The 60,948-nt window shown below is 42.2% G+C and overlaps 2 protein-coding genes across 2 annotated transcripts; one reads left to right on the forward strand and one right to left on the reverse strand.

The window, feature by feature from the left end:
* Window positions 1-15,668: 15,668 nt before the first annotated feature.
* Window positions 15,669-18,455, forward strand: LOC141749344 (histone-lysine N-methyltransferase SETMAR). Its single transcript, XM_074602716.1, has 2 exons — window positions 15,669-15,767; window positions 17,583-18,455. Exons 1-2 carry the CDS (start codon window positions 15,690-15,692, stop codon window positions 18,393-18,395), a joined length of 891 nt encoding a protein of 296 aa, XP_074458817.1. The 5' UTR covers window positions 15,669-15,689; the 3' UTR covers window positions 18,396-18,455.
* Window positions 18,456-21,353: 2,898 nt separating this feature from the next.
* SUMF1 (sulfatase modifying factor 1) lies at window positions 21,354-60,608 on the reverse strand. The gene is made up of 9 exons (XM_074602715.1): window positions 60,394-60,608; window positions 55,649-55,822; window positions 53,309-53,383; window positions 40,459-40,541; window positions 38,260-38,382; window positions 37,431-37,545; window positions 36,369-36,482; window positions 25,619-25,678; window positions 21,354-22,833 (listed from the first exon to the last, which is right to left on the reverse strand). Exons 1-9 carry the CDS (start codon window positions 60,586-60,588, stop codon window positions 22,702-22,704), a joined length of 1,071 nt encoding a protein of 356 aa, XP_074458816.1. The 5' UTR covers window positions 60,589-60,608; the 3' UTR covers window positions 21,354-22,701.
* Window positions 60,609-60,948: the final 340 nt, after the last annotated feature.

Genomic DNA, 60,948 nt, shown 5'->3' on the forward strand with positions numbered 1-60,948 from the left:
CTTCAACTGAAGGATGTCTTTAGAATGACTAGAGTATTTATTAAAGCTTTTGGACCACTGAAATTCAAGAGTAAATGAAAAATAGCCAAGATCTGCACTAGGCAAGAAACTACATGCACTCAGAAGTACAAATTATAAAAAGCTATGAAATTGGAATAAGTGCATAAAATATTTACTATAGTAAGGGAGGCATTAGCTAGCAGTATTGGATTGTATTGAGAAAGAGAAAATTTGGACTGAATATTAGAAAACTGTCCTGACAAAGTGGTATTGATTAGAAAAGTAACATCCTCTGTGAATGGAGGGAACCTCTTCAACTGACAATGAAAACAATTTTGGACTGAAAAAAAAGCCCAGTAAATGTACAAGGGGGAATAATTCAATAAGAACCCGGTTGCTTCTGCCCACAGAAAGCAGCAGCACCTATCTCAAATGGTACTTGGGTCCTCTTCCCCTCCCTTGCAAAAACTATATATTTTGAAAACATTAGAAACTGCGTATTTTGGAAACACCAGAAAGTTAATCTGAGGTAGAACCCTAGCTGTAGAAGTGGGCTGATGAAACCAGGAACATGACATTTAACATCTTCTCCCACAAGCAGCCAAACACGGCAAATTCTCCATATAAACCTAGTCCAAACACAGTCTTTATCCAAGTTCACATGGAATGAAACCAGTCTGACACCTCATCATGTTTTATTAATGTACTTTTACCGCCTTGGGTTTGTTATCGCTAGCTTGGAAAAGAGCCACTGCATTGCAAATAAAAGGACCAAGTGGGTCAAGTGAAGACCAGCTTCTCACACAAGGTGAGCCAGTGTCACAGGTCCAGATACACTGATATCTGGAGAGGAAAGAAATTAAGCTCATTACCAGATTTTTCTGCCCTGTGCCCATTACTGGTGACTTTCAGGTCATTCATGTGGAACACTGAAAGCTCTTGAGAAAGACTTCAAAACCTGCATTCTGTCTCGGGTTATTGAACTCCATCGCTCTCCTGACCCCACTGCGTGCTGGAGCACCTGGAGACCGCTCTGCTTTACATCAGCGCCATCTGCACCCTTGAGGACTATGAGCCTTCAGACAAGTAAATCAACAGAGCTGCACCGTCACACCTTCATCCCCTCGGTCTCTCCTGTGTCACCTCTGCCAAGGTGGGATCACTGCGACATGTGCAGCAGCAGCAGCCTCCAGCAACTACTCCGCATTTTCACTGGCACGTAGCTGGGACATGGGAACAGAGGTAGCCCTGAAAGCTAACGGCCAGATGCAGGCCTTCTACTTCACACAGAAAGCATGGAGGAGCTGGCCAAAGTTATTTGTGAATAAAGGGGGGCTTTGATGGGGTTTTTTGTTTGTTTTTGAAGCTTTGTCTGCTCAACATACCTGTGGAAACTGAAGCTCGCCAACTCCTGCATCAAGCAGGTCCTGGGCACAGACTGCTTTTTTTTTTTTTTTTTTTTTTTTACAATTTTTGTGTTGTGTTTTTTTAATATGTTAATTTTGTAATTTGCTTTTTGTACCTCTTGCCAGTCACTACACATCCCTTGTTACTCAAAAGCAGCTAGTCAGGCACAAGCTACATCCAACGTAGTTGTTACTAAGATTAGCTGGGAAGGAATGAGCAGAATTCAAGGGTAAGCACTTAACAGAGACACACACAGGTGCCTGGGTGCATCCTGGTGGATGAGAGGTTCCTGTTGCTGCTGGCATCCCCCAACACAAGGAAGAGGGTTACTTATATGCTTAAACTATTACAGACACATTGGCAAGGTAGCAAAACGCATGAGAATGCTCGGGGATAGAATAGTATCCTTAAGCAAAAAAAAGCTAAGGAATGCTGCGGCCAACTGGAGTGTTAATAAAGTAAGGGTTTGTTTTTTTTTTTAAATAAAGCTATTACTGTAGCTTTCTTCAGAGGTACCCAAATATATTTTTACAGGGATAAGAAGAAACACAGTGCTTAGTTATGGCTACTTCACAGTCTAGTACTTGTATCATGGACATAGGCTCAGATTTTAGCAATGAACAGTACCAATTGAAGTGCTTTCTGTACAAATATTTCTTTTAAAGGGGACATTCTCAAAGGACAGACTTCCAGCTTGAATTTAAGCCTTTCACATGCAGCGGCAACAGAGCATGCAACAGGATTACAGTGCAGCAGAAACACCAGTCTCCAGTGTCATTGGTACCGAACACAATGCACAACTAGAAAATGTGAAACCTGCAGTACAATGTTTGATGGAGGGTTAGCTCTGGTTAGGCGATGGTGTGTATTCTGAAGATGAGCACCAAGGCTTCCCTTGCTCCTCGTGGGCTTCTCTTCTAAAACACAACTCTATCAATACCAGCATCTCCAGACTGCCTCTGACTGACATCAGGAACTAAATTACACTTAGAGGTGTAGGAAGGTACAAGCACTGACAAACTGTTACAGCCTGCACATGCATCTGTCAAATGCAGGCACAACCCACCAAAACAGAACAGAGAAGCCTCTTTCAGACATCCTCTCAAGTCCATTTAACATTAACAGTGAAATGGAGCACTCTACAGCTATACCTCTGATCTCCTACCCACCCTTTCCAAGAAACGCTTTGGTATTTGGAGACAAAAAAAGAAGTTTTTCAGTATTAACAGCTCTGTGTTCTAGTCTGCCTAGAATGTCTGAATGTGCAAGGGAGATGTGAAGAAGAGCTTTCATACCAGTAAGCTCATCTGTTCTTGTAACTCTGACAAATAAGAGAGATTACCTCTTTTTACAAGCCTTGCCTCACTTGAATACATACAGCATCTACTAGAAATACAAGGTGATTCGTATTTGGGGGGTTAGGGTTTGGTTGGTTGGTTTGTTTTTTTTAATACTCCACAGATAACAGAAATCAGTGCTGCATCACAACTGTCAGTGGATCTACATCAGCTGTACACAAGCTGGAAAGGATGCTGGCCTTAAGAGTTGCCTTTGGATTTCTCTTGCAGAGAGACTGAGAAGCCAAGGCGCAGTTTAGAAATCTACTCTGCGTGCAGGATGGAACTGTAACACTTTCCAGGGATGAACAGAGTACTGCAAAGCAGGAAATTATTTTTAAGTTATAATATAGCATATAGGAAGTACGCTGATAAATATGTTGTTCTGTGCTAGGAGATGTCCCCAAAAACCTCAGGGAAGAAGGCTCTGTATTGTCATAGCTACTAGATTTTCCTATAATCTCATCCAGCATATTGAACAGCATTGCACTGCCATCTCTTGGCAGATATTTAGATAACAATCTAAATTCTATACAAGTACAGGAATAAATTGACATTAAAAAGACATTAAAAGATAAATATATAGAGATATGTTTCTCTTACTAGTCAAATAAAAACAAATTGAAGCCACAGATGAAGAGTCTAGTCTATATCCAGTCTATTTCCCTGACTCACAAGACGTGTATTTTATGTCAGACACATACCTGTCAAGAGTTTAAATATGGTCTAAAAGTCTTTTTAATATTTTTCCACAAAAGAGATCAGCTGATTTTTATGGTCATGTTATACTGAAGTAGTACAGTCCTGAACTCAAGATTTTATCCATTTGATTAAAACAGTACCAAAATGCTAGCAGAGTTGTGGGCAAAAACATGCCTTTTCAAGTACATAAAATCATAAATAACATAATTTAAAATATACAGCAAAGACAGAGACAGAAGTACAGCCTAATGCCACCCGCATATATTGGAAATGCAGAGGCAGGAGAAAGTAGTTACTAACAGATTCTGATGTACAATGTTTACACTCCCTGCAATATGAGCTCTAAGAGGTCACCAGAATATTGCAAGTAACAGCTCCAGAAAACATCATCAGGATTTAAATTTTGACAGCTACCAGCTAAAGAAACAATTCTGTAAGAAGACACATCACCACCCACTGGCGGAAACACTGTCCATACTAATATCCACATGTTCCTAACTCTAGTTTCCACATCCATGGTAGCCTAGTCTGGTACTCAAGATCTCTCACCCTCTGCTGCAGATCCCTTCCTCCTCTACATGTACACGCTTCATAACTTTCCAGTGGCTGAAATTTTTTGGCATGCACAAAACAAGAAGTGAAATGCAAGTCTCTCTCAACATCAGTAAGTGTTTTAACAGAGATATCACAGAGGGAGAACGTGCACACACAGCCACCTGCTTAAGTTGTGAAGAGTGACTTCTGCTCTGGTTTTGCAAGAAAGAGCTCCTTCCCAAAGACAATGATGCCCTTGTAGAAGGGGAACCTTCTGTGTAGCACTGCATTGGGTTTCTAAATACCTTTATCAAGCCTTGGGAAAAGAAATTCTTTATGTATCTAACTCAGAGCTGTAAAATCTAGTCTAAGAGCAGGTCCCTAAACAATTTGATAATTTGGTCATACTGAAATCTAGTGGCACTTAGGGGACTCTTCCTATAACTACGCATAAGTCATCAACTACAAAGTACAATGCAGACTTAAATTACCCTGCAGCGTATGACATAGAAAGTCTTGGTAGGCCTAATAGCAAAAGCACAGTAACACCCATAAAACACAGTCTTCAAGCATTGCTTTCTAGGGAGACAGTGGAAAGACCAGTTGAGTAACAACTCACAAAGCATCAAACTTTGCACCAGTGTAATTTACCATTATTTCATTTGAGTGAACAGAAACAATTTGCAGCAGTTGAAAGTCCAGCCCAAATGTGTCTATTTGCAACATGTTATAAAAGAATGACAACAGCATGATCTTTAAAAAAAAAAAACAAAACACAGAACTATGAAGTTGCCAACACTGTGCCAAGATGAACAAGGTCACTATCTACTTACTCGAGATGCCGTTATACGAATTTGACCTTTCTGTAATAAGTGGTAATTTCAGTAAAAACAACCTTTCAGTTCAGAAGGAAAGGGAAGTAAGTCATGTATCCTCCAGTTGCAGTTTATGATGAGACTCCCAGCCCTAATTTAAAGGTCACCAACAATCCTTTGGAAGCAAGATTGCTTTTCACTTTTTTCACATTTCATAGAACGCTATCAGGGCTGACTAGTCCACAACAGCAATACTACACAGTCACCTGGCCAAGAAAGAAGTTCAGCCTTCCCTTTATTATAAAATTAGATTATATACCACTTTATTAGGCATGCCAAATTATCAGCACGAATTTAAAAATAATCAGTAAGGATGTTGGTACAAACAACTAATTTTCTAATCTTTGTTAAAATATTTATATTATTTGCACTCTGGCAACAAGCAGAGGAACTGAAAACCTTACTATGCTCAGTGGTCTACATAAAGGTTGGGACACGACAGTCAGTCTTCGCTCCCCCTTCCCCTAAAGAGAGTCATAAAATACGATACAGATGGAAGTTTCTCTGGGTTGTTTTTTTTTTGTTGGGTTGTTGGTTTGGGTTTTTTTAAACCACTCCTAAATTGATTCTAGAAACATCCTGATCTCTATCAAAATTGCTTATTCTTAGTGGCCACGTCACCAGGAATACTAGCTGCAGACAATTAATTTTCTTCATTTTTAAGATTAAAAAATATGTGGACATGAAAACTAATTACCGCTTTTAAATCCACTATGTTCAAATTAGTTCATGGTTTGTTCTGTGAGAAGACATGCAGCTTACTTGCAGCTTTCAGAAGTACAGGTCTTCTACCTCTTCCTTATTATTTGACCTCGGTTTTGAACAAATGTAATGCGTTCTCAGCCACATGATAAGGGAGAAATAACCATAAATCAAGAAGCACTTAGAGAAGTTGGGAGGAAAGGTGAAAAAACAAGCCATAGCTGAAAACATGATGTCATATTTGGGAAATACTCTTGCTAAATGCAATCCCCCAAGCACACCTGTCAGCTACTAGCTTTTAGATGTTGCCAGTTAAATAATGCTTCTGAGGAAGATGCTAACTCCTGTGTGATTCATGCTATATCTTAACTATGTAACTGTCTTTATGCTTCTCCAAACTCTTTAAAACAATAAAAACAAATGACATCAAACCCAATTAAAGCTAACCTAAAATCAGAGCAGACTATTTCCACAGCAGTTCAACTGCTTTTCAAACAGGAGCAGCGTTCACTCCCTCACCTTTGCCTATGCAGCAGTTTGTGATGTGGGCTGCATGCAAAGGATATGCATCATGGAGGTCAGCACCAAAGACAAGATTAATGATGTTCAGTGATAAATTCCTAAAATGTTAACTTTCTACATGGAGACTTCCCAGCGTAACACTGGGATCTTCACATTTGTAGTTTTAGATTTGATTTGTATGTCTGGAAATACCTGCTGTGAGATCCTTAACAGAGCTGGAGAACACCCATGGGGAACTCTTAATCCATGGGATGCCAGAGCCTGGACGCATGCAAAGAGTTGTTGTGCTTTTAGCCTAACTTGAAGAACTTCTTCAAACACTTACTTACCCCAGTAAAGCTCTCTCCGGGGAAGAGGTTCAAGCTGCTACTGAAGACTCTATGACCACACAGCACAGCTAAGCTCAGGACTTTCTTGGCACAAGAAGGCTGGCTACTTTTTCCTCATCACTGAGCTTCTTGAGTTAATTAACGGAGAAAGCTCCATCACATCCCTGAGGAAGCAGCCACTGGCACAGAAGAGGCCACGGGTGGTCTGGTGCAAGGGAAGGAAAGGTCTACCACTGTCAATGCAGTGGTGAACCAGTTCATCTAGCTGTTCGACTCCTGAGGGCTATTTCCTTCTTCAAAGGAGACACAAAATAAGATCTGCTGGTTGCTACCTGAAGCAGATAACCACATTTTTTTACCCCCCATACTGACTGTTAGATTATGCAAACTGCTGCCCTCTGCCGAAAACAAACCCCACAGAATGGAAGGGCTGCATGGGCCTCCTTCAAGACCCTGAGCTGCCTTACGCTGCGATGTGGTAGCAAAGCCTAGGGATCTTGCTTTTGACACCTTTATGCACACCTTCACTGACAACAGTGCTGTTGGTACACATGTAGCTGACTTGTACAGCACACAACCCCATTGTAGTCTGCTCATTTTATACGGAGGAGCACTTCAAAGTAGTCAGTGTTACAACAAATAAGGATGACAGCTGGCTGGAGATGACTTACAAACATATTCAAAACATGTCCTTTTCACAGAGCACTGCAGATGGTTAAGACCAACATTGCTGACCTTATCAAACATTCCCTGCTCTTCCCTCCTACAATGATAGCTGCTGTTCCTACTCCCCAGAAGTAGGAAAGGGCAAGTAACTTGCCACAGAGCAGAGACTAACTAATGATGTTCAAAAATTTGGTGATGACTTCAGCTTCTTACCAGAAAAACAGCAATTAATTTGTCTCTTTATATCCCAAAAATTTACATGGAAAATCGTTTCTCTAGCTAGACCCTCACTAGGCAAATAATTTCTGATACCCCTATCAATCCAGAATTACCTGCTTCAGAAAGGATTGCTACGGAGAAAGCAGTGTTACAAATGTAGCTACCAAAAGCAAGATGGCATCTAGACAGATTCTTCATATTTTTAAAGTCGTGTACAGAAATAGATTTTTTACTTGCTCAGGTAGAACTCAGTTCCAACTCTTTCTTTTTTATTCCCTTTTTTCCCTGCTTTAGAGCCTGCAGGCATCATTCGAGAGCAGCACTCCACAGTGCACATGCACGGACCCAGCTCTGAAGAGCTCGCAGAGAGAAGCTACAAGGGCTTCTGAGGAGAAATTAGTGGCCAAGCTATGAACAGAAATCACATTTGCTGATTCACTCCCTGGGCATCCAGGCCATGCCTCCTGCTACCTGGATTTTGCACGCACAGTGCTGTCACTTACACGATACTTGCCCGTGCTTAAGGGTACAGCATTAGACCATTTCTCATGGCTCCCAGTTACTTGGATTGCACTTGACTGTAAAGCATTCAGAAAGACTGAGGGGTACTCGAAAATGTTCATTTCATAAAGTAAGCAGAAATAGCATTGCAGAGAATATTATGATAAAAATTGAGAGATTACATCAAAATTAATAGCTTTGAAAGGTAATTAAATTCTAAGCAATGGAACGCTACAAAAACTAACTTTTTTATTAAGGTGTTATTTTCCTTTTTTATTCCTGAATTGTCTTCTGAAAGAAACATTAAGTTTTAAGCATTACGCCTTTGAGATAAATTGTATTTAAAGGTTACAGTGCAAAACTAGGTATCTCAGTCCTACACAAGATGGCCTATTAATTGCTCCAGATACGCACATACTCATAAATTTGTTCATATAATTTGACGAGGGGAATTGATTTACTGTCACATTGAAATACTATATTAAACACACATAATTCTTTCTTTATACGGTTCCTCCCCTCTTAAAAGCATTCTGTTTGACTGCATGCCATACTGAATTATTATTCTATAATCACCAAATGATTTATTTACCTGCTACAGCACATACAGTTAACATTCACCTATATTCTTATTCTAATTTCACCTTTATGTTTTCTGTTGTCATACCAACAAGGAAAAATCATTAATTTCATTTAAACCAAAGTACAGTTATGGAGCAGATAGATTAGGGACTCTTTTATTCTCTTGCAACACATCTTTCTCAACAATGCAAATACAAAAAATGCAAAAATATAAGCTTTTTGAAAGCATAAATAGTACAGGATCATCAGGTTGAAAATTTTGTAATATATTAAGCAAATATTGCTTAGGGACAATAAAAAAAAACCACAAAAAAACCCAACCAAACATAAAACTCCAAAGCCATTTTTATTACTGTCAACTCATTCAGTAAAGGGCAGGCTACAGACCAAGATGCTATGTGTGACAAGAACTGGAAGGAGTTGTTCCACAGTCCATCATGCCTGACCCAACATTCGCTGAAGATACAAATGGTTATGCCTAACTCAACCTCCTATTTTATTCACAGAGCAGTACAGTTTTCCATCAGCCTTAGCTTATGTGTGGTTTTACATGACTTGCACTCCAACATTAACCAGCAAGACGAAACGTGATTAACACTACAGTCTCAGAGTGCACAGAGTTCATTTCACATTCAGTGCCACAGCCTTCGCCTACTTGTCTTTTACAGCTTGGAAGATCACCCCAGTTTCCCAAGACGAAACTGTACATTTCCCTCTACAGGTACATTGATTTTGGGCTCACGCTGACCGGAAATATGGCTGATGTACAGCATGTGTGCCTGAAGACAGCTTGAATCAGTACAACACACAACAGAATTGACAGTAAGCCACTGAAAATACCCTTAATAGTAGGGGAATACATCTTCATGAAACAAAAGAAACCTGAAGATCCCGGCATTGTGAACCTTTCCTGACAGGGCGCAGTATGAACCTCTGCAGTGACCGGCCACGCCTCAGAGCACAAAAGGTTAGAACTGCTTCCTATATATATAAAACATGCAATGTAAAGGCTAAGAAAACATGTATCCCTGAAATAAACTTTAGATACCCTGCAAAACCCAGCTATGCAAAGCTACCAGTAATTTTCTGAGCAGCCACAAGCCCTGCCCTGGCACCAGACACACATCTCTATGAGGACATCGTTCACCAACACCATGGTGACTGCTCTATGCACGCCAAACCAGTGAGCCTCCGACACGCTGCAGCCCATAGTGACAAGATGCTGTTGTCACTGTCAGCTGTAACAGAAAACTGAAGCTTTACCTTAGTCTGGCTTCAGCTGTATATTTCACAATACGCGTGGTCCCAAACATACAGGACAGACCTACCTGAACGGCCAGGAAAGCACTTGCAGTGTGAAAACAGTTACTCAGACTACTGCAGTCAAGAATATCTGGTGCTGAAGACACTAGAAGCACAGCCTAATAAAAACACAAAAGCTACCATGCCACGCTAGCCATAAACTAAACCACCCTGTAGAGGCAATGGTCAAAGGAACTGCACAACCACCATTTTGGTGAAAGGCAGCCCAGTAAATCTACATGGCACTCTCTCAGCTTCGTTTACTCATTTCCTGCAAGTGCTAGAACATGCAATTCTGTCTCTGGCAAACTGCTGAAAAGAAGCAGCACGTTAAGTGAAGCTACACACCAAATTTTGCAGCAGAAGTTTGCTAAGCACACTGTAGTACTAATACATCAATTTGAAACACCGGCTTTGTCCCTTGAAATTGTCCATTACATACGTAGTCCATCGAAGACCTGAATGGTGTATACATCTTCCTTATCTACAGAGGGCTTGCCAGAGGTCACTGATGTCAAAGGAAGGTTTTTCACACAAGGCAGATGGGGAGCACAGAAGAAATTTGACGTGCACTTCATAGGGAAGAAACTCCTTCAGTCTGCAAGGCAGTTCTATGCCTCACTTAGTAATGAGGTTTTTTTTGAAGAAATATCGTTACACAGAAATCTATTTAATCGGAATGCTGTTATATAGCATTCTCTATTAACAAAAGCATAAAAATACACTCAGGACAGATTCCCTGCAAAAATATTATTATAATTTTACTGAGTAGATGGGTGGTCCATCTAGTCTTTGCAAGTGGCTCACCTACCGCTGTCAGGCCAAAATACTTTATAGATGCAAGTTTATTTAAGTGAAATATATCCTGAGACTAATTTTCACTGAAATACATTGCTATTAATCAGGAAGCAATTTGCATGGCAAGATCTGAATTGTTCCCATTGTTCTAGACTCTTTTTTTTTTTTTTTTTTTTTTTTACAACTGAGGATGTGACAAAATGTTAAGTTATATAACTTTCTTACTCATATGAAAGTCAAGACTTTGCGTTTGTGTATTGGCAATGAGATTTATGGTTCATATCACCTAATCGATGCGGCAAGAGCAGCATATGGTGACAGATGAAATGTGATAACCAAGAACAATAGCTCAACCACTGGATAACTCATTTCATGTGTTTCTGCATCAGTTTTCTTATCTGTACAAGAAAGGAAACAAAGTCCATCTATCTCTGCAAAGCACTTGGAGATACTTTGATAAACTATGTTATTCAAACACAGCATTTTCCAAGGTCAGTCTTCTCTGCACAGCTATGGCATACTTAAACTGATCTTCAACTTCTCCTTTTTTGGATTTATAAACATGATTACCAGATATTTCACTCCAGCATCCATTTACTCATGGAAGATTTAGAAGCTCATTAGCACACAGCAGGAGACAGTTTCACCAGGCAGGAGCCCCAAGCTGAGGACTGACCCTCAGAAATCCTGCTTCCAAACTTAGCGAGGGCCAGGTGTGACTCGCAGATAATGAGCTGGGCCTTGCAGAGAGCAGGCTGCATGCCAGCCACGCATCACTGCACAGCGCCACAGCACACTCGCTGCAGAGACTGCAGCCTCTCACCATTTCAAATCCTCAGCCCATAAAGTACTTTAATGTATTTTATAAGCTATAAAGCATAAATGAATTGAACCATAAACAGACAAAAATCTAGTTTCCTAGCTAAGCTAATAGTTCAGAGTATTAACATATTTGCTATTTTTAAAAAGACAGTAACAGCAATCCAGTGCATGAAGGGGAATCATACCTGTGGTCAGTCAGATGTTCACAAATAATACTGAAGTACAAGTAACATGTCTTAAAATAACTGCAGACTGGTCTGAGAATGGTTCAAAAGTAGGAAGTAGAAAAATATGTATGTTTTCATTCACCATCTTCAGATGGCAGACTACTGTGCAGAGAGCAAGGGGCAGGCAGGGGAGCTGCATTCATCATGTGTATGTAGTAGGTATCTCATACTGACAATAAAAAAAAGAAAAAAAGAAAATCTTTACACCTGGTCTTTCCACAATTCCCTCAGCACTTAAGAGCAGACACTAGTATGCCATATCAGATGATTGCTCATGTCTATATACCCTGCCTAAATACCCTGGAGAAAATATATATTCTACTGTTTCACTACTAAAAACCAATAAACTGCAAGTGTCATAATACATCAAAGTACCTTTTTGCCAACAGTTCTCAAAATGTGGTTGTTTGTAATGAGTCTTCCAGCCACAAACACATGTAAACAAAACCCTAACAAGATGCATATGTTTTATCTTACCTGCCTAGCCAAGACCACATTGGGGAAAAAAACACCACCTAAGCGTCTAGACACTAGTCTTTGAACTTGACTAGCCTTAGAACATTGTCACTGTACTCCACTTAATGGGATATTGATTTTTTTATAGTTCACTCTCTGTAAATCAATATTCTAATAGATGCACAATAGACTGGCAGAAGGATAGAGTACATGCCCACTAACCTGATGGAGATGATTATCCAAAAATGAAGGTCAAATCAAAGGAAAATCCACACTTGGCATGAGAAGAAAAGCAGCAGAAAGAGTCGAGTCTGTAAGCAAGGGAATTTAAAAAACAAAAAAAAAGTATCTAAGATTAACTAGAGAAGGAAGAAGACACAATCTAAAGAGAGCATGGATAAGGCAGCTAAGAAACACTCAACCTGGGAACGACAGATGTCAGGAGACTAAGCACATGACCAACAAGAAAAGTTTGAGGGACATATGCTTGTTTATTCCAGCAAGGAGGACACTATGAGCTCATCTAAAGGAACACTGTGAAGAGTAATTATGAAGATAACAGAGTCACACTCCTCTCACTAGTGATAAATAAGGCACAAAAGCAAAACAATGGGAAGTTCAGGTTTGACATTTTGAAAAAACTCTCACTGTGAGGCTGGCACAGTCCTGAAACCTGGATCCGAGAGGCTGTGAAATCTCAGGCCTTGAGAGTTTTCCAGAAGTCACCTCCAGAAAGCCACAGCTGACCTGATCAAGTATTGGCAACACTCCCAGCTGAAGAAAGGGTTGCATCAGATCACCAGAGTTCCCTTCCAATCAATAGTACTGATGATGACACTATGAATACACAAAATCACTGAGATTTCTTAGCTTTCAGCACACTGACATTAGAAAGAAATCTCTTAGAAAAAGCTTCTTTTGACTCCAGGGCCTTCTGCCTACCAGAAAAGACAAGAACCTTTATATCTAATTTCTTCTAGACTAGGATTACGCATAGCTTCCTGAGCACAGCTCCCTTAACTTGCAGCCTGGTGAGTCTGGTTCACACACACCCCTGAGCTCCACCACCTTATTACAATACACAGTATCAGCCACAAAAATTCAGTGATGATGTCAGATGAAGACAGCTCTCAAATGAACTCACTGTTCCAGGCACAGTTAACATTCCAAACTCCAAATATGAGATGGATATTAAGAAATGTGACAAACTGCAGAAAACAGTCATAAAAATGACTAATGAGCAGAAAGCATTATTTGTTCAGGGAGAAAAAACAACATCTAAATGCACGCAACATATCAAAGAAAAATGATTCATATAGTCTCATCCTAGATACAGCATACTGCGTTGCAAAAGAAATTCACAGCTGCACCAGGTGCCTTAGTTCAGCATAACAAAGTTCACACACAGTTCACTCTTTCATCTCAATTTTAAGCTTTGTTTCAACAACAATTTTACATCAAAAATTAAAATGAGCTTTCATCAATCTTTCACCCAACCTGGACATCTCAACAGTTCAACCCATTTGTAGTTCAATACAATAGAAGCCCTGGAGAGGAGGAGAAGGAGGAAAACACTAGATTTTCCATGACCTTTTGCTGATTTCCAAAACCCCATCTCCTGTACATATAAGCAATCTGTTTCTTTTACTACAGAGTAATGACTTATTACTTCTGTCATTTAAAAATGGAAAAGAATTCCATCTGGCACTAAGGATTAGCAGCCAAATTATGTGTGTCTTGAGATAAAGGTCAATTTGGTAATAACAGAAAGCCCTGAACTACAAAACCAAAGCCTATTTTAATTTCTGCAGTCACTCAACATTTCATCATCTGTCTCACAAAAATGGATCTACCACCATCCCCACAATGGTAAGTCCTCACAGGAGGAAGGCATCAGCCCCAAGAAGGCAGGGCTCAGAGCGATCCACAGGAAGGAGCTGTACAGCCGCTTGGGTGGACAAACTGCAAGTGACAGGCTATGTGTATTTAAAGCCTTCCACCGTTTTCATTCCATTCAGTTATGAAGTGCCGATGCTACATTTCCTTTACATTCACAGCAGCATACACTGATCCAAGGCTTAAACTGATCAAACTCTTCCCCAAAATTATACTGGCCAGATACTGGGAGGCAGACTTCTAGAAACTCCTCTTCCATACCTTCCCTTCTCTTACAGGCTGAGTGCAATCCTAAACAACCCCGTTCATTATCTTCCTAACAATTCTGCTACCCCATTAACCGTCCAACCCACAGACACGGACTTCACTGTCCGGTCTCACCTGTACCTCTCCTGGTGTTGCTCAGCTCCTCTTCACAGGCAGACAGAAGGTGACACAATACGTGAAGACTCCTTTCATTTCCTGGATGGTGCAGAAAAGAGGGATCAGAAAAATCACATCAATAATCACCACAGTGAAAGACACACACAACAATAACACCTTCTTGGAGGGGCACAGAGCATGCTCCAGGCATTTCTGCCTCCTAAGTCTGAAGAGATCATTTCCGGATGTGGTAATTGATTTCAAAAGGAAAACACATGCTTCACACAAAGGGAAAAAGGAGGTGAAGAGCCAGTAAGAGCTTCCTCAACCTTAGGCCCCAAAACTGACCCAAGGGGCAAATACAAAAGCTAATGGAACCATCAGCATCCAAAGAACACAAGTCTGACTCCTTTTGCCTAGCCACAGCTCAGTTTGCTGTTCACAGAGAAAAGGGGAGGTGAGACCCATTGTGACTGCTCTACTCTTATCACACAGCACAGAAGCAATTTTGTCATGATTGCTCTAGAAGAACATCATATATAGGACTGGAAAAGCCTTCCAGATCAATCCAGAGCTTGATTCCATGGGCCCATATCTCCCTTCAGCCAGAAGGCCAATTGAATGAATTATGTCCTGACATAGTAGCCAAGGGGAAGATTATGGCCTCGCTCTACATTGCTGTAGGTACAAAACCTGCCAAAGCTTTTTCCATCCCCAGACAGGAGGTGGCCAGTCCCCACTGCCCAGCCACAGCTGACAGAACTTCTAGGCCTTGTAAGATATGAATACAAGACTTCCCACCCACATTACAAAATGCATTAACTTACTTTAAAAAAAAAAGTTATATATAAAAGGTTAACTGAAAGTGTAAACCAGCCAGGAAGAATTAAAACAGACAAACAAAAAAAGCAACAAAAAACCCCCACAAAACACCAAAAAAACCTGCCAAAGCCCCAAACTCCAATACCTTCAAAATAAGCAAGGATTTACAGTCACATGAAAAATTAAAATAACTCAGTAGCTCCTAATTAACATTTTAAATTACTCGGGTTTGAGTACTTTCACACGTATCACGCAAAGCCGCACCCGTTTCCAGAGGGGCAGCCCCACCGCGGGAAGTGACCCAGGACGGCAACCGCACCGCCTTCCCTCAGCCCTCGGCCGAGGGCAGTCTCATCCCACGGGCGCAGGGCAGCGTGGAGCCGCCCCGGCCGCCCAGCCCCTCCGCAACGAGCGACCCGGCACCGCGCCGGCCTCGCTGAAGATCCTCGCCACAAGATGGCGGCGCTCAGCCCGCGCCAGGCAAGCGCCCACTCCCGCGCCACCGCAGCACCTACGCACCCGCACGCCGCGCGTCACTCCTTCTGCCCAATCAAAGAGAAGCTTCGGGGCGGAGAGCCAATCCCCGCGGGGCCGGGGGGCGGGGTCCGGGCGGTGGTGGCCGGGGCCATGGCGGACCTGAGCGGCGGGCAGGAGCCGGTGGCTGTCGGGCTGTGGCCGCACGGGGAGGCCCCGCCGGCCTTTCAGGTACGGGTGGGGGCCGCGGTCGCCCCGAGAACCAGACTGCGGTGGGGGGAAGGGGGACCTGAGAGAGGAGAAGAAGGGGACAAGAGGCCAGCGCGGCCCGTGGCGCCTCAGGGAGCCCGCCTGCCGGTGCGTCCCCTCGCCAGCCCGTCCCGGACACCCCCGAGGCGGGGACGCCAGAGAGGGTTGTGGGGCTCCTTACACCTCCACGACCGGCCCCTCGGTACAAGCCTCATTATACGCTCTTTCTTGGCCGTGCGCTTCGGTTACATACATATGCGATTATTTTTTTTCCTCAATACGTGGCATTTTGTAGATTTTTAATCGCGTAGTTAACATGTCACCTTTCAGGAGGAATAAACTTCTTGTGCTACAGGGCATTAGCGTCGACTGTAGGCTGAAACTAGACTGAGAGTAAAAATCTGACAGGCTTGGCAGACACTTCTCGTTGTGCAACTGTCTGAAGCGGTTTACAAGAACAGGTGTAATCTGGAAATACAGGACCATACTTTAAACTCTTAACTAGTTTCATACTTTCTCAGGCATAGCCCAGTCTCTGCTGTCTTCTGCATTACTTGTTAAGTTCCAAACACATTTCCTGGAAGTACACCTTACTGCTCAGGAGCTCGCTTCAGTGGTGTTAGAGAGTCTTCACAAACCAGAATGAAGTCGCTTCTAATACACCTGGGGGGAAAAAGAAAGACTTAATCCAAACAGACCCTAATCTTCCTAAATTGCATGGTGTGCTCTTAATTATCAAAAATGGGAAAGCTTGTAGTCACTGAATGGGAGAAGATGGGAACAGGTAAGGGACTATTAAACTTGGTTCCAAGTAAAGCCAAATGACTGAGAAAGCTGATGTTTATGAAAAAAAGAACCTCCTGAATGAACTGGATGTTTGCCAACACCCAGAAGCTACCAGACATAAGCTACTATGAAATGTAATGTTTAGTAATAGCACATACTCCAGGTTTCTAAATAAAGCTTTGCAAGATGAATGCTGAGAAGAAAGTAAAAATATCATGTAGCTGTCTTTATATTTTGATTCTCACATTCAGCAAAGTTTCTGTCAGCTTTTATTTTGCAACAGCCCCGTTGTTCTATAATCATTCACCTGCTGGGGGCATTAGTGTAATTTTGAGAACCTGATTTTCAGCTTGGGTTGCTTGAATTGAAGCACATTATTCCCGCAGACAGAATTTAGGGTGAAGCAAATACCATCCTGTGTTCTTTTCTGACAATAGAGTAGTTAGCTCAGCATTTTTTAAATATGTAGAGGTGTGCCAGTGCAATACCATCATCACTTTCTCACACAATTAGCAGGAGCAATTTTGAATGCAACATTTTGAAGAGATAAATTGAAAGTATCTTCATTTTTAACAAAAATGGACATTTGAAATTCTGTGACTTAAAATAGTTATAGACTAACTGTATAAGTAGCTTATTGAGCATTTTGAAGGGGGAAATTACTTTAAAGATAGTTTGCTATTTCTATAAATAAAAATAGTATCTATTTAGTAAACTAGCTGACATGTTTTTCTGCTAAGAATTTTTTTTTTCTGGCTAGTAGACTATTTTGAGAAATTCAGTTACTAACAAACTATCAATTCTTTTTTGGTCTATATGGAATATCTGATTTGTATTCTTTAAAATATTTTAGAAATGTTAGACTTGTGGTTAGAAAATTACAGGGAAATGATGTGTTCAGTTCAGTTTAGAGATCAGTCATTGCCAGACATGAATTTCTTAAAAATTCGATAGCCTCTGTGGAAAGAAGCATTGAACATGACAAGGATTTGACTCTTGTTCTCTTCGCAGTATAGCCCAGACAACGTGGCTGGAGCAGACGGAGACATCGACCCCACTGAAATCACCTTTCCAGGATGTTCTTGTCTTACCAGCTCCTGTGTGGTTCGCACATGCTCCTGTCTTTGCCGTGGTGAAAATTATAACAGTTTGTGCCTCCAGCCCACAGAGAAAGAGGAGGAATATGCCAGGCCTGTTTTTGAATGCAATTCCATGTGCCAGTGTGGTGAATCCTGTCAAAACAGGGTTGTTCAGAGGGGTTTGCAATTCAGACTTGAGGTATTCAAGACTGAGAAGAAAGGGTGGGGTGTTCGCACTCTGGAATTCATAGCTAAAGGAAGATTTGTTTGTGAATACGCTGGTGAAGTTTTAGGCTTTAATGAGGCACGTAGAAGAATTCAGGCCCAGACATCAAAGGCTTCGAACTACATTATAGCGGTGAGGGAGCACCTCCATAGTGGTCAGATAATGGAGACTTTTGTTGACCCTACGTACATCGGTAACGTAGGCAGATTCCTGAATCATTCTTGTGAACCGAATTTATTTATGGTGCCAGTTCGAGTTGACTCAATGGTGCCTAAACTGGCACTTTTTGCAGCCACTGATATTTCTGCTGGAGAGGAACTTTCATATGATTATTCTGGAAGATTCCATAATTTACCAATAAGTAATAGAGAACAAAAATCTTTAGAGGAAGATAACAGATTGAGAAAACCTTGCTACTGTGGTTCCCGCACATGTGCTTCCTTCTTACCTTGGGACAGCTCCCTCTTTTCCACACCAGACGCTTGTTCGGGGAGCTCTCCACTGCTTTTCAGTTCCTAAGAATACCTTAAAAATGTCATTTTCCCTAGTAGTTAAATAAAATTCTGATTGTGTATTCCACCAAGGAAGCACGTGTGGTTTTCAGTAACAGCTAGAAGACAAGTTTTGAGAATAATTTCATGCAACATCCTAGAGACCATTTTCAAAGTGGATGGTGTGATACGAGGGAGCACCAGAGCTTCAAGATGTTCCAAAACCAGTTTCTTGTTTTCTTCTGCCAGCTTGCGGTATGATAAAGCACCTCTCTCAATCTGTACCTTTCTCAAAGAATGAACTTGAACGTTGGTACACAGAAAGGACATGTGATAACAATGAGAAACGTCACCAAAAATTACACAAGAGAATGAGACCAAGGAATGTTGATGTTTGCAAAAAGGGCCTTAGGTTTCTTAAATCCTATCAAAATAATTTATTTTAAAAAAATTACTTGCTATAAATTCTTTTGTTCCATAACACACAAATAATTATTGATGTAAAAAACTTGCCCAGAAAGATCAGCCTGAATGCTTTGTCCCTGCCCTGTTTTCCATCTCCAGTCACAGCTAGCTGCATGCCGAAACCTGGTTTTAAATGACTAGTTTGGTTTCATTACCATTTAGCTTCTGCATAAACGGCGCAGTACTATAGGCTCTGAGCCGTATAATCATCCTGTCTTTTTAAATCGTGCCTATCTCAAGGCTCATCTAATAAGATTTCTGCAATAATAGTAAGCAGCACGTCCATGTTACTTTCCAGCACTATAATTACACACTCAGGAAGCAAATTCAGACTCTGTAGTCCAAAGCAGTATGATGCTGCTATTCTGACTTCTGAAATGGATTGAAGTAGGAAATAGAGAAGTACATCTGAACAACAAAAAATTTGTCTTTTTACACTGCTGAAAAGCTGGCAGATACATGAGCATTCTTTTCACTTTTTAACTGATTTGTTTTCACTGTTCCTACAGAACCAGACAGCATTAAGCAAGGCTTGTCCTTTCCCAGCAGCCAGCGAAGGTCATTACCTCTTTTCACCGTTCTTGTACAGATCTAACACGCATACTCTGCTTTACTGAGCATCTCCTCACACCAGGGACACACGAGAGCACTTGCCGGATGGCGGTACATTCTGCAACTGCACGTCACTTCCTTTCTTGAACGATCAAATTAAGGAAGCTTCAAAGAGGCTTGTTTTGAATTTCCCCCAACTTTGATATACAAGACAGATAAATTGCAGTGCTATTTTTTACAGTCACTGCAGTATCATATCAGTGGCACAAACCCCTGGGTTATTTGCTCTGTACAGTTTGATCTTTAATTGTATTCATTACCTTTGACACACACACACGGTAGCGCATCTCAGGGGGATCAGCTGTTGTGCAGGCCATTGGTAACTTTTTTTTTTTCCTAAATAAAAGACAACTTTGGTTTGGACCTGAAAGATTAACCTGATACTGACATGGGATAAAGGACATTTTGCTGCTATTATTTTGCTATTTGCTAAACAAAATCTTTGTGTTTTCCTATACCTCCTTGATAAGCTTCAGTGTTAGCTTTCCCCCATTTAATAAATATCTCATGCTTCCATTGTGAAGAACTGCTGTTGAGATTTAGATACAGCTGTGGTTTTAGTTTAATATAAAGATGACCACGTGATTTTTCTTAGGGTTAATCATTAAGTGTCACTTCTGCCAGTGCGAGAGCTTCCAAAGGATTTCAGCTGCTTGTCAAAAGCAGTTTACAAGCCGAGGGGTCATTAACTTTATTCTTTGTCCAACAAAGGGTGCCTGCTTCTACAGAAGAGAAGTTCTCCAGGTCCTGTAACTCAGAATGCATGAGAGACCAGAATTCAGCTTAGGTTACAAGGTCTCTTGTCCTATTTCAAGGCTTACCTGGTTTTCCTCCCCAAAAGGGCACTGCGCCAGCCACCTTCAGCCTGCTGGACTGGAGGGGTGGGAGTGGATGATCCAATCTACTTCCTCCTTCCCTCCTGGAAAAAGTGTCAGGACTAGTTTTATACCATCTGTATTCTATTCCTCAAGATTAGATGGGTTTTCAAGATGACAGCACTGTTTGCTGGCTTCCTGTTATGAATATGTACTTGGCATGACTTTGAGTAGCTAAGGAAGTGTAGATTCAAAAAAAAAAATAACCCCAAAACACAACCCCCCAAACAGCATTCGGAATATCTAGTCCTTGCATCACCAGCCTTAAACCAGAGAACACAGACGAGCCTTCTGTCTCTCCGCAATCCGACCCTTTCAGTCCCAGCCAGCTGATGCGGCTTCTAGGATGTGAACTGACTATCAATTACCTGGTTAGAACAAACTTCCCCAGCATGGAACAGGAGAGGCTTGTACTGTTGAAAATAGCCAGCCACGTTAAAGGCCTTGCAAGAACATGAAATTCTGTTGTCCTTGAGTTCTAAACCACGATGGTGATTGTTAACAGCCTTTTTCCATATAGCACACGGATTAGACTTTATATGCCTGGGGGTGCAGAGCAAAATCCTACTAAAAAGAAAAAAAATCCTCTCATAAGGGACTAAAAAAGAAAACAGACTCTTGTTTCTACCTGCTGAATTTCTGTTCGCTTTTCCCTCTGTGTTCCTTTGGGCTTCACTGGGTCCCAGTCTGCCCCTTCTCAGTTCAGTGCGCTCGCTCTCCCTGGATCCCATCAGACAGCTCAGACTGCGAGCTCCGTGTAATCCTCCCTCCTTTCTACTCTCAAAGTGCAGTAATGATTAGCAATATTTCAATAGTCAATGCTCACTCAAGCTTGGAGGTTTACTTTCCCATTGAAATCTGATCAGATTAATTCAAAGATGTTTAATGAAAGATCTTGTAATAAAATACAGTAACCATTACGCAAACAAAAGCAGCATAAATGGGACACATTCCACCATCTCCGCAGATCAGGAAGACCTTCCCCCTCGTGCCACCCGCAGCACAACGAGCCTTGACTGACATACACCTGATGGTGCGGAATCACAAAGCCTTTTATTTAAATAAAAGTTGTAAGAATTTTCCAATACACGGAATTGTATTTTTTTCCAGAATAAAAAATAAAACCAACTCTAGGCAAAATCTTTTATAAAGTGTATTCCTTCTTGTGGCAGAGACATGACTTTTAGAAAGATAGAAATAGACTCTTTCCTTATTACTTCCAGTAAAATAGATGTTTTTAATGCATAGATTTTAATTAAACATTTAATGCTGGTAAGGCAGACTTTACTACGCAAAATATTTACCACAGCTTTCATCATGCTCGTGTGAGTGCCAAGTCATAGTGGTGTCATTCTGGAAGTGTTTTTTTTCTGCTTGCTAGAATTACCTTTATCCCCTGCTTTCATTATTCCCATTTCCCTTCCTCCTTGCTAGAATGCCTCTCCTTTTAAGTCCTTTGGTTTTTTAGTGTGTTGGGGTTTTTTTTGGTTTTGTTTGTTTGTTTGTTTTTTAAACAGAACAGTTTCAAAATTTACCTTATTAGGCCTTAAGTCTCACAGTTACATCTCCCACCTTTTCATTTTAATGATCTTTTATTCGAGTGAAATTATGTGTTAGCTTCAGTTTCTAATGATACCATTTTTGCAGTTTGCAAGTCCCCAAAATAAGCCTGCACCACGTCCAAGAGAAATTCAAAAAGAAATTGCCAGTGTTTTTCCATCAATAAAAGTCTTTAGCATAAATAAATGCCTGGAATTCTATTCAAATATGTACATAATTTCTGATCACATCATGACCCTGAGGATTATCACCCCTCAGCTGCAGAAGGCACTTTCTAAAGAGGTGCAAGTATCTCACCAGAAAAAGCACATTTCTGGACCTGATTTTCACTACAACAGGAATGTAATGCAAGGGCTGCACTAACTGCCCCTGGCGATAGCGCTCTGTCTTCCCATCCTCACCTCTTCTTAACCCCTTCAGTTTTCTTTTAAAGCTGTCTAGAAGTTTATAAAGTCCTCGTTTATTGGATTTGAGCTTAGAAATTCAAACTATACATAAATAAAACTATTTAATAAAGATATTTTCTAAAGGAGCTATTAATTAACCTTTTAAAACACAATCGGCATGTTTCTGCTCAGTTTTGTGCTAGTTAACTCCAGAGAACTCTTGCTAAAAACCAAATAGAGTTCACCGATAAAAGGTTTGGTCAGGAGAAAAGTCCAGGCCAGGTTCCCTGAAGATAAATACAGGAAAGTTCTTCAAGCAACGTTGAGTAGTGTTGGATTTTCTTCCCTGAACAGGAACTTCAAAGCACTACATTTTTCTCTTCTGTGTCACCAGCAAGTGACACTCCACGCATCTCTTCTCCTCCTTGGGTGAAATTCAGCCCTTGACGTCCCGGCGTGACGGCAGCTCCGGCGCGGCGTCTGCTGCGCAGCGGAAGCCCAGGTTCGAGGCAGAGCTGTCGGGAGTGTTTTGACTGCGGGCTGCGCAGCGGTACCTGTAGCAGTGAGACTGCAGGGGAAGAGAACTTCAGAGCACATCACAGCGTGCATTCCCTTAGGCAAGGGTTTGTTAGACGAATATAGCTAAACATTTCAAATGCTGTTGGAAAGACCAACGAACTGACACTGAGCAAAAAATCACTGTGTTAGAAATAAGGGAAATCCCACCATATACAGAGATCAGCTACAGCGGATACAAAAGGTAGTTTGAATGCAAAGTGTCTGATAACAGGAGTGTCAACTCATAATACATCGAGCTCCGGGGAAAAGCTAAGATGCTCGTTCTGCTTCTCAGAGGAAGAGAGAGCTCAGAGCCTTTCTCCGTTTATCAGCGTGACAAGGAACGACTGGAAACGAGCAGGTATTGGCACCTGTCATAAAACATTTCACCGAATGAGATGCAACAAGAAGAAAGGAGTAAGAGGGGGCAAACTCCTTCCCAGTATCCAATGGCTAACATTGTAGGGATATTTATAATCAGATATAATCCGGACTAGTGGCTATAAAAACATTTAAGCTTAAAATTAAGCCACTGATAAGATGATTCAACTGCATTTCAGATACTCCTAGTAGACAACCACAAATACTACAACCACACAGTAGCTGCTTCTCAAAGAATTAAAGGAGGAACCATCATCACCATTTCGTTCCTTCAAGTGAGAAAGGAGCACAAGACTACGTGACAGGGCTTGTCCTCGCACCAGAGACAGCTGTCTGATGCCGCTGATGCGTGTTGGTGGGAAATAGCTCTGCGCTTTCGTTGCCAGTGTTGTTTATCTCATGCTTGTAGGATTTGATATTCCTGCGATAGACCAGTTTCGATCCAAAGCGGCATTTTACAAGGTTGAGAAAAGGCTTGCTGCAGGGTGCTTTGTACAAGTTACTTTGAGAAAGGCTGTTAGTTTATACCCAGCCAAATGAATCTAAACAGGAGTAGGTCAGACATCGTTACAGCAGCGTAGAGCCGCTGGTCTATAACATGCTTTGACCCTGCCTGGCTGTACAGATTTGGCCATGTCTCAGTGCGCATTAATACACCTACACTCCTTGAAAAAAGGGAAAACTTGTGCTATTTGCAGTGCTACTGATTCTCAGTTATCTGGCATTAGGAACAGTGGTTTCCGAACTGCAGAACTAACCAGTTTAAGTGCTTTGCTACATTAAATCAGACTGACTGCCCAGGAGCAGTTGTCCATCGTAGCACGGAATGAGGACAGTCACGCTCGTCATTTCACTGATAACGCGCTGGGGTGGCAGACTGGGCATTTATGTAGCAACCCCAGTGCAATCCACCATCCAAGTTCTGCCCCATTTTGCTTTTACTTCAAAAGATTTGGCTGAGGCTTTTTGTTCCTTACCATCCCTCTCATCTCCTCCAGCTACGGGCTCCCGGCCTCCAACAAACACACACCACTCTCATTCAGGCTGGTTCAGCTGCGTATAGTCAGGCTCTGAACCAGGCTTCCGGAATGGCTGGGTTAAAAAGGCAAACATACCTTTTTAATTCTTTTTTTCCTTTTCTTTGCGGGGGGTATGGGGGTGAGTTTGGGCACAGCTCCTGAAACAACTGAACGTGTACAACCGCGAGGGTGGTGACAACTCAAACAGGCTCTGTCATCACGGGAACAGCCCGTGAACCAGGCCATCCCCGCAGAGCAGCGGGTCACCGATGTTTATCTCTGCGAGTTCCCAGCATCTCCATCTAAGGAGACACAAATACCGGCTCCTGCCCAGCAGCCGGGGCGCAGGGCAGAGCCCACGCACGCTCTGCCTCCCGCACTCAGACGTCTACCCCGACCCACAGCAGTACTTAGAAGCTGAACTATTTTGAAAATAAAAGGAGCTGCGAAGCATGCAGGTAAAAAGGTGCAATTTTAGCCTCTGTCAACTCTGAGAGGTAGGACAGCATCTGAAAAAAATCTGAATAGATTTTTAGGCACCTAATAAAGAGCCCTCCTACTAATCATATTCAGTGGGGGTTTTTTTGTGTCTTAATACACAGCCTAGTTTTATCACCTACAAAAAAAAGACTAGGACAGACTAGAATCTTCACAAGCTTTTAAAATGGGTCACATTATTCATCACTGAAGAAGAGTCTATTCCACTGTTAATTTAATCAAAACTGCTAATTAACATCTGACATTGATTTCACCTAAGAAGGAAATCAGTGTAGAAAATGGGATCTCACTGTAGAAAATTTAATCTAATTATGAGACTGATTTGCCAGCTGCAGGCTTTGAAAGGGAAAAAGAACAGGACAGCTTTAATGAAAAAGGAGATCTACAATGAGCATTTTTTTCCAGCACTGCATGAACAGAGTTTAAAACATGATTTATCTCATGAACAGCTATTGCATTGCGATCTGGCATCCAGACTTTTCAGAAATAATTTCAAGTCCGCTGTCAACTAAGCTGAAACATTCATCTCCCAGAGATCTTGCTGCAAACACCTGATATCCTTTCTGAATCCAGAGTCTTTCTAGAACTAAAAAAAGTCACCTCCATACTTTTACAAGTGTCACCCAGGCACTAGAATAAAAATAGCATTAGAGGCATACCTCAATGTTAACTCTGACATCTAAAAAACCATACTGGATAAAGAAGTTTGTTTAATTCCAAACTAACCAAAAAGCATTCCTTAAGAACATCAGGTATCACTCTTCCTTAAATTGCACGAAAACCCTTAACAAGCACCCAGGCTGCCAGGAAACTCCAGCAGAAGATGGTTTTGTTGTCAAGTCAGGTACTTGCAGGGGAAAGATCAATATGCAAATAGCCCAGGCCTTTTCACATTACCTTATGGCACATGTAGGATCCACCCTTCTTCACTCGGTCCGTCCCCGATGTGGGCCCCTTCTGCAGGGATGAGGACACAGGTTAGTACTCGAGGAAGAAAAACCGCCAATTACAGGGTAAAGGTAAAAAGCTGTCAGAACAGGGAGATGGCTAAGGAGCAGCCATAAATACTCAAAGTCAACAAATTTCAGCTGTGTCTGTCTGAACCAGACAGCTTGAAATAATTCTGTTGTAAGAGGCATGCAGACAGGTGACAGTACTTGTTCTCCCTACCCCCCAGCTGCAGATATTTAACATCAGAGTTGCTGCCACTGCCCAAGAGCACCTCGTGTTGTGTTTCCATAAAGCACCTGATCACAGGCTGGAAAAAGCATGGTGGCGATCACCAGCAGCACTGAGCTATGAAAATGGGGACCTTTCTGTAGTTCCAGACTTTTCCTAATGAGAAATTAGGAAATTTTCCCACATTGGCCTGCACAGGGAGCAAAATCTGTGATTCTCATCAGTTCCACTGCTTTGAAACAAACACATGGAAACCCAGGAGCCTCCCAAAGGGGTACGGGGAGAACTTAACTTTTCTAAACACGGTTACATTGTTTGGTGGCCAGTCGCAATCAGGGGCTGTAATGCCCCATGTTTGCTGCTTATTCTCTTTCAGCACAAAATCAAGTCTGAAACCCAAGTTAGTGACTGTGCAGCAAGACATTCGTATCATCCCCCAGCCACTATGCACTGAATTTGTTATCATGTGAGATCGTGACAGCTAAAGAGGTCTGCAGAAAGCACTGCACTTACAAACAATTTTGTAACTGCATGTACATTTGCAATGTGAGATTTATTTGAAGTGCTTATGAAATTGGCCCTAGAATTGATTTAACGAGGTTATTTCACTGTTCTTTTCCAATTCCAACTCCAGAGGACAGCCTAATAGTTGCAGAAGAAACCTGGGCTTCCTCAATAACACACTCTCTTGCTTGCTTTGATGCATATTTATCACACAGGCGAGCAATTCCCCCACCTCATTACTTTTAGCTGTAGAAGTTCCTACTGCGCTCATCTCCTGCTTGGAGACTGCTGCTATACTTCACGTTCCCACTCCTGATACCAAACATCCTTACGTGCTTCCTACGCTCCACACGCATTGAGAAACTACTTTTAGGAAGGAGCCACGAGAATACCTGTTTTATTGGAGTGACAAACAAGACCAGGAAAATAAATTGTGTTTTATTAGTCAGGCAGCAAGCCTAGCCTAGAAGTCCATATTGCCACTAAGAATCCTCTCAAAGTTGTAAGATTTGCATGTATTTCTATTTCTGTACATGTTACACTGGCATGCAACAAAAACATTTTCTTATGATGTACAAGCCTCCAATAAAGAATTTTTCACTTAACTTGAGGTACAAGCTGTTTCTTCACTGGTTGGTAGCATGTCTAAATCAAGTCTGCATTTCTAGACAAAACCTTATCAGAAAAACTTGTGGAATAGAGGAAGAAAAAAAAAAAAAAAAGCTGTGACATTCATCCCTGCACTTTCTGCTAAGACCATTACCTAAATCAAAAAATACAGGTTACGAGAAAGCCATCAGCCCAGTTTTTACCAGTTAGGAAAAAAGAATTCATTGCTACAGATTATGTAACTGATATAAAATAGTATCATAAAAAAGCACCATAATAGGTTAAAAACAGACAGCTGATGAAAAAGACATTCTGCCAATTATTTGTCCAGCAGCCAGCCATTTATCCTGGAGGTACCTGCAGGGTCCCGTGTGTTCCGCAAAGCTTTGAGAATGACACCTCGACCAATATAAATGCAGTCACCAAAGAAAAATTTCACTTCTGCAGCATCTCCTGGATCCAGGAATAGCTTCCCTGTAAGAAGCAGGTTCCTAAAGAGGGGATTTCACACCTCTCCTGCTTTTCTCATTATCAAGAGATCTAGCTGTTCCCCACCCAGCTCCGGCATTACCAGAGGTGAGGTTCTAGAAGAATCAAGAGACCACAAGGATTTGTAACACTGAATATAAACCACGGGGACTGTAAGAAACCCCTGAAGCTGATGCCAGTACTACAGAAGGTACTGACTGCAGCCACCGAGTGGGACTGCTTTGGGAGTCTTCATATGGAAAGCTTACCCTATTGAAACTTCAGCAGTTTCACATTTAGTGCAAAATATTATGAGATGGGGGGGGGGAGAAGAAAAAGCAAAGCCTACTACTGCATTTATACCCTACAAATGCTCAAGGAAACCCCACCCACAGGCAGTGTCCGCTCCTTCCCAAGCCAGGGTGCTCCTCCACACGACAGGCTTACTGCGATTCCGAGGTCTCTGGAAACAGTCTTCACAAAACCCGCCTGTAGATGCTCCGAGCCCCGCTCCTAGATAAGGCTCTAAACAAGCACAATCAACTCCAACAGCCTGTTAATCTCATTTTGGGGGAAGGCAGGGTAGAGCCAGCCAGAATAAAACTGACCTAAAAAAAGCCACATGAGAACAAGACAAACCAGAGAACAATGGAGCCGCTGAGCAGGATTTCCCATTAAAAACTGTAATGCAAACACAGAGCTGCAGTCTTTGCTATTAGCTCCAAAGTAACTTTTATAAACTAAGAGGAGCACGCTAATTTCGGATTAGAAGGTTTACTGTCCAACCATAAGACTATTGTATGTTTCAGCCATTACAGAGGGATAACATACACTGAAGAAGCATGTGAACCAAAGAAAATGGTAATTGCATAAGCTCTTTTTATTAATTACAAATATCTTCTGCCAGGCAAAAACTGAGCAAAGGTTATTTGATAACGAAAAACCAAGTTAAATTGAAACCCCCCCAGCCTCTGAAGCAGGATTACAGCACTGGAATGATTTATCACCTGCAAAAATCTGATTTAGTATTCTCCAATAGTCTACTCTATTACACCACACTTTAAAAACACTAAAGGTAAAGAGTTTATCATAAAACAACTGGCAAAGTTCTTGTAAAAGCAGAAAAATCACTAGACATCAGGCGGAGAAACAATGTGCCCATTGGACAACTGTCCATGGGCTGTGTTTAGTTCCCTTGCTGTTGACATTGCCCTGTCTTGCACTGCAGTTGAACAAAGAAAAAGATAAAAGGAAGCTGGGATAAACACATTTCCCATAGTTGTAGCCAGCTACTTACATAGGTATAAAATCAAATGCGCAAGTAACTGTGTGCAAGAGACCGAGTGGACTAACACCCTTCTCAGCTGGTCACTGCGCTCCAGTTGAGGGAGGTTAAAAAAGGAGCGCAGAGCCTCAGAAGGTGAGTGAATTCAGTTCTCCTTCCTAGTGTCAAAAATGCAGCGTACAAGGCCCCTCAGTCTCATTTGAAGGCTATCGCAGAGTTAAAATCCAAACCACAAGACCGAGCACAGCAGGCAGTGATTATTCAGCGTGCAGCTCATCACCAAGGTCCCTGGCAAACCAGGCAGGCTGATCTGAAAGCAACCAAAACTAAGTGAAAAAGGCATTGTTATTACAGACTGATGAACATCCCCACCACCCTTTACATTGTTTGGAACTTCTGCACCCCAGGTTTGTCTGCCTGAGGAGAATGTGGCCCTGGAATCCTTTCTCTAATGGTTTGCTTTTGCATCCCGTGCAAGACCCCTACTTAGCGCTAGAGACTGAGGACTTCGAAGTCCCCTGATGATGTGTTGGCATCCCAGCAGCCAAGGGCTGGATTTGCATCCCTTTGCCTCAGGAGCCCTTTACTACAGCTCCCAGTAAGTTCCCAGCTCAGACACCACGGTAAAGCTCCAGGCAAGCAGCTGTCCTTCCCCCGGACTGCATGTAAAACATGTCTTGTTTTACACTCCTTTCTCTACTCCAGCCTTGCTGAAGAAACCTCAAACGTGTCACATGCAGGAAGAAGCCGCCTGGTCTCTATTTCCTTGGCATATGAAGTTGAACAATTCTGTCCAGGTAGGTAGAAAGGTGCTGCAGCTCCTTGGTCTTGCTCTACCTGTAGCGTGAACCATCTTCGTTATGCAAAACAAGGCCCTATTCCCAGCTCCAGGCTGAGGTAAAGGAAGAAGCCAAGACCCTACAGACAAGCGGGAATAAGAGATTTCAATTTCTTGAAAGGTGTTAAGAGCTAGATGTCCCTTACAGGCAACACCCTGCTTCTGACGCTGCACATGAGAGCTCCATACGTGCCCTTCTGAGCAGAGTCCTTTCCTCAGGGTGGTCTTTCTCCTACCTACATCACTCGCTTAAACTTTCTCTTGTTCTACAAAGAACCTTACCAGTCCCTACATCTTTAGACGCAGAAGTGTAAACTCATCCCTGTCTGAGCGCTGGCTGCTTGGAGAGTACCGAGAAAACCAACCAAACACCAAAACACCTCACTGCTTTGTCTCCCACAGAACTACCCAGACCTCAGGTCTGGCGTCCTGGAAAGCCAAGATCGCCCCAGTCAAAGGCTCCTCCAGAATAATGCCTGCATTTAACATACTTGGTAAAGTACAAGCGTACAAACATTATCTCACTTTGGCCAGACAATGTCACAGCCCAGTATCACGTATTTCATGTAATTAAAAAAAGGAGAAACCCTGCAATGTTAGTATTTGCTCATGCTTGTGTCTTCCTTATAGATAAAGGAAACCTGCTTTAATAGTTCTTATCCATAATAAACAACTAATCAGAGCACGGCAATTAAGGTCACATTTGATTAAAACAAGCAAATCTTTGTTCCATCAAACAATACTGTTTTATGCCATTGTCTGGAGAATTGTACCATCTGGTGCAGAAGTTGAAGGACGTTTGCTGTCCCTATGTAGAGCGCCAGAGCTGTTCAGACTTTGATCCCAGATTTAAAGAACAGAATCTACTGTGTATTGGCAAGTTTATTTTGTAGTATAATGTTGTAACAGACATATTATAGTCTGATTGCATAATTACAAGCGCTTATGCATTCAATTACCAAAGCTTATAAGTAGGATTATTCTTTAAAGAGTTATTAAAAAAACACCACAGGTTTGTTTGGGCTTTTTTTAAATGAAAAAGAAAGTTGTATTTCTTTCATTACATCAAACAAATACTTTCTGAAGTTGCATGATAATTTTCTAGGCCGTCAGCTACACAGCCACTTTTTTTTTTTTTTGAGCTAAATCAGTTTTCAAACAGAACTGCAGGTCATAAGAAACTATGCACTATATATATATATAAAAAACCAAAAAAATCTGAGCCAGAAGTCACCACAGTTAAAATGGCCCCATAAAGGGATTGTGGTTTGATTGATCTCACACACCACTTGGCTGCTGTCTGCCAAACGATCACTTACGTTGTTTAAACAACAACAAAACCCAACTCTAGTGCTTCCTAGTCCTGCCCTTGTGCACCAAATAGTAACTGCAAGATCCAGTAAAGAAACACGTTTTGTGAGTATGTCTTAAACTGTGGATTTTTCTCCCACTCATTAGGAAAAAATCAGCCCAGAAGCACTTCTTTCTGCCAGCAGCTTTTCACCACGACCAATGCTGGAGGAGCTGAATATCAGTTTTACATTTTCTCAAGCGGATGTTGTAACTCCCTCCAAACTGAGTTTGACCACACAAAAAACCATTTCACCTACACGATTAAGACACGCTGCAAGGCTGTGGTTGTACGGCTGTGTGGCCCCATTCTGTGCGACTCCGGGATGTCTTCAAGTGCAAGCCAAACAATTCAGAGAAGAGCAGCAAGAGGCAGCTCCCCAGTCTCCCAGCACTCACTCGAGTACAGAATCCCTCACGAAAGGATCCCCAGAACGCACAAGGTGTGCTGGGGAAGAGCCGTGGCAGACCCCACTCTGGCACCCTAAATTCAAACGCAGGACAAAGCCCTGCTTAGAAAGGCTTTTAGTGGTTGGTGAACACAGAGCACGGGCGAGAACTGTGCTGAGAGGCGAGGGGAAATTAGAACAGGTCACAGTTGAGAGACACCATTCCACTTGAAATTCAGAAAGTTTAGAAGTTATTTCCAACTGTAAAAGTTTTCCACAAGCAGCTATTGTGGATTTGGCTTATTCTGGTTTGTTCTCGCTTCCTGATACAGGAGACTCCCACTGGACTATCCTGCTGCACCAAGTGAGTGTCACTGGCTTGGATACTTCCCATTTTTTCCTGGGGGAGTAATGAGCCCACTGTCTCACGGGAAATCAAGGGACCGATCACTGTGTTCCAGATGAGAAGTCATTCACCATACACAATTTGTTACTTAACCCTGTCCAAATACAGTGCTGTTTGTTTGCTTTCACAGCGGGTCTAAGTACAGCCCACCGACCCCCCCCGGTCCAGTGTGCTTGTAAAATGGGGACACTTTCATTTGCTTAAGTCAAAACCAGAGACATTTGCAGTTCACTACACAGATCTGGTGAGAAGAAGAATTCCAAATAAGAGCCACTTGCTCCTTATGTTCTGCACAAGCCACTGCTATTACACAAATAAGGGTTTGGACTAGACTAGTCGAGGAGGCTTTTAGTTGTAGAAGTGTCTAATTAAATTCTTAAAGAAAGGTCTGTACAAACAAATCTCCAGTTATACTGATGCTCTGCTCTTAAAAGTCAAGCCCCTACCACATTACGATGCCTTTCACTTCCACCGACTGGCGAGTCTGGCTGCATCCCCCAAACCTGCTACTGCTAACGGTGTCCAGCGCTGTGGCACTTCACAGCTTACCACTTCGAGGACACAGTACCAAGCTCTGTGTTCTATCTACTAACTGAGCTGCATTAAAAAAAAAAAAAAGTCTTTTAAGTTTGTTTATTTGGCTTCAATACTTACCTGCACAGGTCCTATACCTGGCACAGAAGAGGAAGAACGTTTGTTCCATTGTTAGAGCATAATTTAAATCTAATACCTTAAAAAGCAGCAAACAACTTACAAAGCACTTTCAGGTGTCCCAGTTTATTTTTGCTCCTGGTAGTTATTTGTGAATGCAAGCCGAACAATTACAGGAAAAAAAAAAAATACCTGTGTGCCAAATTCCATACATTCCTTGTAACCTGTCCACAGTGTACCCAAAATCTCTCCAGTACTAGAAAACCTCTTTGAAGATTTCAGATGTTAAACTAAATGCATTAAACTTTCACTAAGCTCTGACCCTCTAGAAGAATTCTTAGTCTTTTAGGCAGAAAGAACACATCCTATATATAGGTTACGCTGCCTTGTACTCTGGAGGGACTTAAGAGATTGGCTCTGATAGATATGGTGCTAATCATTTTTAATGTCTCAGAAGATACGGCAGCCAGGCTATTTTGGGACACCTTTTCACATTATGAGATTCAGTTTCCTTATCCATTTAATCAGAAAAACCCTTTGGAATTCACTTTGAAGTGCTCTGCCTCAGACACTACATTCTGACAATTAGTTTCCAACCAAAAAAAAAAAAAACATACTAAAAGCATCATTGTTAACACCTAATTTTTAAAAACTTTCTGAAGTGTCTGCAAAATGTTTGTGCCAAATTTAAAAACCTAAGCAAACTCAATAGCCACTTGAGTTTAAGAGAGCAAAAGTCACACGACGGTTGTTTCTCACCATCGCCTTAATTCAACACGGAAGCTCTGCTGCATTGACATTATGAACAGAAAAGCATCTCGTTTAAATAAGTCGTTCTAATGAAAATGCAGCACTGCAATACTTAAGAAAAATGATTTTTTTAATTTTTTTTTCCAAGCATCATACCACAGTAGCTATAGTTCAGCAAAATATATGATTCTACCTGGATTTTGTGCAACTCGGACAAGCTGAGAAGGCTGACACAGACAGAGAAATCTATTTTTCTTTATAAAACAAAATAAGATGCAGTTAATTAGCACCAATGGCAGGGAATGGATTAGCTGAAGGCTACTCTTTGGATGAAGATTCCTGGAGGTTTTTTTTCCCCACAATTACCACAGTAACTTCCACATGAATTAGTTGTTCCATGCCTTTCACCTACAAAAGCCAGTCACTTTACATAAAAAAAAAGCTCTAAGACTTTGCCAGGGATGACACAGAACCTGTAACAGGTATCTGTTTAAACAAATGATGCACAGAACCTTATGCTCACCTACAGACAAAAACAAACGAAAATCTCTAAACCTACTTAGGTGCAATAGACCCAAGATCTGTGACTTCTAAGTTCATAGAATCACAGAATGGTTTGGGTGGGAAGGGACCTTAAAGCCCACCCAGTGCCACCCCCTGCCCTGGGCAGGGACACCTCCCACCAGACCAGGCTGCTCCAAGCCCCGTCCAACCTGGCCTTGAACCCCTCCAGGGATGGGGCAGCCACAGCTTCTCTGGGCAACCTGGGCCAGGGGCTCACCACCCTCACAGCAGAGAATTTCTGCCTCAGATCTCATCTAAATCTCCCCTCTTCCAGTGTAAAACCGTTCCCCCTCGTCCCATGGCTCCCCTCCCTGATCCAGAGTCCCTCCCCAGCTTTCCTGGAGCCCCTTTAGGGACTGGAAGGGGCTCTAAGGTCTCCCCAGAGCCTTCTCTTCTCCAGGCTGAAGGTCTATATATAAACAACATCAAAAGTGTTTTTATTCCCTATACTTGGCCCAGTTACTCTATTTTTGCTTCCCAGTGTTGCCACTTCTTGCTAGGGAAGATGACTCCTAGAGAGCCGACTGCTTCTCCTGGCCCTGAGTGGCCACTGCACAAAGAAGGAGCCACAACTGCAGTAGGTGTTGGACTGGGAGAGGAACAAGAGGGAGAGCTGCAACATGCTGCGAACAGCCAGAGCCGTGCTCTCCCCAGGGACAGACGCTGTCTGTCTCTGAAAGGGTGGGCAAGGGGTCCTTCCCCCCACCCCAATTAAGGCACCACATACCGATGCGGGTTCCAGGCACTGTGGTGAAGCTTCAGCAGCAAGAGGGACAAAGCAGAAACTTCCCTGGCACAAACCACGGAGACCACAGAGTCTGGAACTGAAAGCTCAGCCCTGCTCACGCTCCACCTCCCCTGACTTACCAGCCTGCAGTCAAATCAATACTCTACTCTGAAAGTTTGCTAGTTTTGTTGTCCTTCACTTTCATCTAAATTTACATTCTGCCAGTTACTCAAGACTTCATCTTTAGAAATGTTGCTCTTAAAGTGGCCTTGTTTCCATTCATAAGGTACACAAAAAAAATTATCCTTAATTGCATGTGAAAACCCCACCAGAATGGAAACAGAACTGCAAGACAGCAGATGTTTCTTCCCTAATCAATCAGTATGCAAACAGGAAAAAAAAATAATTCTAAAGCATCAGTTTGAATGCTAAATGTAAGCTCTATATAAATTTCAGCTGAATATGTATGCAAGCCATCAGCCAATGTGGGGAAAAAGACAGGTGCATTTATACATTCAAGAGACAATTCATGCAATACAGCTTTCCATTAGTACTGAATTACAGAAACTGGCCGAAAATTTTGGCTACTATGAAATACTTAAATCACATCATATGAATTTGTGCAGTATGTGAGAAAAGTAGTAGATGGAGATACAACACAGCCAAGGTCCCAAAGGAAAATGAGGTTCTTTAGCTATTGCTAGGCCACTAACACAAAAATTAAAGAATAGGCCATCCTATTTTAAGATCAAACAAGAAAAAAAAGCTACAGTCCCAAGCATTTCTTGGGAAGATGCATGTAGCACACTGTCCGACAACAGCTGATGTCACTAGAGGGACCTGCGGCTTCTTACTGGGATACAACTAATTAGAAATGGGCTGATGTGACTGGTATGGGTTGGGAGGTCTCCAGGTGCCCCATCAGAGTGGTGAAACTGCTGGTACGGACCTAGGGCAACCTAGACCCCGAGGTAAGTCTATTTCTCATGCTAGCAACCTCCTCCTAGAAGGCAGAATGTCAACCTCTGCAAGGTACAGAACAGCAAAAAAAAAGTTTAATAACCTCCTCAAGCCATTTCCAATTCCTGACTTCCCAGAAAGGCCTGCAGTCATGTCTGGCATACCAAAGACAGGCTACACACATCAAAGAGACCACAGCACGGGGACACTCAACTCCTGCAAACGGAGAGCTCCTGCCCCGTGAGGTTTAACTGTTTTTCTCATTACAGACAACGGTGTCTGAACAAAACAAGCTCTGTGAGAGCAGAGCAGTGCATTTCTCAGGTTTAGTCATCCTGGACAAATAAGAGAGGAAGAGAGGTAACATTAGGACTTGAATCTGCTGAGAGATACTGCACGAGAAACGCCCCCCCCACAAAGCTTACCCTGCAGGACTTCTTTCTCTGCCTGCCACAAAGAAAACCAAAGATTAACCTGTCAAAGCTAGTAAGCTACTTCTCCCCATAAACTTCAGCTTTATTACACATTGAGTTTTAAATGAGCTAGTAGAAGCCATAAAAGATAATTCAGGATGGTTTATTCTCTACTTATAAAAAAAAAAGTAGTACAACTTGTAGCAATATAAGCTAACAAAAAAACTTCCTTTTTTTTTTTTTTGGAAGTAATTCCACTGCAGTGGTAAATTCTTGATTTATGGAATACAATGCCAGTTTGGAAGTATTCAACTGCTAACCAGGTGTGGAGGCCTATCCAGAAAAAAAAAAAAAAAAAAACAACAAACAAAAAACCCTGCATTGCAATTCCAGTGTTGATGATCTCTGGTGTGATACTTCCTAATTCACCAGAACACAGCCCATCCCACCCCAGACACAGCAGAGGGGAGCAAACAGTAGGTTTTCAAACAGCAACCACATCAGAGTAGCAAGAGGGAATGCTATACTTTACGTCATGCCAATAAAATACTTACAGGGTTGTGAACTTCATCTGGTGAATGATGAACAGTCCACCAGTCAGACGTCCATTCCCAGGCATTTCCTACCATGTTGTACAAGCCATACCCATTGGGAGGAAATGCAGTGACCTATACAAGATATATAACACAAGTGCCAGTTCTCTAAGCCACTCGACATGAAATACAATTTTTAATCCTGAAGACCAGTCTGCCGAAGGTGCATCTGTCTCTCCTAGGAGCTTCTACCTTCATATCTCAGAAGCAGACACCACATTAGTAGCGCTGAACCGTAACACTTTAACATACTCCATTTAAATAAACCAGAATGAAATAATGAACTATTATCATCCTTCATGTGCTTAGCACCACATTCCCACTATGGCATGTAGCATCTTCTCGTTGGTTTTGGAGGTTGATTCTCTAAAGAGAGGCACTGCTGGACCAACAGACACAGACCTGCACATGGCATTAGTGATCTGACCTCTATACCCATGCTTAAAACTTTGATTCCCCTTCCCATCCACGAAGAGCAAGGGTGGCTGTCAACTCTTGCACATGCAGACTTCTCTGATGATGAAACTTTTTGGACTTGCTTTAACTACCATTTAATACCTCATTCACACCCTTGGTTGCACTTAAAATTCACTCCATTGCTTGCCACACTAGACAGACTCAATCTTTCCAAAAAGGGAAGTTTCATTTCTTTTAAACTATTGCACAATTTCTGTGCCTTGAGAACAACTACCCAAAAAACAAAAGTTCAAAAAATTGCAATGTCAAAAGTGCAAGCAGGATTTCAGCATCTGACTATAAACTGACTGGAAAGGGGGAAAAGAGGTCAGTTAAGAGGAACTAAAAGTTTAAATGAAAGTAATCATTACTTTTCAATTAGCTTTTCAAAAGTGTCCCTTGGTAATACTCAAGCCTGCAGTGAAATATACTGTAACTTTAAAAACCTAAAGGTGAAAGAGTATCAGAATGGAAACCAGTCCTGGTTCATTATGTTGAACGCAGATCTCAATTTTAAGATGACTAAGTTCATTTCCATATAATTAATTCACTTTGGGACACACTTACAGGTGCAGTTCCTTTGTATCCGTCTTCTGCAGTGTTGGTGGTTGGGAACACTCCCTGCCAGATATTGGCATAATGTTGACCTTTTGGCTGAAGCTTGTTGCCCCATGGGAAAAGTCTATTAAAAGACACACATAAGAACAGTTGGCAAATACTTTTTTTTTTTAATTAAAAAAAAAAAAGAGACAGCACACAAATTCCTCAAATTCCCCTTCCTCCCCACCTTACCCCAGAGAACTGTTTGTATTCCAGTTCCATTTGCACGAACCTCTAGCAGGTTTTCAAGGAGAGCAAGGGTTCTAGGAGGACAGTTTGTACACGGAGGAGGGAAAGGCCGCACTGCCCTGTGCAGCATGTAGTCCAGAACACAGGACGGAGAAAACACAAGCCTGTTATTCCCCTTGGCTTCCCCTCCTCCCCAGGCCCAGTCAGGTAACAGGTAGATCCAGTGGCCCTACAGTTGCTGTGCAGTGATGGAGTTATTTACTTCTTAAGCTCTTTCACAATTTGTTTGGCCTTGGCACTAAGGTCCTTCATGATGCCTTTCATCTCCTGCAACAGCAGCAGTCCTGGGTCTTGGCATTTTGTCACATCTCCCCTGCTCTTGGGCTCTCCGCGTTCTCCTCCCACTACAGAGTTCAGATGACAATACACCATTTAGGGATTCAGGGAAATTCACTTACGTAAAGGAACCTGTTCAGAGTAATTCAGTGTTATATTTACCACAGAGGTGCACAGAAGACATTGAGAGTAATAAAAACCCACACAACTCTTCCTTATCTCGTCAATACCAGTTTTAAACATTTATCAGGGACACATTTGTGACAGGTACCTATTCTCAAGGCCCCCTCGGCAGCTGTATTCCCATTCAGCCTCCGTTGGTAATCGTTTCCCTGCCCATGTGCAGAATGCCACAGCGTCATTCCAGGAAACATGAAGAACTGGATGATCCATTCTGAGGAACAAAATAAATAGGACAAGCTCATCAGCAGAACCAGGCAATCTCACAGCTATATAGCACAAGCACTTGCTGAAACTCTTTTAAGAGATGGCCACAAAGGGCTCTGAGGAGATTCACAGTTCAGTTACGACCGGACAAGCTATCAGATTACTTTTATAGAAAAGAAGTTATTTAAAGAAAGACAGCAAGCTACTAGTAGATGCTGCATGGGAAATACAAGAGGAAAAAAAATAATTGTTTGTCTCACCACTCTTTTATGTACAGCTCTATACAGTTAAAGACATTTGTAGTTTGTGCTTTCTCACAGTCTCCCCTCAGAAACCTGCTGCAGCCAGGAGCCAGTGAAGAACCACCAATACACTGGCTAATGTGGAATCGTAGGTGCTCAGGGACCCAAAGTGTAACAGTATCTTAACAAGAAGCCAAGATTCTCCATAGGAAATTTTACATTGCAATCTAATGGCGTATGCTCTTCACTTCCCTGTGCACTCTTTGCGGTCAGTTGTGGGGTTTTTGAGGGAGAGGTGAGATGAGAAAGAGCCCTTACTCCTAGCAACACCATCTTTTGCAGCACCCAACCCAGGAAACAGTGAACTGCAGAAATTTAACAAAAAAGTACTTCTCCTTCGGTGTTTCAAGCAGTCCAGTTTACACAGGTTTGGTTCCAGGATTGCCCTTACAATCGTGGCCTCTTTTTTCAGAAAAAAAACAGAAACAATGGCTAGTCATTCTTGTCACAAGGATCCTCCCCATCCAAGCCTCTAACAGACCAAGATATTTCAAGAGCTGAGGGTTCTGATCCAGAAGACAGACGCGGAGGTCCTTCCTGCCTCATTTACCAAGCCAGCGTACGCCTCCTGGTCCATTAGGCTACTTCCACCTGGCAAGCTCACTAGCAGTTGGACTAGGTTAGGTTTGTGCTATACTTCTACACAACTAGATTTACATGGCAGGTTTACAACTCTTATCTGCTGGCTGTGACCTAAATTTCTCTGTCTCCCCCTAACAACACCTCCTGATATTATCTCTATTTTTGCCTCAGATAATTCTTTCATTGCCCTTGGAGAACAGACAATGGACTTGCTACTGAGCAGTTCAGCCATCAGATGATGTTACACTAACATAGCCCTGTCCTCAGAGGACTCAAAACCATGCCATCATCTACTAGATCTAGGCTAGAGAGTCTGACTTTACTTCAAACAGCATTTTTGAAACTTCAACTTAAGCAGGTAATGCCAACTTCACTGCCACCTGCCTGCAAGAGAAAAAGAAATGAAGACAGTCACATCTAGATAAGCATACAGTAATATAGCCAACCACAACAATGGCTTTCAATATGTGCAACCCAGGGCTAGTTCTGCCATATCCACAAAAAGCACCTGAGAAAGACAAAGCCTTTTGATTTCCTAGGCATAAAATTCATTCCACTTCTGAACTGAGATTGTGTAAAGACATGGATCAGCAAGTTTCAAGGTTTCATGCTAGCAAAGCATGGCACTAACTATAGGCTAAGAAAAAAACCACAGATTTCCAATGCATTTAGAGCTTCTAGATAACAAAGACACAACTGATTTTCAACAATAATCAGCCTACAAAGTCAGAATACATTAAACAGCACAACAGCCTTCAGTCATCTGCTGCCAAAGAGATAGGGCTCCAAATCCCAGATGGAGAACACACTACATGGACTCCTAGAGTACGCATGCAGCTAGTATTTAGTCTTCCTCTCCAAAACCAGATCTGGATTGAATGTCCTAAAGTTGATGATGCTCTAAAGACCTACTCTGTCTCACTGCCGATGTATAAATGTGAATAGAAAACACACTGAGGCGCGTTTCAGTGTGGTCTCTTTTCCCCTGGGTGGAAAGTGCTTATAGAACCTTTTGAAATACTATTATACCATTGACCATATGACCACACAATGCAGTAGAAAATGTGAAAGTAGTACAGAAGCAACAGCAATCAGGTTACTAATTAAAAACCCTTTCTTGCACCTCCATTCCTGGTCTAAGTTTAGAGGTATATTTACAAGCACTGTGTATTATAACTGAATGGTTATTTATGGCTTACCTGTTGGAGATATTAGAGTCAGGACCCTCAGGGTGCTTCCAGTTGGCTCCCTTCACAGGCAACCACCAGGGAGCAGCTGCGACCTGAAAAGGGACAAGAACGGCCAGGGAAGACGACCTGAATTCCCAGCTAAAGACTATTCTGAAAAACCACCACACGTGGTGGTTACAAAGGTTACAGGCTACAAAGCTTTCACTCACAGCTCATGGCTCTGCCTGCAGCCAATTGACCTATTACATTCCAAATCATCTCTAATGAACAAAGATGATCATTTGATCCACATTACAATACTGCTGGCCAGGGAACAGCACAACGAAAATACCACCTAAAAACAAGCGAGAAGGAGACCAAACCCTGGACATACTTTTCTGAAGCACTGCCCTCTGGCTGCCTCTCCTTCCCTTCTACATTTTCCCACCTGAAAGCCAGGTACAAGGCACAGTTTATTCTCTTTGAAGGCAGAGCCTTCAGCAAACTACCTGTGGTGGTCCACACTGTCCTCTCAGAAATTCTTAATTATAGCTCTTCGCCTCTGAAAGAGTATGCCAAGAACATTCAGGTGGTAATGGTTGGAGGAGGTCATCTGGAGCATCACAGTTTTACTCAATTCTTTTACAACAGTATGCCCAGAGTACAGTCAAACCAGCTGACCTCCTACCTGACTTCAGTCTGACACACACTGCAGAGATAATAAAAAAAAAAAAAAAAACAGTTTTGTCTTAAAGAGAATTTTCATCCCAATTATTTGCTCCTTAGACTCAGTGTTTTGGAATAACTGAAACAAAATCCTAATGACAACTTTTAACTAGGGTCAAAACACACATCTTGAAATACATTTGCTTTCCAGTTAATTAACTCAGTAAGCTGATATTAAATTATTTGCTATCAGCTTCCAGAAGGTGGAGACAGAAGAGCCACAGAAGTTAAGTGAAGCCTTTTTTTTTTCTTTTCCAGTTGGTTTGCTGAGCAACACCACGCAGACAAAATATGCTGCAACAATGCAGACATCCAGTACTTCCCTCTAACCAAAAGCCTCAAATTTGATTCTGCAACGCCAAGGAATTATTCCCAGAATACAATCATAAAGGATTTCTTCCATTAAGCTTGCTTCAAAGCTGAGAAGGTCAGTGCACAGCACATTTAACTATTCTATTCCGGTTCACATTCACTGAGAAATACTTATCTTAATAGTAGGTCCTTTCAGAAAATTGAGGCAAAAAAGAACTTATGCTAACCACCAGTAGTGTTTTTTCCATCAGCTTGAGTGCTTGCTTCCAAAATACTCCTATTACAGAGATAATTTCCATAAGGAACAAAAATCAAAGTAAATAAGCCTCCAATGCTTTAGGAGTTAAACAAGTCTACCAGCTGGTTAGCTCCGACATTAGGAGATCCAGGTGCTACTCTAATGGTAGCTGTAGAACAACCTTCAGCAGCTTCTGCCTTCTCTACTGCCCCTCAGCTTTCCCCACTCGAGAGATGGCAAAGGGAAGAAGTAGAATATTTATTTCTCTACATCATGCTGCCAAACCAACTTTGTGAAGTGTTACACACACAGGTAGGAACTGTGCCAAGAGCATTATCCTTTGACTCACCAAATCCTCCGCAGCAAAGTCCAAAATAAGAGTCACTGAAAGCTGGTACATGGGAGACAGAGCATCAATGCAGTCAAACAATATTAACAGCAACTTCTAGGGGGAAGCTGCATCCTTCAATAGTGATGAGCACTTAGTAAGTAATTACATGTGTGCGAGAGAAAAAGTTATCTGTGACAAACATAAGTTGTTAAGAAAAACTCTGGTCCAAATTACACATCAGATCCCTCATTTGAATGTTTCAGTAGGAAAATAAACTGCAGTGCCTAAGGAATAGAAATGCCGCTACTATGTATAGACATATTATCTTGTTTTTAAAGCATATGATCAATCTTCGCTACAACAGCTCCTATGACCGCTTTCACTCTTCTCCCATCATCACATACAGATTTAGCCTAAAGCTTACATCTGGGTACCTCACCTAGGGGTTCACTCTAAATCAATAGCAATCCTGGCCTAAAGCTGCAGAGTTGTTGGTGTAAGCTCAGCTGAAGAGCCCACAGCTCTTTGCGAGCTCTCCGCAAAAGCGCTGGAATCTCTAAACTTGCTGCAGGATTGCTCCAGGCTGGGAAGCCATTCACATTCTGGTGCTCCCTCTTCCCAAGTGAGTGCAGACATTGGTGTTAAGTACAAGAGAAGTAAAGATGCTCTCAGCACCTTGCTGATGACTGAGACGTTCTGTCCATGTGCTCTCCATCTAAACGGGACCCTTCAGGCATACTACTAAAATAATCACATTTCTTAAAGATCCTGCTTTATGATCCCCCCAGCATGATAAGCACATAAATCAACAACACCAACCATGTAATTCTGGCTCAGTATCTAACAAACCTAACAACATTCTCCCCACAACTGGAGCCCTTACCCTTTTCAAAAAAGCATGAGAAGTATTTGATCTCTTTCTAGAAACTACAGCTCTCTTACTGAGCATTCAAACCTAAAGGTGGGGTCTTCATTCAGAGAGATACTCAACTCTCGTAGCACTAAAGCCTCAGAATGACTAAGCTCCTAAACAGATACTGCAATCAATAGGCTTAAAAGTGGTTCGATTTAACCAATTCTTTGTATATTTTGAGCTTTAACCTTTAATCTATACTGAAGATAGGACAGAAATCCCAAGTTAGAATTTCATGGCTCTTTAAGGAAAAGAAGAGCACCGCAGTACTACTTGGTAAAGGTTCTCCATGAACCTGAAAGATCATGAGTAAGACTTCATCATGATAGTTTTAAGCATAACACATTTTTGTAAATTAAACTGCTGGGTTTTGGATAAAAATCTCTGCAGGAGACTGCAGAGACTTACGCTTTAGAAGACTTTAATTTTGGAAAACATTTTTGTTATGCAAAAGAAAAAGCAGATGCTTTCAATCAAAATGGTTTATTTTAAACCAAGAAAAATATAATCTCTCCACATGAGAGCACTACGTGTGCATGTCTTTGTTTCTGGCTCCACTGAACTGAACACCAAATGGCTGCCAATCTTTGCAGAACACCCAGATCTTTAGAGAAGTTACACATATAGTACTAGGACAGCGATAACAGTGATAGACTACGTGCAGCCTTCAATAATTAATTGGAAACTAATCTAAGTCAGACACTGAACCAGTGAGCACACACCAAGATGCTCCTTCCAAAAGAGAAAGTCATGTACCTGAAATTTACAGTCCTTTCAAAAAACTTCTCAAAAGTCTTTAAAGCTTTTAATTGCTCTAAATCTAATTAGTAGAAGAGCTAATTAGACAGAGATATTACAACATCACAGTTAATACAGCAAAGCCCTCCCTTGCCACTAATGAGCTTAGTTACTTTCATAACGCTTAGCGTTCTCATGCTTCACTCCAAAACATGTGCTCTGTAGACTGGCAACAGATTCATTTTGTAAAAATAGCAGCATATGCTGCTGAGTAGATCTTGAAGAGATACTGAATTAGAGGACAACATCTCCTTCATTTTGTTTAACTCCTTCCAGCACAGCCTATCACTTCTAACGGAATCTGTTAAACGTAACTGCTCTGCGAGCGTTCCACAACTGCCTCCACACGTAAGGAAATGCAGCTCTAGGAGCAAAGCCCATTTCAGAGGCAGAGAAGCTCGATGCTTGTTTTGGTCTGATCCAGTTGAAAACTTGGATTATCCAGCTCTCTGCTCCAGGATTAAGCTTTAAGAACTCACTGTTCTGCGTATCACAGACCCGTAGCGCTGTGAGGAAAAGAGAACACGACATGACACTGGGAAGACACACTAACAGTTAACTTCGACCTACAAGTTTTCCACTCAAATGAAGCAATTTGCAGAACTGAAGCCTATACTCCCACTATCAGCCTGCTTAAAATTCAAAGTTTTAAGTATTCAATTTTCTTTTCAAAGTAGGCTGGGATATCCTAACTCTAATTGCTCCATTAACTGGTGATTTCAAGATTTTTAGACTACTTTACAATTATCTTGAAGAAAATTCCTTCCTAAATATACATAGAAAAGATGAAGGGGAGGGTAAACATCAGGAAAGAGAGTTTCATCATCAGCATTACACCATTACGGGTGCTGCAAGAGCAATAGGGGAATGCCCTTAAAAACACACACACGAAAAAGAACCCAAACCCCAGCCAATAACGGTGAAAACATTCGTATTGGTCTTGCGTTTGACATGGCACTGGCCGTGTTAGATAAACACAACCCCCCACGTCAGCTCCAGATTTTAAATTCGATTCACATTTATATATTAGAAGAATTACCAAAAATAAACTCAACTGAGTAGCTAATCTTGGCTCTAATTCCATTTCTAACATGCAGCAAGTCACTTGAAATAACAAAGCTGTAGATTTTAACCTTAAGTCAGGCCCATAAAATGATGAGAAATTCATGCTGTTGTCCAGACACGTAGCACCAAATAAATCTTTTTTTGTAGTGTGCTACAGCATTATAATGCTATTTTTATATAAGGCCTGCAAACACTAGGTCAAGGTAAACATCTGGAAGAAGCAAGAGTTATTGCAGAGTAAGAACTTTAGCAACTTAGGAATCTGAAAATCTGAAAAGAGATTTTCTGAGTGAAAAGTAGTCTAAGTCTGGAAAACACTTCAAGAATCATTTATTAAGCAGTGAGTTCTTAACGATACGCACTCTTCAGTTTCAGAGGCTGACTTAATAGGTTACCACTTTTTTGAATCAGATTGTGTTAAGCACTGTACATCTTAAATTCACAAGAGCATCCTCTTGGCTGCAAAGGGAATATGCGTACAGGCTGGAAGCAGGAAGTTATGAAGCATATACCAATCGCTAGCATCAGTAAGATGTGAGAAACAAAAATAGATATTCAGCAAAGAACAGAATTTTTGGATGAGGTTTTATTTTATCCATGTAAGGCAGATAGACATAAATCTCTGTCAATTTTTCCTTCTTTAAGTCATGTCCTAAACCCTGAACAGCTGATTAATGGACTACTGAAGAAAAAGGCAGATAGAAAATAGAACATTTTTAGTAGGGCAGGGAGTTTAAGAAATAAAAATAATTACTGTGCAACAGCTGAACCACTGTCATTTTCCCCTCAAAAACCACAAAGAAATCACATTAAGTGGGGTCTTGGTCACAAGTAACTTTACACCTATTTTTTTTTTTTAAGTAGCATGAGCGTACCTTCCCACCAACCCTCAGAAATGTCCTCCCTCACACAGATTCAGGGCAGAGATCTCCTCCCACCATCCACACGCAGCTCCCAAGCGCATCACTACAGCGCCTCCTTCCCTCCGCTCCGCCTGCCAGTCACTGCTGGTCATAGCATCACAGAGTGGTTTGGGTTGGAAGGGACCTTGAAGATCATCCAGTGCCACCCCCTGCCCTGGGCAGGGACACCTCCCACCAGACCAGGCTGCTCCAAGCCCCGTCCAACCTGGCCTTGAACCCCTCCAGGGATGGGGCAGCCACAGCTTCTCTGGGCAACCCGGGCCAGGGGTTCACCACCCTCACAGCAAAGAACTTCTTTATATCCAATCTCAATCTCCCCTCTTCCAGTTTAAAACCATTCCCCCTTGTCCCGTGGCTCCCCTCCCTGATCCCGAGTCCCTCCCCAGCTTTCCTGGAGCCCCTTTAAGGGCTGGAAGGGGCTTGAAGGTCTCCGCAGAGCCTTCTCTTCTCCGGGCTGAACCCCCCGAACTCTCTCAGCCTGTCCTCCCAGCAGAGGGGCTCCAGCCCTCCCAGCATCTCCGTGGCCTCCTCTGGCCCCGCTCCAACGGGTCCATGTCCTTCTGATGTTGGAGGCCCCAGAGCTGGGCACAGTAGTCATCAGGTAACATTAACCTCCACCTGCCTGACCATGGCTATGAACAGATCAGCCAAGCGCTGGGATGGCTATTCAGCATTCCCAGACATCAGCAAGGAGCAGCTATTCCGGGCTGCTGCATCGGCACAGCCCAGTTCTCAGGAGACACATACCCACACAGCATTTTGGCTGGCTGCTGCCACCACCTTCATGAAGTCCTGCTCTGGGTCAGAGGAAGAAACCAGCGGAGGGCAGAGACAAAGGCTAGCCCTCCTCTGATTCAGCTCTGCAGATTCAGAACAAATCGCACCATGAGGGACAGTCTGAAACAAGCCGGAGCCATGGAGTGGTCCCACTCGATTTTCAAGCCATTTTCCAAACACAAGGAAAGGCCCTCGGGCAGATGCACACTCCCTGTTCACCTTCTGCAGCTCTGCTTCTCCTTTTCATCGGTACACCAAAAAAGGCATGAACATGACCTATTTCCATGCAGTACATCATCTCTATAGCAACAGGCTTGTGTTTAAGTTGAACCAGCTGTAAGGGAGTCAGGGAGACATTGCAATGTAAATAGTGTGGATGCGAATACCACTTCACGGCGCAAGGGAAAGAATAGATCTCTCCTCGCCAGTTATCAAGGTTGTCATAGTAGCTGCATAAGGGAGCCATGATCTACATACGCAGCTATAATTCATATTTGTACTTGAAAATACTCTGCAGAGAAGAACAAACCTTCCATAATTATGTACATAAACTGAACTGAAACATGATTGTCAAACTCTCCACCAAATCAGTAATTAAGCACACTGAAGCAGCTTAGAAGTAGACAGTTGAGTATTTTTTCCAGAAGATAGCTAATACTTGAAGTTGCCAGCTTCTGCAGTGCTGCTGCAAGTCCCATACTATTTATTATATCAATTAAAAGTCCCAGGTCCCCAAAAGTTCTAATTAGAGAAGAAACTATTTTCATTCTTATTTTCTAAGGTTTCTAGCCTCCCTCATTAGCTCAGAAATGAAAGCAGTAAGGGGTTTTGTTTAATACTGAACATTGGTATTGTTTCCCTTGAGTTAAGTCACAATATTTTAAAGTACTTCGAAATTGCAGTGCCACAAAAAGGAAAGGCAGCAGCTTTATAGAGTAAAAATAAATATATTTTAAGTCATCAGTTAGAGAAAAGATTTCAGACTTAATTGGAAGCTAGCACTATACTTTTACGAAGGGACCTTTTCCTTTGCATAAGGAAAGGTCATTGAATCTCATTCAAAGAGTGTAATACTTCACAGCTATGTCAATCCTCCAAGAAAAAGAACCAAAGATATTTGATGCTAAAATCCAGTAAGATTCATTAAGTGCAAGTTTTGGAATCCAAAGAAGCTTCTTTTGAGGAACTGATAGTCCTGGTGATTTCCATCTCTGGAAGCCTTTTTTTTCAGCCAACATCTAAATCTGCACTCAAGCTAGTCATTTTTTCCAATACCCAAATGAATATGAGTTTTAAGAAAATGAGGCGTGCACGGATATATCTACAGCCTGAGGCACAAGCAATGCCTGCTTTAAAGTTGTAGTTTATACTGATAAATATGGACCGATATTACTGGCAATTCCCAATGAGAGATGCTTCCTCCACGTCATTCTTTATCCCAAAGGTGGGAGTACAGCATAATATACAGGTTAACAGTTCAACAGCTCCATCTCCCCTACTCCTTACAGGGATTATCTGAAGCGTTGGGGACTACAAGAAATAGGCTCACCCACCTCTTTGATTTCAGTTTCCTCTCTGAAAGGCCTCTGAAAAAGCGAAAGTCAAGTGCCATAGAGATGAAATTTACCCTTAAAGTAACAATAAGTGTATTTGTCAACTTCTGCTTATGAATCCTATGTATGTTGACATTTTAGCAGTATCAGATAAGCTATACAATAACCCACCTGCTCTCCCCTCAAGCCACAAATAAGCAAGTTATTATTGCACACTGTCCACAGTAACTGCTGCAAACACTAGCACTGCTATCCGGCCTGCAAACATTGTTCCTTTCAGTATTGATCTGAAATACTCATTCGAAATGCCTCATGGTTTCACTGGATTTAGAATGGGACTATGCCCTTGGAGATACAGGCTAGAGGCACTGCTATAAATAGGGAAATTGCACAGCTCAGGACCACCGCAGAGGTTTCCATACAAACAGGGATGAAAGTAGCATCTAACAGTTCTAGACAGACCCAAACTCCTTAATAGTATTTGCTTCAGTCTGCCAGTGAACTGATTTCATTCCATTCTCAGACCAAAAATTCAATACCTCCTAAAGACAAATGAAATATCCAGATTTTTATGCTTTTGGTCTCTTCATTGCAGAATTTATCTGGCCTAGACGCAAAAATTAATTTTGCTATCGTGCACAAGCCAAGAATAAAAATGTTCCCGCTACTCTCCAGTGAGCAAATCTGACTTACGCTGTACTGCAGACTCGGTAAGTGCTATCCTGTTTACCTTTTTCATGGTAGCTGCACAGCAAGTGAAACTCTTGCAGTTATTTGCAAAAGCTCTCAAATCCCCTCACTGGCGAGCACGCCTCAGTACCTTCTCATTTCACAGGCACAATCCCCATGCTTTTTGCTCTAGGATACATTAAAATGCCATATAAATGGCATTTTACAATGCCATGGAATAATAGCACTGGGCATGCATTTCCCCCTCCCTGCTTCCTCCTTAACTCAGTCAGGGAGATAAAAGAGCAGGAAAACAGTTTAATCATAAAATAATAGTGTCAAAATCTCTAAATTTTGAGCTTTTTCCATTTCCACAAATTCTCTCAAAAGAGAAGAAAAAAAAATAATCTCCAAGTGCCAAGCTATTGGCAATTCTAGGTTGTGTTTTATCTATGACATAGAAACTGAAGGCCAAGTACCCAAGAAAGGCCATAACTTAATAGCTGTAATAGATGCAGTAATTAGCAGCTGGTTTTAATCTGCAAGTCTGAGAACTGATTTTAACATGTGAAGCTATCAAAACTTGTTAAGCCCACACAAAACCTTTTGGTTTCAAAGGACCTTCCACCCTTGCCCTAGAAAATCCTTTTTTTATTTGAAAAAGTCCTTGCCAATTCCATCAGTAACACCCTCATCTGTTACAGTGCTAAATTTTTGCTCTCTGCCATGTTACCACCACAAATTTAGAGGCCAAAACTAAAACTCAAGTTCCCAGAAATCTAGAACAATTCAATTATTGGCTGCTACACCCCTTTTTTCTGCTTCCCTTCCAGAGGAGGGTTCAGTCCAACCCACATTCCTGTAGCAGTGGCTATCTAGGAGACCACCTCACCTCCAGGAAACACACACCCAAAGCTCCAACAATTATTCTACGTGCTCAGCTGGTTTGCTCCCGCATTAGCTTTCACCAGCCCCACCTCTGTTCTCATTTAGCTGTCTGCCTCCTTTGAGGGCCTATGACAAATTTGTCTGGTTTAAGAACTGGAGAAGCCAAAGTGGCCAAATAGAGCAAAACCCCTACATACTCCCCAACAGTCCCATGCACCTTGTTACTTACAGGAGCTGTTACATACCATTTACTTCAATGTCTTCACTTCCACCTTTCCCCAGTTCTTTCACTGCGTATGAAATACTACTTCCAAAATACACATTCCTATTGCTCTTGCCCTATGTTCACATTTGCCTTTCGCACCCCTGGAGAAAAACCTTATCACAGCATGCCTGAGCCACTAAGGCAAAGTAAGAATACAGCCCTTTCTCCCATCCATTTGGTGGGATTTTCAGCACCAATAACATACCACTGTTTATGTCTTATTTCTGCTTTTCGTGGTGATAGCTATGATTCCAGAAGGTACATACCACAAGCTAAAATATTAGTTGACTAAGGTATACATTGAGAAAAAAGCCTTAGTCTTCCCTGTTGCTGATCATTACAATCTGCTGATGCAAACCAACATCATGCAATTTATACTTTTTTGGATTACATTTGAACAGTTACACTGCAGTAGACAAGTTTTAAGAAGTGGGTTTGGTTTTTTTGGGGGGTTTTTTTGGGTTTTTTTTTTTTTTTTTTTTTTTTTTTTTTACAGTAATTGAATTGTATTAGATTCCTTTCATCATTTTTCCCCAGCAGACACTAGCAGAATTTAAACATTTGGTCAATGTAACAAGAAGCTAGGTTTTATTTTCTATTGTTTAATTTAAGCTTGCAGATCCCTAGAAAGAATTTGCTTTTGTGGAACCCTTAAAGCCTAGAACTACAAAAAGACAGTTTTGAGAGGCGGAAGCACATACACACAAAATTTTAAGCTGTATTTTCAGACATTAGAGTTCTCTTGCCAGCTGTACCACTGAGCTGCCTTCTGACACCTTCTCCTTGCAGACAGAAGTTCCTTGCTAAAAGCTGGATTTCATGGTACATGGCTGGTGAGGGGGCAGGCAGACAGGAGGAAGAAAAGCAGCTTCTAGTTTCTTTTTCACCTCCTCACAATATTACCATGTTTTAGAACATAAGTTTGTCCACAGCATCAGCATGAAGTTAAGAAATGCCAAACTAAAAGGCAGTCACTATTCTCCAGATCAATTTGCCAAAATAATTAGTACAATCTTTCTTTGTGTCTATTTCAACAATACTCTGCATGCTAGCAACTCACAAAACAACCAAATAAATACTGAAAACATGGCAAAACGACAGTTTCCTAAGGTTTACTTTTAACAAATACAGAAAGCCTTCATGAAGAAGCAGCCAAAAAGACCAGTTTGGGCTCTATTCCAGCTCTCTGGCATAATACGTGTTCTGTTAGTGTTACAGCCAACACTTTAAAATTTGGCTGACACACCCAGGAAAGTGGCTCCCAACACTCTGTATGTGTTTATACAAATAGCCAAGACTGAGCTTACACCAGCATTCTTAGGGTTTGTTTGTTTGTTTTAAAACAGAGACCCTGATTTAGGGATTTTTGCATCACAGAGCTAGGGAAGGAAGAAGTATTTCTCTAATATCGACTGTTGTGAAGATGGGATGAGCACATCTGCATTTATTCTACCTTCAGCATCAGTTATGCTAGCATTTGGGAAGTCCAATTTAGTCTTATATCTCACAGTACACAAATGTTAGTCACGAATTAAAAGACAACAAACTATTCTTGTAATCATCCTTTCCTTGCAGTAGGAAACAAAACCCCACGTTTTTTGCTAGTCATTCACAGCACACATTCACATAGGGCTTCTTGAAACCTCCCATCTATCAGTCTGTACCTTGAAGATAAAAAGGCTTCTCCCCTCACCCCTGATGATGAGAGCATCATTTATAGAGAACAATGAATATTCACTACTCTAAGTTACTGCACCATGCATGTGGAAGAAAAAGTCTTTGTGTGATAAAATATTTTGGAGAAAATTAAATTACTAAATACTAAAGCTCCAGATATTCTCAGTTGTTTGTCCTAATAATAATCCTCCAAACTCCTGAAGTAGTACCTTGGATCAAATGGCGCACACAAGTAAAACCTTGCTACTAACTAAAAGAAATAATTTCATCTCAGACTGTCTCACCTCTCTCTTTGCTTACCTAGCATCAAAGGGTGGCAAGAAAAAGTTGTGCTCCTCTGTAGGTGAAGTTTCACTTACTTACATTTAACTGAACTATTTCCAAAAGATGCCGTTTCAGTCCTGCTACTGCCTCATCCCTGCCTTGTGTACATCCTGCTTCCCTGTGTTGATTCAAGCAGTTGCAGAATGAGACAAGTTAGCTTCGCTGATCCAAAAGAAAATTAAACAGAAAAGCAAAGAAATTCCCATACAGACTATATGCAACTTGAAACCACACACTCCCCAAAATAACCACACTATGCACATCAGAATGCTTCATTTCTAAGGCCTTTTTAAAGGCATGGGACAAGAGATCTGGAAACGCAGCATGTTCATCAGAATTGAGGATAATTCTGATGGGAAGGGACCTCAGGAGGTCATCTTGTCCAAACTTCTGCTCAAAGCAGATAAATTCATCCAGGAGATGACAAGACATAATCTTTACCACTCCTGATAGTAAGCAGATTAAGTGCCCTGTTAAGGTTAAGGAGGAGGTAAATGAAGCCTAAGAAAGGCTCAGCAAAACATTCACAACAGAAAAAGGAGGGGGGGGGCAGCAAAGCTTCACTACTGAACTTTTGGTTATTTTTAAACCAATATTCACTTCGAGTCAACAGGAAAACTGGATCAGATCTAGTTTAATGAGCTCTGCACCTACCAGCATCACTATGCTGCCCTAGCAAGATGAAGGGAACTGAAAAACCAGCAAGGCATACAGGATCTTCTACAGACAGGCAGGAGGGACAGTATAACATTCACAACATAATAAGAAGTCTTATAGACTCAGGTCTGCCATAGAGATGACACTTCTTTGGAATATTTGCCCCTAGTTAACCTAGAAAAAGCACTCATGCAAGCATTGCTATCATATCAGATACACAGATTATCCTCATTTTCTTAAATCGGTAAAATCCGGGATTTACCCACTTTGGACACAGGACTGCACTGGCAGAGCGTGCCAGTCACACGTACGTATGCCCTGGGAGCCAGAAGCACTCCTGTTCTTTGCCTACACAGCACATCACTCAGTAGAGCCACTACTGACATCTGAACTTCCAGAGCATCGCTGTGTTACACATAAGGCAAATAAACAGCCTTATATCTGCACCATTTACTACTGTCTTAAATCTCTCTCATTTAGGAGGCTAAAAAAGACAAGCAGGGGGTGATACTAACTTTTGCTAACCAGGAGCCGATTTTTTTAATTGCTTGTTTGTTTAAAAAAAAAAAAAAGAGACTAGAGAATAGACTGCGAATTCTCCACACTTGAGGAGTCTATTATTTGAGACCCAACATTCCTCCATAAACCCCATTTTTTTGTACCTAGCTTTGGGAACATCCCACAATTTAGATATTATTGCTGTAATTGCTAACACATCCGCCCCAGTGATTGCTAAGTAAGTTTTACCCTGCTATGTTACTCACTGCCTGGTGGATGTCAGCCTTCACTTCTTCACTCAGCATTCCCTCAAACACAAAGGAATCACCAAATTTCTCTGCCTGTAGAAAGAGCAAAAGATTCAACCATATTATCAAAGGAATGTTAGTCTCAAAATGCCACTCATGCTTACAGCCTTATTTTATCAAGGATAAAGAAATTCCAATAGTAATTTTGAGTTCTCTTTCAAGGAAGCTATTTTGAAACAGAAGAGAAGGCATTTTATCTCTGGATGTCGTTCTTCAACAGCCACTGGACAGATGGCAGCTCATAGAGCTTCTGCAAATGTTTTTACTTCTGTTAATTAAAAATGCAGTTCCAATTGTCCCAACTGCTTTAAAATGGTACAGTCAATCTAACATTCAAGGGCATATTTCATTTCTCTTGTTTTTCCTTTGGGAATCACAATAAAAGACTTCAGCCTTGTCACTTACTGCTGCTCCATCATCACTAGCACCATGTTTTAAAGTGCTGTTACAACAACAATAGAAGAGTTTAAAGTAACCCAATCATCATATCTAGCATTAGATAAAGCCAAAAGAAACAAAAACTAGAAATAATTTCAATGAATCCCAGTATACAATACCCACATAGAAGTTTTTTCCCTTGGTAAACTAAGTGCATGGATATACCACTAGGGAAGTCAAAACATGTTATCGGAATTCAACACATTTGCCCTTCTCAATCTCTTCATTTTATTATAGGCATTCAAAGACTGAGAATGATCACCCTGAGCTGCTTCTGCATGCTCACAACTCTTCAAGAAGCACTGTTTGAAAGAGGGATCCCATTCACCACGCAAACTGCAAGAACTTTTAGCACATGACTGTAATCTTCATACATTCAGTTTCAGAAAGGAAAAAGAACAAAAAAAAATTATTTTTTCTCTCCTGCCCAATCTGAAAAACCCAAACAGGTTTATCACCTGAAGGACGCTAGATTTCAGTCTGACAACCTCCATCAAGGGCTTTTTTTTTTTTTGAAGTTTGTTTAAAAAAAACACTTTTGGTTCAACAAGATAGCTGTACATCTGGAGATTTTTTTTCCTTCAGCTTTCTCTTTACTTTCAGGTTTCAATTGCCGCTGGAGTTCAGTCTAGTCCTTAATAAAAGAAAACCAAGCAGTAGGTTGGCTCTGTTTACCCGCAGTAAGTAATGTGGACATTATTTAAATACACAAAAAACAGCTCAGCTGCATCCTAAAAAAAACCCTGCAGAATCAGTGCTGTTTACTCTAACTCTGAGTTTATTTTTCCAAATCCAGCGTAAAAGGGGGCCCCATGTGAGGCGGGAAGGGAGAAAGGGTAAGTGGAGCATCCGACTGAGCCATGAAGCCTGTCTGAAACAGACTCCAACTGATGCCGTGCTACTGTCAAATGCCACAGCACACGCGCTCCTTTCAGGAGCTGTTTGCAACAAGTAAGCCCTGTTCAAACTCAAAGTTGTTAAGCAACCTTTTTTCATAATTATTGAGCTAAGAACTTAAAAACAGAAATTGTGCTATAGATAAAAGCAGCCCTTCTTCCACCCAGAAGGATCCTGTCTTCCAAATGAGAACCAGTTTATCAAGTAAATTCAGCAGAGTGCCTCCTTTGAGACCTGATCATTAGGAAGCTTTTATTTGCCTAAAAGGCCTGTCAGGGTTTTATAAAAGTTGCGTAGGAACAGTCAACTGTCAGGAAAGATCAGAGCCTCAGGCACAGGTAGCTTCTTTCTTGGAAGAACCTTAACATATTCTTTCCTAGTCCATTGTTCCCACTAACATGCACAAAACTATTATTATACTTGCTATTATATCTTCTTTAGACAGCAGGGCTTTCTGTCACTCAGCTCATTAGCAAGTAGCTGTGCTGAACTAGCCTGCAGAGTCCTCAGCTATCATGGTTTTTTAAAATCCTTTCTCCCCTGTTCCTCCAAAATAAGGAAAATCTAACAACACAGTTGTGCTGGTACAAAGATGTCCTGGGACCCAAAGGTCAAAAAACCCAAACCAAACAAACAAAACCCAAAAAACCCTGCACAGACATCTTCAGCAATCTGTCAGCCTCACCCAGTCTGCCTCAGCCATGCTGAAGGGAAGATAATTATTTCAGATATCAAGACACTTACTAAATGTAACAGTATACATTTAAAGCCCTTTTCAAACCCCTGGGCAGCAAGGGAAAACAATTTCATCTCTCCACTGTGTACAGCAGAAACATTATACTGTGCAAATCCCAAGCAAGTATTGTGATGTCCTTAAAAAGAAAAAAAAAACCTAGAGTTTTTAACAGGGATTTTGCCATCACAAAGAAAGCTGACAGGAGACTGTATGCCTTTCCGCCTTACCTCAGTAATGTATCCAGTAGAATTCACAAATCTCTCAAACTCCTCATTGCTGACCTCATACTGATCCATGTAGAAACTGTTGACGTGGACTCTTCTAGCAGGCCATTCTCCGTCTTGCTGTATTTCAGGCTCATCAGTGCCCATTGTGAACACTCCTCCTGGAATAGCGACCATCTGCGGAGAAAACCACCCAAAAGATTATGAGAATGAAAGACTGAAAATTCTCTTATCGGTCTTACTCCTCCCCCACCTCATTTTTGGAGGTATTTTTGCTTTGAGCAGCATTTCACCAACAAAAACAGCACAACAAAATGGCAACAGTGTCATCCTGATCACCACCTGTTTGGAAGAAATAGCAAGCAGAACTTAAATTGAGAATAAAAACCCCATTTGCAGCTCTTTCTACATGAGGTCTGGGTAATTGAGAACTTTTACTGAGGGTAATGCTTGTGCTCTAATGAGGAGAAACACGTTCCCCTGCTGTACCTAAGAGTCAAGAAATAGCCAAGAAACAATGCAGAGTCCTTTCTGCTCATTTTTAGATGAGGAATTTTGGCATTTCACTCTATTCCTAGGAAGGCTTGATGCATCAATGAAGAATCTGGAGATTATGAAACTGTAAAGCGCTCTTTTGTGGACAAGCCTATGCTCGTTTGCTTACTAACTACACATGGGTTTTCACTTAATAACAGGCACGTGCAGCATTTTACGACCAACCATGCTGCTCACTGGCAGGTAGGCACAGCACCTGCAGCTCTGTGTGCCAGAGACGAGACAGACTTCCGAGTCAGTTGTATTCCACTCCTCTGGAAGACTGGCCTCAGGCAAGAGTCTCAAGCTTCAGAAGTAAATGAAGAACCATATTTTAACTATTTTCAATAAGATGTTTTCCCTTTAAGGCCTCAGTCAGTTTCCAGAGAAACAAAACACATTTTCTTTCAGCTTTAGTGGGCTCTTTTCAGGAAGACAGGGGCCCCAGAGGTCTTTTCGTGCCTCATCAGATGTTTCCTGGGAGCCCTCTAAAGACCATAGATTGAGCAACACACTCCTCACCGAAAAAACACGAGGATCCACGATGCCTACTCAGAAGCTTGTGCTGGAATGGAGAATGACAACTCAGGCTGCAGAAAAACTTCCCAATGGGCAGGACGTGTCAAGGGCTGGCTACCCAAGAGCTACCTTGCCAAGATGTTACACCCAGCTGATTACCAACAGATGAAAGAATTGGGGAAGAAGAGTCCCTCTCCTTTCTTTTCAATATTCCTGAGCTACCTTCACATTGAATTCAGCCTCCTCATTCCTCCTCTGGCAACAGTCAGAGACTTGTGAGTGGGTGAGCCCCCAGAAAGCCAGCCAGCACTGACACAGGCACCCCCCCGTGGAAAGTGATCTGGCATGTCATCCTGCACCTGCATACCCTGGCAGTGATCCGTGATCACACACTACTTGTACAAGGAATTACAGCAGATACACCAGTGACAGAACCTAAAAGGAGCAAAGCCAGTTCTAAGCGCAGCATTTATTTTATTTTGCACGATCCTGACGCTTGGTACGCAGAAAATGCAAGTCTAATAACAGAGATATTCACTGAGACAGAGTTTCCAGAGTAGCACACTTCTAACACTACTCCAGAAGCATAGTTTAATTTCTGACCGAAAAAGCAGCCTGGGTTTTAGATGTACAAGAGTTGAAACAAAATTCCATATACATGTAGTGGAATAACACAGTGTACAATATGTGTATTGAAAATAGCCAAAAATCCAGAGATAGGGTTGTAAAAAATGTGAACTGATGTAACACTATTTAAAGGAAGAGGCCAGTTCACAGAACCAAACATGAACTTTGGACTTTGTATATATAGCCATTTTGCAGGACAGTCTAGATTACAGGGCCTTGATTCTTCTATAGTTGGAATTTTTGGGGTTTTTTTTCTTACTTTACAAGATTCTCTTCATAAAGTTGGATGCTTCTACCAGAACAGCATATCTGGATGCCCACAATGAGTCACACACCAGAAAAACAAAAAGAATCATTAGTTACCTTCCAGCTTCTGGAGTTTACTGTTATTTATCTAGTTATAACATACCAAATGATCAGAAAATAAGTTCACATCAGCTGTCCAGCACCTCTCCCTATTCTTATGAGAACTTGGAGTATTTGACATAATCTTACATATCCAATTTCATTGTTTCTTCTCCACTATAGATCTCTCCTTTTGCTTGGATCTCTCCCAGCAGCACTTAAAATTCACACAACTTGCAAAAGGCCTGTAAGAAGTACTACAAATACTTTTCCTTTGAACTAACCACATTTGAAGCTAGCTGCATCCTCATAACTTTTTCCTCCACTAAAAAGAATCTGAGCACTTAGATTGCCTTTAACTGAATCCATAAAAGGGCTTCAGGATAAATTTGCTTACATTTTTTAGGACTTAGGGAATGACAACGTGGTACAATATTGCACCACTTCCTTCCAATCTCTTTCCAATCCACTGTAGCTAAAAAAACCTCCTTGAAGCAGTCTTCAAAGCAAGATTCAGAGTTCACTAGTGAGCTGCCGTCTAAAAGCATGTGAAGAATTAACTCTCGCTTTGCAGCCCAGCATTCATTTCCAAACCCTGAAAAATCTCAATAGGTAGCCAGGGTATGTTCAGCTGGGAACGTCCAAAGGCTTCCTTATAAACCTGCTGCTTTTACAGCCCCCTCACACAGTGAGACCTGAGACCTCTGGCAGGTCCACCAATGTTGTGTCCAACGCTGACACCAAATATTCATTCCACACCAAGGCTCATTTCACAGCTCCACCTCCTGTTTGGAAACAGGACCTTCCTTTGACAGCTTCACGATAACACCACATCAGAGGCTGCAAGGCTCAGAGGTCTGACAGCACTCTCCAGCTGAAAATGGTGGAATACAGCACTAAGAAGAACACATTTTCTCCATAGACATCACATCCAGAAACCACATTTATACAGTTAATTAAGCAGCTTTAACATCCAGTTTTAAAATACAGGTAGCTAACACAGAGAAACTAATCTCTAATAAATATCAACGTTGAACTGTGGAGGCAGAAATCCAACAGCACAGACTGACAGACACATCATTTACCCTATTAGGTAGAGCGTGCAACAATAATTGCCTGCATCTTTACAATGTTACTTAGCTAGTGCATGCAGCTCATTGCCCTTGAAACTCAACTTCAACAACAGGGACCATATTTGCCTATGATTACACTTACATTGAAAGTATTACGGTAACGTAGAGCAGACCCACTGAAGTACTGGGTCCCCATTTCTAAAGATGTAGTGGAAATAATTCATCTCAGTTGTGGTTGAGGTAAAAGCCAATTTTTCCCTCATTTCCCTTTTGGTAAAAATGTTTTCTAGCTAAGCATAAACAAGTTATGTTGTGAACATAGCTTAAAATCCAGCAGCAATTTGTTTTCATTATCTGCTGTTGAAGTTGCCAGATGCCTTGCATAAGGTAGAGTCAAGTGATTTTTTCACCCTACAGCGAGACTCACAGTGAAATGCTGAAATTTGTTACATGAAATGTAGATCAGTGACATAGTCCCCAAGTGCCCTACAGATTATTTAATTCAAACTCTATAAATATAGTCAAATTTCTTAAGTGCAGCCTGCAATAGTAAAGCCATAATTACCACTGTGCATCCTTCCCTTTACCTTCTAAATGTCTGCCAGGCTGTCCCCAAGCTGACACAGCTTCCCAGTGTTACAACACCAAGAGGCAACTAGAGAGGCAGCTCCTCACATTTTAACTGTTCGCAAGTCATCTTGCACAAGAGCAAGATTTAAGTCTGCTGTGATATGATTTTGTCTGCCAAAGGTTACTAGCACCTTTTATGAAATGAAACGGCTATCACGTTTCTAATAACTGAAGCTGTCTCATCCAGTGAGGCATTTTGTCTCCAACAACACAAAAAGTCTCAGTATCGCAGTAGGTGCCATCATAGCACATCAGCCCACATGAAGCGCTGCCTTCATCAAGAAGGCACACTCACCTCTGGACAAGGTCATAAGAGTTCAGAAGAGCAGCAGAAATAGAAAGGAATAGGCAATTAAAGAGAAATTAAGAGAACCTGAAAGGCTATCTAGATCAGGATACATAAATGATGGCTTTGCTGAAATACACCCAAGAGACCCAACACACCACTTGTTTCAATTCCATTGATAGCAACATAGACCGGAAAGAGGTGACGGGGGCAAACCAGAGCCACAGTAATACTGATAGTCACTAAGTCAGGGACAACATTAACCGAGCTACCACCTCCCTGGCAATGGACAGCCCCACTCGGGCATGTACTTGGGCACACATATTCCCGATGCTAGCCAGGTGAGGGTGTGGGGAGGCCTGCCAAAACAGCCAGCCAAGAAAAACACCTCGAAGTGGTTCATCACATCTGAGTTTTGCACAGGGAGGAGCAGTCGGGGCACACACGGGTGGGAACACAGGGAAGGCCCCAGGACACAGGCCCAGGCCTCCCTCCATCTTCAGGAGCACACGAAGGGCCCGGGGGGGTTTCTGAGCGGAAAAAGCAAGGCAGGACCCGCCGGAGCACTCGCAGCCGAGGGCTGCGAAGCGGCTGGAATTCGAGTCCCCAGACACAGAGGGCCGCTCGGGGCTCTCCGTTCACCCTCGAGCACCGCAGGAGGCCACGCTGCCCGGCCCCGCCCGACGCTCGGCCCCCGCCTCGCGGGGGGAGGAAACTACCGCCCCGCCGCTCACCGGCCTGTGCCCGGCGCTCTGCCCGCCGCCCGCCGCCGCCGAGTACCGCCGCGCCGCCGCGTGCCGCCCGTCCCCGCCGGCCCGGCTGGCGCTGCAGCCACAGTCCCCGTCGGGAGCCGCGGCCGCCGCCAGCCCCGTCAGCAGGAGGAGAAAGCAGCGGGGCAGGCGAGCGCAGCCTGCTGCGGGCGCAGCCATGTTGGCGGAGGCACCACGTGCCGCCCGCGGTCAGGTGACGCGCCGCGCCTTAAAGGGGCCGCGCCGCGCCCCGGCCGCGCTTCTGGTAGCAGTTCCTGAGCGGGGTCCGTGGGTTGCCTTTCCGTTGCCTAAAAATAACGGGGCGCTGAAGCAACCGAGGCCCAAACAGAGCGCACAGAGCTGCGCCTGTGCCGAGACGCCGTACCCCGCGCCCCGGTACTTCATGGGCAGTGCTTAATGTCCAGGGTACGCGGGTTTGCGCAAGGTGCGTGTCCAGCACTCGCTACAGCCAGCATTCCTGAGAAAAATATGTACATGGCACGAATGCAGACAGGTCTGTGCTCCCAAAAATAATTTCTT

The sequence above is a fragment of the Larus michahellis genome, chromosome 10 (assembly GCF_964199755.1).
Source record: "Larus michahellis chromosome 10, bLarMic1.1, whole genome shotgun sequence".
Classification (NCBI taxonomy): Eukaryota; Metazoa; Chordata; class Aves; order Charadriiformes; family Laridae; genus Larus; species Larus michahellis.

Bases quoted from the DNA above. Each gene is read 5' to 3' on its own strand.
- LOC141749344 (XM_074602716.1), top strand. From the start codon at position 15,690: ATGGCGGACCTGAGCGGCGGGCAGGAGCCGGTGGCTGTCGGGCTGTGG. The intron at 15,768-17,582 runs GTACGGGTGGGG...TTCTCTTCGCAG, and splicing joins AGGCCCCGCCGGCCTTTCAG to TATAGCCCAGACAACGTGGC.
- SUMF1 (XM_074602715.1), bottom strand. From the start codon at position 60,588: ATGGCTGCGCCCGCAGCAGGCTGCGCTCGCCTGCCCCGCTGCTTTCTC. The intron at 38,383-40,458 runs GTAAGCCATAAA...TTTGTTCCTCAG, and splicing joins GACTCTAATATCTCCAACAG to AATGGATCATCCAGTTCTTC. The intron at 37,546-38,259 runs GTACCTGTCACA...GTCTTTTAATAG, and splicing joins CGAGGGGGCCTTGAGAATAG to ACTTTTCCCATGGGGCAACA.